Source organism: Chionomys nivalis, chromosome 17 (genome assembly GCF_950005125.1).
Source record: "Chionomys nivalis chromosome 17, mChiNiv1.1, whole genome shotgun sequence".
In the NCBI taxonomy this organism is placed as follows: domain Eukaryota; kingdom Metazoa; phylum Chordata; class Mammalia; order Rodentia; family Cricetidae; genus Chionomys; species Chionomys nivalis.
The window spans coordinates 54,548,621-54,618,020 of NC_080102.1; the positions used below are offsets into that span (position 1 = coordinate 54,548,621).

General features: G+C 52.0%; 2 protein-coding genes and 1 long non-coding RNA gene across 7 annotated transcripts; 2 read left to right on the forward strand and 1 right to left on the reverse strand.

The window, feature by feature from the left end:
* Nucleotides 1–7,134: 7,134 nt before the first annotated feature.
* Nucleotides 7,135–16,366, forward strand: Slc48a1 (solute carrier family 48 member 1). Its single transcript, XM_057792750.1, has 3 exons — nt 7,135–7,403; nt 13,562–13,729; nt 14,374–16,366. The coding sequence occupies exons 1-3, from the start codon at nt 7,268–7,270 to the stop codon at nt 14,508–14,510; spliced, it is 441 nt and encodes a 146-aa protein (XP_057648733.1). The 5' UTR covers nt 7,135–7,267; the 3' UTR covers nt 14,511–16,366.
* On the reverse strand, nt 16,348–51,751 carry Hdac7 (histone deacetylase 7). Of its 5 annotated transcripts, none has more exons than XM_057792746.1 (25): nt 51,594–51,751; nt 32,526–32,716; nt 32,334–32,424; nt 31,919–32,030; nt 31,298–31,413; nt 30,826–30,951; nt 30,391–30,482; nt 30,091–30,201; nt 29,780–29,960; nt 29,380–29,576; nt 28,994–29,167; nt 27,855–28,056; nt 25,855–25,988; nt 25,625–25,745; nt 25,311–25,360; nt 23,807–23,914; nt 23,047–23,102; nt 22,843–22,930; nt 21,735–21,854; nt 21,448–21,545; nt 20,381–20,499; nt 19,649–19,782; nt 19,370–19,454; nt 17,533–17,668; nt 16,348–17,436 (listed from the first exon to the last, which is right to left on the reverse strand). In XM_057792746.1, exons 1-25 carry the CDS (start codon nt 51,610–51,612, stop codon nt 17,391–17,393), a joined length of 2,907 nt encoding a protein of 968 aa, XP_057648729.1. In that variant the 5' UTR covers nt 51,613–51,751; the 3' UTR covers nt 16,348–17,390. The 5 variants fall into 5 exon arrangements, with proteins under 5 accessions (XP_057648729.1, XP_057648728.1, XP_057648730.1 ...); XM_057792745.1 differs by having other exon boundaries at nt 28,994–29,188; XM_057792747.1 differs by lacking the exon at nt 51,594–51,751 and adding an exon at nt 42,111–42,167 and having other exon boundaries at nt 28,994–29,188.
* LOC130889169 (uncharacterized) lies at nt 45,829–47,784 on the forward strand. Its single transcript, XR_009058496.1, has 3 exons — nt 45,829–45,984; nt 46,474–46,601; nt 47,433–47,784. It is a non-coding gene; the product is annotated as an uncharacterized LOC130889169 (long non-coding RNA).
* Nucleotides 51,752–69,400: the final 17,649 nt, after the last annotated feature.

A 69,400-nucleotide genomic window follows, 5' to 3' on the forward strand; every position in this document is an offset into this window, starting at 1 on the left:
CCCCCAGCCATAAAACTATTTTTGTTGCTATTTTATAACTATAATTTTGCTACTGTTATGAATCGTAATGTAAATATCTGTGTTTTCTGATGTTCTTGGGTGACCCCTGTGAAAAAGTTGTTTGACGCTCTCCCAAAAGGGACCATGACCCACAGGTTGAGAACTGCCTTTCTAGACTGAGGGGCTTCCTGGGTTGTATGGCTTTTACTTGAAAAGCAGGAAAAATCAGCCATCAAGATGGCTTACAGATTAAAGATATTTGCTGCCATGCCTCCTGATGACCAAAGTTCAATTCCTGGAACCCACACAATGAAAAGAGAGAACTAAGTTTGTTCTCTGATTTCGGTGCATGTGTCCAATCTCTCTCCCCCACCTTCTCTCTCTCTCTCTCTCTCTCTCTCTCTCTCTCTCTCTCTCTCTCTCTCTCTCGGTTAGTCTGTATAGAAAGAACTTAATGGACTCGCAAATGTTATGGGAATGTCCTGTTTTAGAGAGGGGGTCCAAAATAGCCTTTCTGAAGAAGAAACATTTGAGTCGAGACTTGTACACATTAATCCCAAGGATGGGAAAAGAAAGACCACTAACCCATGATGGCCAATTAACTAAAGGAAGCTTTTTTATTATTCATGTACAAAGACTGCCTCCCCCTAAGGCAGGGTTGGAGAGGTCAGTATTGGATGTGAGGAAGACAAGGTTTTTGTAGCTCAGGGATAGGGGTTTCTGTTGTTGGGGGGAGCTGCTTGTTTGTCCCAGTCACTTAGCTCCAAAATAATCACATAGAAACTATTATTAATTAAATCACTGCTTGGTCCATTAGCTCTAGCTTCTTATTGGCTAACTCTTACATCTCCATTTTATCCATTTCTATTAATCTGTATATCACCACAAGGTCGTGGTTTACCAGTAAAATTTCAGCATGTCTATCTGGCAGCGGATCCATGGTGTCCCTGGCTCCACCCCTCTTTCTCCCAGCATTCAGTTCAGTCCTCCCCACTTACCTAAGTTCTGCCCTATCAATAGGCCAAGGCAGTTTCTTTATTCATTAACGGTAATCACAGCACACAGAGGGGACTCCCACATCAGGTTTCCAAATGGGTGGTTTGACTGGCAAAATAGGAGGGGTTACAAGAGAAGAACACAAGCATAGCAAGTGAGTCATAATGATCTCCTGAAACAAAGACATGGCTACAAGGTGAGTATAACAAGGTAGTCATGATAACAGGTAGTCATAGCAAGATAGTCATAGGTGGATACATAATGTAAGCAAAGACATATTTGCAAGATGGTTATAAACAACTTTTGAAACAAAGACATGGTTGTTATTCCTGGAAAAGGTAGTACAGAGCCATTCTAGTTAAGGTTACAGGTGGGGCAGAGCCCAGTCCTTGAGAAACAGATTTAATGATAAACAGGAATGAACATAGTTTTCCTTTACTATAAAATGGCATTTAAGCCTAAAACGGAGGCAGGCTGGTTCTTCAGAATGATGGCAGAACAACCTTAGAAACAGTCAAAGAGCTTTCTGGATACATTGAGCAAAGGCTCAGGGCTGGGAACAAACGCGATGCTTTAAAGAAACCTCAGTGAGCTGGTAGGAGCTGACACAGTGCTAATCAATTTATTTATGAGCTATGGGAAGATATGCAAGGTTTGAAGCTGGGAGGACTATCCTGTGGTGTGGGCAAGAAACAGGAGTTAGAGGGAAATGACCAAATTGGGTTAGCTAAGTGGTTGTGGTAGGTGGTTGTGAGAGTGGCTGGGATGCAGACAGAGAACAAGGTGGATTCAACTGGATTTGCTAAGGTGTTGCATGAGAGGGGGGGGGAAAGGGAGACTCAAGGTGCAGAACCTCAGTAAACAAGGATGAGCCCTCAGAGAGCATCTGAGGTTCCTCTGTGAGGAACTAAGGAGCCAAGAGGAAGAGGCCCTCAGAAGACCGTTAACTCAGTAGTCTGGAAGATAGCTCAGTGGGTGTAGCCCTAGCTCTGTGGAAATGAAAAATGTCTGGTATGTGCCTTGGGGGTGGGTAAGGAAGGAATTTCTTAGGAGGCAGGGAAGTCTGCAAAAGGGAGTTGCCAACATTGGTGGGAAAGTTCAAAAGTAACTTTAGAGTCTCGGATCAAAACAAATGTTTTTTAGATGGCTGAAGTGTAATGATGATAAAGCTGGAGGTAAAGGCAACCCCCTAATCTCAGAGGGTGTCACTCAGTAAAGATGCACCCCAGTCACTGTTAGGGTCCAGTGAAGACCTGGGGAGGCAGAGGGGCTGCATCTGTCCAGTTGGTTTACTCCTGCCCGGCAGAGTCAGCCTTTCAACACCCCGCTTTCACACAGCCTCTGGGCTCATCACAACAGAAGGAGGGATTCAGGGCGTAGAGGAGACTTTTATGAGTCTTGCCTAGAAATGGCATGTGTTGTTTCTGCCTGAAGTTCATTGCGGAGTTCATTGATTCAACTCAGTTGCACATAGCAGGTCAGGGTAGAAGGGCCTGGAAGTATAAACATGCCTTTACCAGAGTCAGCTGCAATAATTACTTTAAAAATTTAAATGTATATTTAAATATTTATTTTATTAATATATATTTAATAAATATATATTAATGTATTTTATTATATTTAGTTTAATTAATTTAATATTATTTAGGAATATATTTAAAATATATACATAGACAGGCAGACAGATAGATAGATAGATAGATAGATAATAGATATAGATAGATATATATTTAAGACAGTGTCTTTGTGTATTCCTAGTTATCTTGGAACTTATTATATAGGCCAGGCTGGCCTGGAACTCATAGAGACCTGCCTGCCTCTGCCTCTGCCTCTGCCTGCTGAGTTCTGGTATTAAAAAGTAGGTGATGTGTCCTGAAGAGGCATATGGATTTTGGTGATCTCTGCTTTAGACAAGGAGAACGACTGTCTTATAGGGGACCAGGGTACCGTCCTAGTTAGGACTGGCATCTGCTCTCTGAATGACACAGAAAGAAAGCTGATGTGGGAAATGTGTGTACGTGTGTGTGTGTGTGTGTGTGTGAGAGAGAGAGAGAGAGAGAGAGAGAGAGAGAGAGAGAGAGAGAGAGAGGGAGAGGGAGAGGGAGAGGGAGAGAGAGAGAGAGACCCACCAATGTGCTCTGAGGCTCCACTGGCCTTCTTGTTTTCCTACTTCACGGTCTCTCTCCAGAGCAGATCTCAATTATCCTACACTTTACTACTTGTCTTAGGGTTACTCTTGCTAGGATGAAACACCAGGACCAAAAGCAAGTTGGGGAGGAAGGTTTATTTGGCTTACAATTACACATCACTGTTTATCACCAAAGAAAAATCAGGACAGGAACTAAAAACAGTACAGGAACTTGGAGGCAGGAGCTGATGTAGAGACCATGGAGGGGTGCTGCTTACTGGCTTGCTCATCAGGGCTTGCTCAGCCCGCTTTCTTACAGAACCCAGGACCATCAGCCCAGGGATGACTGCCCGCAGCATGGGCCGGACCCTCCCCATCAATCACTAATTAAGAAATTGCCCTGGAGCCGGGTCTTATGGAGACATTTTCTCAGTTGTGTTTCCCTTCTTTCAGATGGCTCTAGTTTGTGTCAAGTTAGCATAAAACTAGACAACACACCACTAGAAATAGCTGTGCAAGTGCTTCTCCTCTACAAGAAGCCTTCTGTAATCTAGACATGATAGTCTAATTTATCTCCTCACGGCACAGCTCACGTCATCTGACCCTTTTTAAATAGTGACAACAATCTCTGTGGCAGCATTAGTGACTTGCTACATTACTGTGTTGAGCTCCTGACTGAGTGCTTAGGAGGGGTCATCATTCTCTCTAGAAGCACGGAGCCACAGGAGTCCTGAGCATTACGAGCTGCTCTATTTAAAGTTGTGACCCCTTAGCCATATGCAGCTATTTTAATTAGACATAAGTAAGAAAAACTCAGCCGTGTATCTCCCACTCAAAGGCAACGTGTGGCCAGGACCCAGTGCACAGCACAGATAGAGACTGGCTTTCTTTGTGGCCGAAAGTTATTTTGGGTAGCTTTGAGTTATTAGAAGGACCTGGTTTGGAAACTGTGAAGCTAAACCTCTGACTCTACCGGAGTCTCCAGCCTTTTAACAGCCCCTTCCTTTCTCCACATTTCTCTACACACGTACATTTCAGCCTAGCCTTGTCCCCTTTGGAGAGCCCGGGCCCAGGACTCTGTTACATAACCATCTCGTTATTTTCTTGCACAACCCCACTCTCTACACAAGCTCCTCTCCAGTCCGATACTCACGGTAGGTTTGCCATCCTCACTCCTGCCTACCGTGCGAAAGAATTAACACCTGATGGTTTAGGTTAAAATGACTTTAAATATTTCTAGACTCGGTTCCTTCTTTTCCTTCCTCTCTGCCCGAACCAGCTCTTGCCAGGGCAGCTTTTGGCTGCTACTAATTACTCTTTCTGGCTTTTACTGAGAACCCATGGTGTGCCAGGAAGTTAGCCAAGCACTGACTACTCCTCAGAACTCTTTGAAGTGGGTATGGCGGCTGTCTGTCTCCATTTCATAGCCACAGTAAGCACTGTACCGAAGTGGGAAGGACACGTCCCACTGATCTTTCTGCTTCTAGGCTTTCTTTCCCAGGTGGTCCCTTTTCACAGTACTACCGGGCTGTATCACTCCAGGCCACGGGAAAGGAGGTAGATTGCCGCAAGGCCCTGGATACTCAGACTCGAAGCTCAGAATCCACCCTCAAATCCAACAGTCCAGCTACAAAAAGCTGCTCCTGTTTTCAGAACATTCTCTTGTGCATTTTCCCTAGGGCTGTCTTCACACAGACTGCTCCTGATTCCTAGGATATTGTCCATCCCGGCCAGCCCTGTGGATATCTATGGTGGTGCTCTGGACCTCTAGGCGCTGTTCCTCTGAGTGATTAGCACTTCATCTCCACCCACCTTCCACAAGATGACTGAAATGAACTCGTGCATCAAAATCACTCCTTGTTAAAAATATACACTGAGCCAGGAGTGATGGATCACTCTAGCACTTTGGAGGCCAGGCTGGAGGTTTTGACTTGGAAGCCAGCCTAGGCTACAAAGCAGTGTCAAACCCAGCCTTGGCTACAGAGTGAGACCTTGCCCCAAAGTTCAGAAGGCACCTAAACCAATCAAGCAAAACGAATAAACACTTCAGCATTCAGATCTGAGTAAGCAAGAACGATGCTGGAATTAGTTTAGATATTTTTAAAGATGCACCCCCCCCCCAAGATTATTTAGAAGGCAAATGCGGTTTACACCACTTGCTTGGCAGTTGCGCAGTCCTACTTAGACTGCTTGTGTGTAATACATCGCTCTTTAACGCTCACCTCCGTCCTTCAGCATCATCTGTTCGACAGATGTTCATTAAGGGAGTTCGGGGATGTCTGACATGCCGCTTGGTGTTGATGCCGGGGAAACTGGCACCGCCACTGCTTATGGAGTTGAGATTCTAGACCGGCGGGCGAGTCAGGCAGAACAGCAGCCCTCGAGACATATCTGAGCCCCTGTGAGCGGCAAGTACCTTACAGGAGTTTTGCTGAAGTGAGGACGTTAAGGATCTTGAGATGGAGAGATTAGTTTGGATTACTGTGGTCCTTGCGGGAGAAAGGGAGAAGGCGGTCTGGAGTCTTAGCATCTCTGCACCACCCAGAAACTGGAATAGCAGGCAAACAGCTGCTCCCTGCAGCCTCCCTGGGGAGGCTGCCCTGGTTCCCCTTGATTTCCGTCCAGTGACACTACTCTTTGGACCCTTGACCTCTGGCTTGTAATACATTTGTACTGTTTTAGACCTCAAAATTTGTAGTAATGATTGCAGTAGGTGAACGGAAATAAGCGCGCGGAATTCTAGTTACTGACGTTGTAGGGTGTGGTTGGCCCTGCCAGAAGATTCTGGGCCCTGGGGTGCAGAACCTGGCTTCGGGTTTGACGTTCCCTGTTAGCCGTACATACTAACGAAATGGGCTAGTCGGAACAGTGATGTTCCGCCATGGATTCTCTGCAGAGACCGGACAAGCATGGAAGGGATTTCGGGGTGTGGAGGCGGGTTGTGGACATGAAAACGGAAGGAGACGAGTGTGTGGCGCATCTTGTGTGATCTGTATAACTCTTGGGGGAAGGAATTCATTGGTTAGGAATATGGGTAGAAGGAATTTTTTGGTTTTGTTTTGTTTTTCAAGACAGGGTTTCTCTGTATAGCCCTGGCTGTACTAATTCATTCTATAGATCAGGCTGGCCTCCAACTCACAGAAATCCACCTGCCTCTGCTTCTTGAGTGCTGGGATTAAAGGCATGCGCTAACCACCACCTGGTTCATGGAAAGAATTAATATATTAGTTGTATATTGTATTATTTTAGGTTTTTCTATTTTTTTTATTTTACTTAATTAGTGTGGGGGGAGCCAGAGAAGCAAACCAACTCTGGCTTCGGTTTTGACGTTCCCTGTTAGCCGTAGGTCCTTATCTTGGTCAATTCCCAAGTGCCAGGATTATATGTGTGGGCCATCATACCTAATTTATGCTTTTCCTTGTTTTTTTTTTTTTTTTTTTTTTTTTTTGTTTTGTTTTTGTTTTGTGACCGTATCTCATTGTCTAGCTTTGGTTGCCCTCAAACTCACAGCGATCTGCCCGCCTCTGCCCTGCCTCTGCCCCTGCCAGTTTAAAGGCATTTGCCACTACACCTAGCTATATTTTGTGATTGTAATTAGAAATTTTAATCTTAAATTTATATGCTGATGAGTTTCCCATTCAAAATTTAATCCCGGAACTCAGAAGGCAGAGGCAAGAGGGTCTCTATAAGTTCCAAGCCTGGTCTACATAGAGAACGCCAATACAGCTAAGGCTACATAGAGAGACCTATACGTCAGAAAATTCAAAGATATTTTAAAATTTAAAAAATAACCATTGCAGTTACCTGGAGTAAAGACTGATTTCCAGGTACACCGAGGACTCGCTAGGTAGGTGGAGTCTGGGGATGAGCCCAGGACCCTGCCCTTCCACTAGGGGTCGCCCGCCTTTGCAAAGCCTCGGTGGCCGGGTCAAACTTGTGTCGCGAGCGGCCTCCGGCCGAGGAGGGCGCTGTGCTGACGGCACCGGGGGTGGGGGTGGGGAGAAGGACGGGCTGGGGGCGGAGCGCGGGACGCCGGCGGCTCAAGCTCGGGCTCGGGCTGGGGCTGGGGCTTGGGCTCCAGCTCGGGCCCTGCACCTGTGACTCGGCGGCGGCGCGGTCCTCCGCTGCCGCACTTGCTGCCCCATGGCCCCGTCCCGGCTGAAGCTCGGCCTCCGCGCCGCCTACTCCGGCATCAGCTCGGTGGCCGGCTTCTCCATCTTCTTCGTCTGGACGGTGGTCTACCGACAGCCCGGGACTGCGGCAATGGGGGGTCTCGCAGGTATCCTGGGGGGCGCGGGGCCGGCAGGGGTGGGGTGGGGTGGAGCTGTCAGCTGCTGCGCACGGCGGCTGGGGCGGCGCTGTCTCCGGGGCGGGAGCGTTGTTTACCCCGAAGAGGCCACTGGCAGCGCAGGCCCGGGTTCCTGGGCATTGCTCGGGCCTCTGGGACCTGATGCCTTCTGAACGTGGCGCGACCTAGGGTGCCGACTGCCGGACTCCGTCGTTTGCACAGTTGTCGCGTCCCGGCACCCTGCCGATCTACCCTCTGCCCAAGGGACACTACAGCGTCCTCAGCGCGCCCACTCCCTGGCCACCCTCGCTCCTGCAACAAATACACTGCTTCTGCGGGATTCCCGCGCCTCTTATAGCAAGTGGGGGTTCGTGGGGAAGCCCATCAGCCAGCCCCAGAGGTCCTCAGTGGAGGCCAGGACTGTGCTGTGGGACCTAGTGTTACTGGACGTTTCCTTTGCATCCACGTCCGTCTGCTGAGGTTCCTCAATGGGAATTTGCTAATCCCCCAAGGAGGGGACAGGAGGCATCAGGGACGAAGGCCCAGTGTTAGCAGTGCTCTGTACCTGACATGCAGTTTTGGTCATGTCATTAAACCTCTGTGCCACAGAACTGGTGTGAAGGCCAAGTATATTACCTGTACTTATTAACATAATTTAATAAATTGTGCTGCGTTAAGCAGTCTACTCCCTTATTTCACTCAATCCTTATATTAATCCTCTGAAGTAGGCATCATTGTGCCCATTTTACGGTTAGAGAAATACAGGCTTAAGGTAAATTGTCCTGGGTTACAACAGTCACATGATGGGCTCCAAGATGGCCTAGCTTTGAAAGCCTGTCCATCTGAGTTCAAAGTTCTGAACTCAGATGGAGATTTGAATCCCTGAGAGTTGTAAAAATTCAGCCTCACTTGTTAAAGATATTAAAATTCCTGCTAACAAAGTTAACCCACCAGGTGGTGGTGGCGCACACCTTTAATCCCAGCACTCACCCAGGAGGCAGAGGCAGGTGGATTTCTGTGTATTGAGGTCAGCCTGGTCTACAGAATGAATTTAATGACTGGCTCCATAGCTACTGAGAAATGCTGTCTAAAAAAAAAAAAAGAAAAGAAAAGAAAAAGAATTAAGCCAATTGTATAATAGCCGCATGAAACAATAGTATAGGTAAGGATAACATTTTAATTTAATACACAATGATCTTATTCCATGGCTAAAATCCTTGGCAAAAAAATCCATAAATGGGATAACTAAAAATAACTAATTCACACCAGGCGCGCTGGTACTCCTCTTTAATCCCGGCATTTGGGAGGCAGAGGCAGGTGGATCTCTGAGTTCAAGGACAGCCTGGTCTACAGAGTGAGTCCCAGGACAGCCATTGCCACACAGAGAAATCCTGTCTCAGAAAAACAAAACCAAAAATCAAAAACCAAACAAACAAAACAACAACAAAAACCAAACCAAAAAAACACACATTTCCCCTGTATGCACTGAGTGCCATCCTGAGGTAAGGGAACTGTGGGTGTTTCTCCTTTATCAGAGGGCATGCATGGCTCCTAAGCCGAAGCCATGCCAAGCAAGGCACTGGGGTCACCAAAAAGGTTCAGTGTGATGCCCAGGCCTGCCACCTGTGACCTTCTGGGGACAGCCAACACTGTTGGCTGGTTTGTGTACAAGGCCTTTCTCCGGGCTGCCCTCCTCCACACTTCCTATTGGCTCTATTGCTCCTGGGTTTGGAAGGCACTGCCAGGGCCCTAGGCTGGATGCTGAGACTGGAGATAAGCTCTTTGGTTGCGGGGAGGAGGGAGGGCATTCCTGGGATCAACTGGCTAAGAGTGCCCTGTGGAAGTACGGGTGGTCTCTACCTAGCTGTGTGAGACACAGCAATGCCTGCTGGACTTCGGCTTCCTCTTCTAGGAGTTGGAGGAGATGCCACTTCTCTAGGTCTGCAGGGCCGTGTGCTGCTGTCCACTCTCTCAGGCTTTGCGTCTACCTGTTTATTAAAGGGCAGGGGAAGGTTCCAGCCCCCACTCCAGGCAGCCACCGGGGCCTCCCTCCCACCCGTTTTCTCTCTTTAATGGCCTTTTCTCACCTTGATGGCCTTGCTTGACCTGAAGCAGGCTATCTGTGGAGCTGCCTTGAGAGACAGGCACTTGGCATCAGCTAGCTGGAGCAGAGGCTTATCTTCCAGCTAGTCTGGCCTCTGGCAACCACCGTCATGGAAGAGCCAAAACTGCTTGGTGGTAGTGGCTGGTGGACGAAGAGTTGTCAGGCCAAGGCCATACTCTTTCCTCACCCAGCGTGGGTTGTAATGAAGGGGTCCATGGCCGACCATACTTCTTCCTCTTTTGGGGTGAAGTGTCAGCCGGCTTCTGACTTGCAAGCACTCCACTACTGACTCAGCATTTTGCAGCCCAGAAATTGCTGAGTCACAGAGGTCCATCCCAGTGGGTTTTGTACAAGTTGGTCAATTGTGGCTATTGGGCATGCTGACTTCTGGGACAGGGTATGTATGAGCATTTGGGGTGGGGACACCCTTATCCTTGCAGGAATCTGAGAGGAAGTGACTTTGCAAAAAGGCAGTGACCTAAAAAAGGGTGGATTCACCAGAGAGACCTCATTGAACCCCCTTACTCTGCACTGGGAGCCCTAGCTAACATGCTTTTTCTGTCTGGAAAACCATGGAAAATAGGGTATTCGTACCCCACATCCAAGCAGCGCCATGTTCTTTGTAATTGAGTTTTGACAGAGAGGAGCTCTGGTGTCTTGGGTCTTCTGTGTCCTCTGGGCTAGGCAACAGGACTAAAGTGTGTCCTCAGAGTCACATACCAGTGTCTGTTTTATTCCACAGGCGTCCTTGGGTGCCGCCAAGCCTCTTATCCAGCCCAGCATCTGGAGATGCTTTCCCTAGCCAGGCCTATAAACCCAGAGGCTAGGCAGGCCTGTCCCTGGAGTGTGGCAGAGTGGAGCCAGGATGAGGCTGTGCTTGCTCCTGCCGCCGGGTGGGGCTGGGGATTGGTCCATGCTGCTCCAAGTTGTATAGACCAGGCATCCTGGAGCCCTTGAGTATCCTAGGAAAGGGAACAGAACAAGACAGGGTATAGTTGCTTTCCTGGAGTATAGGAAGGGCCGGGGGAGGGACTCTTCATTGGTAACCACTTGCGGAGGAAGCATCTCTCCCAGGAGGCCAGGGTGGGAAGTGGCCTCCCTCCTGAGTGTGTTTCACTGGCATGAGTCCTGGAGCTGGGTTTGGAGGAAGGGTTTAGCTACCACCTGGGACACTTCGAGCCACCTGCTTCCTTCTCTTCTTGTTCCCAACGCTTGTGAGCAGATGTGGGGGCGAGCATTTGGGGGAACCCCTGGGTCACGCTGGTGGTCTGAGATGACGTCTATACACTTCCTAGTTCAGCGTTTTCTAACCAGACATTGCTGAGTCACAGGAATTGCTTTGACCTTCTTTTTCTACTTTAAGCTCACTTGTAGAATCTTCAAGTGGGAAGGGATTGTAGAACTCAGTTATTGCATCTCCTTTCGTGAGAAGAGAAGGGAGGACAAGCCACTGAAAGGATCTGGTCTGTCCCCGAAATACTCAGTGACAAAGGCTTCATCTCTTGGGGCTGTTTAAGAAACCACATGCAAGTCGTTGGGGTGGAGCTCACTGTGGTAGAGCAAACACTATGCTCTGTGCCCTGGGCTTTAATCCTCAGCGCCCCTATAGAGAATCCAACCAACTCCCTGCAGGTGAAAACTTCAGAAGGAGTGGGGAGACTGGCGTGGAGGTTGCTGGGATAAAATCCGGACCACAAAAGGCAGAGATTAGTATTCTGGCTTCCTCTGGCCCGCTGGAGCTTCCTGCCAAGACAGAGAGATGGGAGCATGTTTGTTTCTATCCACACAGAGCCTAGGAGTTATGGGAACCCATTCCAAGGAGGAAGACTGAAGGCCACATCGGGCTGAACTGAAAGAATGGGAGTGAAGGGGATGGGTGTCAGCTTGGCGGGGTTGGGGGAGGGGTAAGCAGGGCGAGATAGGTTAGTGGGCTCATGTGCACACAGGGAGGAGTCCAGCTTTCCCTGCTTAGCCAGGCTGCAGGACCACAGGGCTCAACCATTTTTACATTTGGCAGCATAACAGTGCCTGGCCCGAAGTCTCCTGGTTTGTACTCTCCCGGTTTAGTTTTTGCCCTGATTGTGATAATTAAGACGGTCACCATAGTCCCATGATAGCCAGATTCCTCTGCTTGCCGCCCCAAGCCTATGTCTTATAACTTTAAAAAATATAAAGCAGCCGGGTGGTGGTGGCGCACGCCTTTAATCCCAGCACTCGGGAGGCAGAGGCAGGCGGATCTCTGTGAGTTCGAGGCCAGCCTGGTCTACAAGAGCTAGTTCCAGGACAGGAACCAAAAAAGCTACGGAGAAACCCTGTCTCAAAAATCCAAAAAAAAAAAAAAAAATATATGTAAAAAGTATAAAGCATTTTAGGCACGCCAAGAGGAGGAACAATTTAACGAACACTTGCTCTCATTACCCAGCCTAAGAGATGAATGCGTGGTGGCTGTCGAAGAGTCAGAGTCCCTTTGCCTCCCTTTGTCCCTTTGCCTCCCTCTGTCCCTTCGACCTCCTTCCCAGTCAGATGTCTGTCCCTGTGAGAGGTCACAGCACTTGTGCTATAATGCAGCTGATGATTTGAAAGGGCTCCCACCTTCTAGATGCTGGCAGCCTGAGGGGCCTGCCTGCGCCCCATGGCTGTACTGAGAGCTTACAGCTGGCCATCTCTCCTGTCTTTCATCCCTTTCCTGGCTTCACAGCCCTGCTCTGCGTCCTTGCCAGCGGAATTGGTATTTGTTTCATTCTTTTTCTGTACCAGCAGGCACTGCCTGGTACTGAGGGTTGTATTGTGTTCTGTTGTATTGACTGAGAGTATCATAGGAGAGTTGCCCACCAAACTCAGAAGGGTCTAGGATGGTAGCCTGCCCTTTGCCTCAGCCTGGAGGGATGGCATCAGGCCTAGTCCAAAGCAAGTAGGGCACATGGGTGCTGGGTGGCCTTGGGGGCCTCATGACAAGGCTTTCTTTTTCTGCAAGGCCAGTGTAGAGTTGCGAAGAGCCCTGCTGCCCAAGAGTTAAGCTGCAGGCTTCAGGACCCAGAGGATCAGCAGAGGAGGAGTGCGGGATGGGGCATACTTCTCCATGTCTATGCCTTTGGATAGGCGTCAGGAAGTCTCATTTCAGGAGCCTTAAATGTAAAGTTTTCAGAGTGAACACCAAGTAAACTCTGGGTAGATTCTACCTATAGGCATGCGCCATATGAGAAACTAAAACCGAGAACCTTTTAAGCATTTTATTAATTTATTTTGGTTTATATGAATATGTAAATTACTCATGTGTTTAACCTTTTGTTTCGTTATTTGGGTTTTTTGAGACCCCTGTGTAGCCCTGGTTTCTCTGTGTAGCCCTCCCTCGCTGTCCTGAAACTCATTCTGTAGACCAGGCTGGCTTCGAACTCAGATATTCGTGTGCCTCTGCCTCCCAAGTGCTGAGGTTAAAGGCATGCACCACCACTGCCCAGCTAATATAATATTTCCAAGCTGAATGTGGTGGTGCATGCTTGTTATCCTGGCACTTGGGAGGCTGAGGCAGAAGGATCACAAATTCAAGGCTAGCCTGGGCTATATAGGACTTTGTCTCAGCCTTATGGTGGTGCACACCTTTAATCCCAGCACTCAGGAGACAGACGCAGGTGGATCTCTGAAACCCTGTCTCAAAAAACCAAAAGGAAAAGAAAAAAAGGACCTTGTCCCCCTCAGAAGAAGTAGAAGAGGAGGAGAAGGGGGAAATGAGGAAAAGAAGGGGTTGACAAAAGTAAAAATGACAAAGAGCGGCATGGTTTTGTTGTCCACGAACCTCTTTAATGCCTGACTTTCTGGAAGGCAGCTTAAGTCCTGTGCTTCCTTGTTCTAGTAGTAACATCACATCCCATAGACATCATATCATTGCCGTAAGGACCAGTCTTCTCTGCATCACGGTCCGAATAGATCTGGCCTGGTGGACATACGGGTCCCAGTATCAGTGCCACCGGGCTAGAGGCCAAGCAAGAGGGAGCTGCAATATGACAGGCAGGTGCCTGGGTCCTGCTGACCGAGTCTGTCCCCGCAGGTGTCCTGGCACTGTGGGTCTTGGTGACTCATGTGATGTACCTGCAGGATTACTGGAGGACCTGGCTCAAAGGGCTGCGCGGCTTCTTCTTCGTGGGTGTTCTCTTCTCGGCCGTCTCCATCTCTGCCTTCTGCACCTTCCTGACATTGGCCATTACCCAGCACCAGAGTGAGGATGGTCCAGGGAAAGGAGGAAGGGAGATGACTTGGGGGTAGAGAACAACCTGGGAATATACCCTGCCTGGGTCTCCTGTCCAGTTTCTACAAGTGTGATTCCGAATGGATACAGGGACTGAATGGGTCACTTGGCTTCCCCTGTCCAGCTTTCTTACTGTTAAAGTGGGGAGAATGAGAGCCCCTACCTCCTCAGGGGCAGGAGGATTCCAGACTGGTATGAAGTATTTGACAAGGCTGGCTGGCCCACCTGAATACCTCCCACCCCAGAGTTGCTGGAGTCCTTTAGTCTCTGCCTAGCTCCAGGAGGGCAGCACCCCCTGGTGGCCCTAGTAAGAAGTTGCCAGAGGCCATCCCTGTTTGATGCAGGTTGGCAGTGGCCTGTGTGTCACAAAAGGGGAGTGGATGTCATGGACCTGCTGGCTAACTCTGACCTCCTCTCACGCCTCAGCTTTCTGACTACACAATGCAGGAACGCTCTAAACAAGCTCCACACACCAGTCTTCAATAGCACTGGTTCAAGGCCCAGAGGCTATAAGGATGTAGAGTGGGAAGGAGGTGGGGGGCAGTTCTAGTCTTGGCTGCTGCTGGTGTTTTGGGTAGATCTCTCAAGTTATCATTGGTTCCTCTCCCCTGCAGGTTTCAAAGACCCAACCAGCTACTACCTCTCCTGTGTCTGGAGCTTCATCTCCTTCAAGTGGGCCTTCCTGCTCAGCCTCTACGCCCACCGCTACCGGGCTGACTTCGCTGATATCAGCATTCTCAGTGATTTCTGACCCAGAGAATGAGGTCACTCCAGCCTGGGGGCCCTCAGGACCTGTACTCAACTTCTGAGTCAGCATGGGAGCCTGCCCCAGACCCTGGGGACTCCAGAACTGTGGCAGAGCATATACAGCTGGGGCCAGTTCAGTTGCCCAGGAACTGTTGGAAGGGTACTGCCAACCTGCCCATCAGCCTTCCAAATGGATCTATTTTCTTAGTACTCTGAGGAATCTTTGTAAGTAGGGTCATGATAATGAACTCAAGGTGTCAAGGGGTAGGGTCTGAACACATGACTAGTGGCAGGGTTAGGGACAGGCGTCCTTGCTGCCCCAGACTTCATGAAAGCCATGGGGGTGGGGGGAAGCATTTGGAAAAGTTTGATCAAATAAGGAATCTCTAATCGAGATCTCCAAATCCCATCCCAACACCTCCATCCTGTTGTCCTCAAGGGTCAGGTATCTGAACTCACCAGTCCCTGGGGAAGTGACAATTGGCTTTTCCCCCAAGCTGCAAAGCTGAACAGAGTCCAGTGTCTCTCCTCCTACCTTCCCATCCAGAGTTTGTTTCCCATGAGGGTGCTAGAGCCAGCCAGCCATTCCTATGTGTCACACATGCGCACATGACCACAGATTACCAGAGCCGGACTCCTCGGATGCGGCTAGACCTGAGGACCACAGGAGACACACCCCCTGCACCTAGAAGGGCTTCGGGAGAGGGACAAGCTGGTGGGAGCCAGAGGGCTCTCCTTCTGTACTCCTGAGGCTCCAACCTTGCTCTTCACCTGCCCCTCACTGCACAAGACACACCCAGCCATGAGGACCTTCTCCCCATTGATCTTCTTTATCTCCTCTCTGCTGAATGGACACAGGTCAAGGCCTTACCTAAGCAGAGAGGCAGGGCCGGGGCTGCTACATATCTTTTATGTTAGGTTGCCATTTTGCACGTCCACTCTTCCACCAGGGTTCTGCCCCTTGCTCTCTGACTTACCTGTGTCACTGTCACAGTAGCAGAAATACAGCGGCCGTTTTATCAGCCTCAGGGTGTTTCTTTGTGGGGGGCTCTTGAGAGGGGACTGTAAGAGTGGGCAAGGAGGGGGCTCTACCTATCTGATTATTTAAGATAGGCTCTGGGCTAGTGGGTAGCCTGCCCTCTTGGCATGAGACCACTAACTCAGACCTCCTTTCCTCTCCCAGCCCTGCCCTATGTAACTAGGAGGCCCACAGTCCCAGCATCCCCTGCAATCCCATCTCCACCCCTTAGCCCGGAGAAAGGGATTTTTTTTCTTCTCCTAAGCCCAGACTGCTCGGGGCTCCAAGGTATATGGTGACCAGGCTGGGCAGACTTTGAACCCCTCTGCTTATGCTGGGCACACTTTTTCTGGCCTGTTGCCTTGCCCATCCTTTTTACCTTACAGTAATGCTCACGATATCATGGTGCTTTAAAGCAGGAAGGAGCCAGAAACTATGTCCACATCTAGAACCTTTCACTGAAGGATACAGGAGGCAGCAGCAACTCAACTGAGTCCCAGCTAGGACTTAAGCCCAGGTGTGTTTGCGTCAAGATCTTTTGGGGTGTCTTGGCAACTTGAGTCTGAGAACTTGTCCCCGTATCCCACAGGGCCCAATGTGTAGGGCTCAGCCCAGGGTCATTGCCCTTTTCACCTGGGTTGGTAAGCTGTGTCTGCAGTGGGCCCTTCCTGCATGTGGCAGCTATGGAAGGGCAAAGGACCGGAGGCCTGAGTTCGGCCCACACTTGCCCCCTTTCTTAGCCCATCGCGGGGTGCCGGATACACACCCCCTGCACTGATGATCTCTCACTAACATCCGAGAGGCGTGCTCACAGGACTTTAAAGCAAATAAAACATTTATTGTTCAGGTTTTTTTTCCTTTTTTTTTTCTTTTTTACAAAAACATGCATACATACACAAGGTATGGCAGGTCTTGGGGAAGACACACACACACACACTCTTCACGCACGCACGCACGCATACACACAAACACTTTCTTGGCCCCAGGCCTGACCTCAAAAGTCTTGAAGACTTCTGGGGTGGCCTCCCCTCCCCCATGTCTGTCTATTCTCCCACCTTATCTCCCCTCAGCCAAGCTAGTCCTGTGTGGGGCAGCAGTCATAATCGAGGTGGGGGAACCCCAGAAACAGAAGGCAGGCTCATTCTGGGGGCAGTGACCAGGCATCCCTGGGCTTGTGTTGTGCTTCTTAGGGGAGATGAAGGTTTGGCACCATTGGGTCAGGAAGCACAGGACTCAGCACCTGTCTGCTGCACCAAGGCACTGAGATGGTCCACATAGGGTGGCCTCTGGCAGGGCAGTGACCAGATGGGAGGCTTGCTGGCGACCACTCACAGAGAGAGCAGCTCAGAGTGACTCTGAGAGCCCGGGGCGGCCAAAAGACAACTGAGGAAGCAGGTGAGAGGAACTCTCCTGTCCTCAGAATAGGGGACCCCTTGGCTCCTCCTACTCCCCTAGCTCTTCAGAACCTGGGAAGGGCCACCCTGGCTGAGGCCAAGTTCACATTTCTGTATGGAGCCTGGGGTGGTGTGCAAAATCTGGGGCCTTCGGAGTTAAGAATAGTGGTAGTTATGGGTCCCCCTGAACCAGTCCTCCGCTGTGCAGTCCTGAGGGCTGGAGGCCACAGCTAGGGCACTGGGTCCATTCTGCAAGAGCCCAGCTGGGCCCTAGTGCCCAGCCTGCCTCCTCCCAGGATCCTTCCTGGTCCCCATCCCAGACCCAGTGGCCTTCTCAGTTCCCTGGGGTAGCTGTCAGGGTAGCTGTGCTCTGGAACTGACTACCTGCCCAGAGGATCTCTGCAGACCCAGGAACAGGGCTGACAGCAGAGGTGAGGAGACGTCTGAAGGGCAGGTGATCTGCTCTGAAGCCCTAGAGATTCATAGGTTCTTCCTCTTCCACCAGCTGCTCTGAGGGCCTGGGAGGGGGACAAGGGCAGGGTGTTAGAAAGTCAGTTGGGAGGATCCAAGGGGATTCGAAGGCATGGGCCTAGGATTAGGGGGTCTGGGAGTACCTGTCTTCAGCCAGGATGCCCACAGAGAGGGATGCCAGCGCAGTCACGGCTTCCACTTCTGCATCAGCCCCTGGTACTCTGGGCAGCCAAGAGTCTGGACAGGAGGCCAACCGTTGCATGCAGCCCCAGTATTTCCCTAGGACAAGTAGCTGGGTCAATAAGGGAAAGACAAGCTGTTTGAGCTATATCCTAGACTGATCCCATGGCTAGGGACACAGGTCCAGAGCCCAAGAATAGTGGTCATGTCATCAGCTTGAGGTGAGTGCCCCTTCCTGCCCTCACCTCCCAACTTACCCCTTCCATACCGCCCTGGGTAACTGAGCAGATTCAATGTGGCTATAAGGACATCTTCACAGATAACCAAACCCCTCTCCCATCCTTCTTGGCTAAAATTCCACCCTAGAGGGCTAGCGAGATAGATCAGCAGTTAAGAGCACTGGTTGCTCTTCCAGAGGACCTGGCTTTGATTCTCAGCATACAACAATCTGAAACTTGGGTTCCAGGGATTCTGATGCCCTCTTCTGACCTATAAGGGCATTGTATGCTCACATACATGGTGTACAGCCGTACATGCAGACAAAATACCCATACACATAAAAAAAATTAAAAATAAACTAGACACCTTTAATCCTAGCATTCAGAACACTGAGGCAGTTGGATCACCGAGTTCAAGGCCAGCCTAGTCTACATAATGAGTTCCAGGAGAGCCAGGGGTTATATAGACCCTGTCTCAAAAAATCAAAAATAAAGACCACTCCATAGATGTGCGGATTCTAAAAGCAGTAGGAGGATCCACTTAACCCTACATCAGGTTTATGACAAGATTTGCTCACATATACCTGTGCCTTGGCTTCCTAGAGCAACAGGGTCCCCCTCATGTGACCTCCATAGTGCTCAGCCTACCCCTAGGAAGCCAGGCATGGTAGTAAATTCCTGTCATTTCAGCAGACAGAGGCTGAGGTAGGAGGGTCACACACACGCTGGAAGGTAGCCTGGGCTACTTAGTGAGACCCTGTAAAACTTAATGACCCAAGAGCTTGGTTATTTAGCAGTACAGTTAGAGCCTAGCACATGCAAGACCCTGGGTTCAATCACCAGTACTGAAGGGGGGCGGGGCGATTAGCAGGAGGTAAGACAATCGCGGTACATAGCCAGGGCAAGCATCTCCACACCTGCTCTGGTCCACGGAACACTCAGCATCCTGCCGTTCTGAGACAGTGATGGGCATGGCCCAGCTCAGTGCAGAACCTGGCCCATGAGAGGGTCCACAGGCAGCTATGCTGTGGACCTATGTCTATTCCCCCAACCAAGCCCCAGATAAGGGGAAATCTATTTATCTTTGTATACCAATGGAGATCCGGGGCCTTCACAGAAAGTGCTGAACCTAGTTGAAGTTGAATCTTTAACATGTTTTCCAAATGTGAGCTCTTCAATATGGTTATATTCTGAGACCCAGGTCGGCCTTCCCCACAGCTCTCCAGTCACTGGGACCAGTACCGAGGAGGCTAAGCCAAGCCTTTATACAAACAAGGCCTGAGTGTTGTTGTCAGCCTGGCCCCTGGCCCAAGATTATAGCCAGAGATGGAAGGCCAGTCTCAACCATAAGGAAGCCACTGTTGTGTCCATGCTGGGTCAAAACTGGAGGACTAAGAGGTCACCCACTCATGGGGATATGGCCACTATTACTCCTGGCGTGGTTCCCGGGAACCCTATTTGAGACCGTCAGTATGCCTCTGGCCTGGCGGGCACTGGGTCTCTGAGACTTTGCCAGTGGGATGGTGAACCCTGGAGGCATTCCCAGGTTTGGACCCAGCAAGTATCCCAGGTCAAAACTCACTGTGCACCCTGATCACAGCTTCCAGAGAGCGGAGGGCATTGAGGTTGGGCTTCTGTTTCCAGCCTTCTTCTGAAAGGGGATCCACCTACAGAAACATTCCATCAGGGACCCCGTGCTTGGCCTGCATGAACAGGCATGAGCTGCTGGCCCTAGACCTAACCCAAGAAGGTTGTTTCAGCCCCACCCCTTCCCCTCTTATTTACCTACTCTTTGTCCTAAACTGTGAGAGCCAGGCACACCTGCCCCAGGGAAGTATAGATAGCTGGGGGCCGAGCTTACCTTGTTGCCCAGAAGAGCAGCCACACAGGCCTCAGAGGCGTCACAGATGGCTGTGAGGTCATGACCACCCTCTAAGGCCAACACCACCGCACCTCCTGCCAAGTTCATCAGCTGCTGTGTCATGTACCCAAAACCTACATGGTTGAGGTGGAAGAAACTGTAGAGGGCGAGAGAAGAGGGAGCCCCATTCCCTACACTGTCATTTCCCTGCTTGCTTCCTCCTTCGTAGACAGTGTGTTAAAGATGAAAACCCCATCTCTATGCTTCACTCCAAGCTCTGAAAAGTCAAGCGTCTTCTATACAAGCCCCCTCAACCAGCAGGTGGCAGGGCTGAGACTTGAATCCCAGCATCGAGTCTCTCATTGGGTCACCAGCTCTTTGTTCCCAGGCCCCGTGGCATAGTGGACGGCACTGACATTCTGTTCTGAGAGTGCTGCTCTTCGAACTTCCGCTGAAGCAGCCGATGGCCCAGCCTGGAAGCCTGGCTTCTACAACTGGCCTTCCATCTGGCAGACCTAAGTCTCCAGGGGCCTGGTCCTGGGAAGTAGGCTGTGCTATGCTAGACTGGGAGAACCCAGGGAATTCCAGGGCCTGCAGCCCTGCTCCTGACCTTACACATGGCCCTGGACTGTGGCCATTGCTTCCTACCTTTTCATTCTGGCAGGTGCATTCCTGTCTCCACACAGCCTGTTCTTACTCCCCACTTCTTCCCCATAGCTAGGGCCCCCTTACATTTGGCAGAAACATGGTAGCCACCCAGCGGGGCTGGGTGACCCTCGGCAGCATCAAATCCAGCGGACACCAGGACCAGGTCTGGAGCAAACTCTCGGGCAATGGGCATCACCACTATCCTGAATTTGAAAGGAGAGGCGTTATCCACCCGGGGCCCAGCACAGCCTATCCTCGCTCCTCCTGCCAACTTCACTGAGGGCACCTATCCTAATGGGATGCCCCGATCTCCTTCACCCTGGCTGTGGCTCTGGTCCACCAGCCTCAGAACTCAGCCATACAGAGACTTTAACCAGCAAGGGGCAGAATGGAGACAAAGATCCTATGACAGGATGAGAGAAGTGTGTGTGTGCACGCTTGGTGTGTGGTTCGCTCTGGTCACTAAGCCTCAGGGACTCTGGCTATAGTTGAGCACACTATGTTTAGAGCTGACCTGGGCAACTTGCCCCTTAAGAGTGCACCAGGGTGACCAGACCTGAAGTCCTGGGCTGCCAAGCTCCATTCTTCATCCTCTTCCCCCTGCCTGCCCCTAATGCCCCAACCCAAGGCTGGTATCCATTTAGACATTTAGCTCGGCACAGACACCAGGGAGTCCCACTCAGGGTGCCTGAAGAATTAATTCTCATGGGAGAACCTCCAGAAAAGGACTTCCAGGCTTAATGTAGAGTTCCAGTTTCCCTAGAAACAGACATAGGGGCCTGGAATGAATGAGACAAGGACCCCTTACAAGAGTCCATAGCTCTTTTAAGACCAGTTTTCTAAAGTAAAGCCATCCCTCCATGCGGACAGCACTTAAGGACACCAAGTTTCTACTCTCGCCAGAGACCCCACCACCTCCAGGCAGTCTTTGACTAAATGTGGCAGCTTTGTTCTACCCAAATCTCTCCAGATGTGTGGCTCTGCCTTTCTCATTCTTGTGTGTGTCCTATTTCCTTATTGGAGCTGGCTTACACTGTCTCGTAACCAAATGTGAGCAGATTGACAACTGGTCACTTCTAACCGAGGGCTGTGGGAAAGGGAGGAGAGACAGTCTTGCAGGACTGACTTCCTCTAGACCCCAGAGTGCTTACCTGAAGGCAGCGAGGTACTCAGGATCCCCCATGGGTGGATCCAAGCCCCCAGCCCAAGCCACGTTGACATTGAAGCCTTCACCATTGCCAGTCCCCACCTGGAAAACAAGCCGCAAGGAAGACGTGAGAAGAACAGAGTCCCAAGCTCATCCAGGTTCTTCAGTTCCACACAGGGGAGCTGAGGCTCAGAAAGGATAAGCCACTGCTCAGAACCACACAAGACAGGGGCAGAAAGGATCCAGGAGGAAAAATCAACATGCCGGAAGATGCTGAGCTAGCACAGTTACCTCATCCACAGCCCCACTGCCTGGGAAGAAGTTGCCGTCATCATGGCGGTGCAGAGAAATGTACAGCACGCTGGGGTCCTGGTAGAACGTTTGCTGTGTGCCGTTGCCATGGTGAACATCCTGCACAACACAGCAGACGGCTGGTTAGGGTGGTCCACAAGCAGAAGGACTTCAAGGTTGGTGACCATTCTGAGTCCTGGGACACTAGGCTGGTGGAGTCAGGAAACTACAGTTTCTAGGCTCATATGACTGAGTTGCCCCAAGTAATCTACTGTCTGGCAGTGATCTCCATCTCCACATGGAAAGACTCCCCATCTTGAGATAGGATCTCAATATGCAGACCAAGCTGGCCTTGAGCTCACAGAGACCCACCTGCCTCAGCCTCCCAAATGCTGGGATTACTGTGCCATTATACCTGACAAAAACTCTATATATAGCTTGTGTGTGTGTGTGTGTGTGTGTGTGTGTGTGTGTGTGAGAGAGAGAGAGAGAGAGAGAGAGAGAGAGAGAGAGAGAGAAAGAGAGAGAGGTAGAAATCATCTCTGTGGACATAAACTCTTCCCACTGTATCTTGCACAAAGTCATGAGGCATAGCATGTGGCCAGTGATCGAGTTTAAAGGGACCCAGGCCTCTAGGAAGTGCTGGACTCTGCCTCGACTCACAAGACCACACACAGGTTCCCACTATGCGAAATCCTCCCACTGTTCTCAATGTCTGCTTAGAAACTCTCCTTTCACACCTGTCCCTGCAGCTGAGACACTGTAGTTAGAGACGCACACTGAGAGCTAACTGGCCTGGGCTCCAATATTGGTCTCACATCTCCTGAGGTGAGTGACTATTAAAGGCAGTAATCTCTGTATGTACTTTCCTCATCTGTGAAATGGGCTACAGTCAGGACCAGATAGAAAAGAGTCAGCTTCTAGATATGACTGATGATATGTTGATGCCATCAGATATGGCTGCTATGGTTACAGTGTGGAGGGGAAATGGCTCACTCTGCCGAAAAGAAGCCAACAACAAATTTAGACATGCAGCCCCATCTCTAATGCAGGGTTCAGGGTTCTGCCGGCAGGCGTGGGTCCGGTGTCACCAGGAACCAGGACTTACCCAGTCAACAATGAGGATCTTGCTGGCCTTGCCTTGTTGCTGAAGCTGTCTGCAGGCGATGGCCACGGAGTTGAAGAAGCAAAAGCCCCTGGAGGAAGGAGAGACGGTCCTGCCAGCCCATACCCACCCTTTTCGGCCTACAGGGAGGCTCTGGAAGCTGCCCCCCACCTCACACCACACAGGACTGCCTCCCCAACACCTTACATGGCTGTGGAATGATCGGCGTGGTGTCCTGGGGGCCGCACCACAGCAAAACCGTTCTGAAAGGGCAAAGACACTTATCACTCCAACAGCCATCTCTAGCCTACATCTGCCTGAGCCCATTCCCATCCTGGCCTCTTTCTCGAAGGAGTGAAAGGTATGAGTACCAGCATGTCACACCGAAGTGTCCAGATGCTTCATATACATGGCAGGCCTCTCGCAGCGACTCTACATCATAAACGTCATCACCCCCAATTTACAGATGAGAAATCAAATGGCAGTGAATTGACCCAAGTTACATGGCTGTGAACAGTAGTGCCGGGAGCCCTTATGATGCCAAGGGCACACCGATCGCCTTGGGCTATGAGCGCTCAGACCCTGGAGCTGTGTGCTTCAGGCAGATCACCCCGAGGCACCTGTCTGAGAGCAGTGAGCATAACCCCAACCTAATATGCAGGATCCCATCACTAAAATGAGTCAACAGGGCTGTGGCACTCAAGAGTGGCCATGATGCACCCACAGCTATAACACAGGTCTTAAGTGGCCTTGGACACCAAGGTGCTGGTGCCCAGTGGCTTGATTACCTGTGACATGAACTTAGGGGTCAAGCCTTACCTTGGTTTCAGCCCCGATTTCCCTTCCAAAACCTTGTAGTAGTATCCACAAGGAATGAGAGGTCTGAGGCTGGGATCCAGAAGCCCCACCCCACCATCACCTGGACACCTCCTCCGGAGTTTAGCAGCCTCTAATCTAAATGTCCTACCTTCAGTTCTCCGGAAGCCACTCTGAAGGCGAGGTCAGTGACGCTGCCTGCGGCCCATCGGGCTGCATTGGAGGAGTGCAGCTCATTCCAGATGGTGTCAGTATCTACCTGTGAGGGCCAGGGTTGGGGACTGCATCATCTTATGCTTTCCACAGGAGGCAGGGCCCCATGAGGCAGTGCCCACCCCATGGCCAGGACCCCAGGGGCAGGGAGCTGGGCAGACAAAGCTGCCTCCCCAGTGCCCCACCGCCCAAAGGCAAGGCCTCCTGTGTCCCCAGACCCAGCAGGACTTCTTCCCAGCACCAACTCGTGTGTGGCCAGCACTCTGCCTCCCCAGTCAGGGGAGGGGGCATGGCGTTACCTGGGTGGGATTGGGGTATGGGCCGGGAGGGGTTTTAAGCCCCAGCTGACTCTGCTCAGGCCCTGCGGGACGGTCGGAGCTGGAGGGGCCGTCTGCACCACTGTCTTCCACTCAGGGCCCCTAGCCCAGGCTGGGAGGCCCCCCAAACCCAGTCCCTGGGCCTCAAGGCTAGGGAGGGGCCGGGGGCCATGATGGGGAGATGGGAAGGGCGAGGCGGACCGAGAGAGGCGAGGAAGGCAGAAAGAGTCGCAAGAGGCTGGAGAGAGAGAGAGAGAAAGGACAGAGAGGGAGAGGAGGGAAGGGAGAAGAGAAGCAACAACAGTTGGAAAAACCAGAAAGTGGCAAGAAATGGGGAGTTGTGAACAGGGCACTGACTGTCTCCCCAACAGCCCCCTGGCAGTTCCCACTGCCCTCCTTGCTCAGCCTCCACCTCATTTCCACACACCTTGCCTGGCACCATGACAGGGACATTCTGAGGCAGGGAGGCCATGCCAGAGGAAGCAGAAAGACCTCCGACAGGTGAAGGAGAAACGAGCAAAGCTAGGGGCTGGAAGGCTGTGCCCTGGGCAGGGACGTTCTAAACCTCTAAGTGCATGGGAGGACCCCACAGCCCCACACTAGGCAGTCCAAAATCTGGAGGTCAAGTAGGGATACACCTGGAGCAAGCACCTGAGAGCTGAGAGAGACCCACTCCTGGGCAGGCGGAGCTGCCAACTCCTGGGACACAGTCTCAAGCCCCATTGTGAGCCTGTCTTGAGCCTCACTCAACATCTACCAAATACCTTCTAACTGTGAGGTGCTGGGCTCCACACTCATGGGACACTAATGGGACTGGGATCTGTCTGTCTGTCTGTCTGTCTGTCTGTCTATCATCTATATCCATCTATCATCTATATCCATCTATCTGTCTATCTGTCTATCTATCTATCTATCTATCTATCTATCTATCTATCTATCTATCTATCTATCTATCTATCACATGGAGCTCCCAGCCAGCAGAACATACTGGGAAAGGCCCTGACCTACCCAGTCTGGCAGAACCACAAGTCCCAGGTGGCAGAGGGGTGGGAGAGGGCCAAGAGAACCGAACGGAAGGCTGAAACCCCTTGGCAATGCCCACTTGAGATCTCTGGGCATACTTACCCCAACCCCGCCACAGGGTAGCATCACGAACATCCGCTGTGCCAGGAGGCCTGTGGGGAGAGGGTCCAGGTCACGTGAGTGAGGAGCACAGAGGCCTTAAGAGTAAATATGGAGGGAAAAGCAATACAGGGAGATATGGAGATGGGCAGCGGGTGGGGGGCGGCGGGCAGACGACACATGGACAACAGCAGGGCAGCACACTGGCATGGGGGTAGCTAAGCAGCTGGGCACAGCTGGGACACGAGTGCAGAGGTGGGTGAGGTGGGTAAGCGTGGGATGATTCGGGGCCGACATCACCTGTCTCCCTCTCCTACCTGTCAGCTTCCCATTATCCAGTTTGAGGCGGCTGAGGGGGTTGGTGCCATAGAGGAGGACGTGCCTTTCAGAATGGACTGATTGCAGCTCCTCTAGGGAGGCCTTTCGACCCCGGAGACACTGAGGGAGGGTCCACAGAGCTCCTGAGGTTTGCTCACCCTGCCCTTCCACCACCCCTCATCCCTTGCTGACCTCTCGCCCCTTCCCGTGCACAACCCCACCGCCTTACCTCACACTGACTGCGGAGACCCCGCTCCTGCAGCCGGGACCAGATGCTCTGGATGCGGCCTGCGTGCTCGGGGTGCTTGCTATTGTCTCCACAGGAGCATTGGTGCTTCAGCATCACGGAGTCATAGACCAGCCCTGCAAGAAACAGCGGTCAGGGCCGGCAGCGGGGGAGGGGCGGTCCACCATGGCTGCAGATGGAGAAGAGCCCATACCCACAGAGCCAGGCATGTACACATCCCTTGCTGCCACACGTGTGCATTCCCTGCCTAGTCCTCATGTGGAGAGCCAGCCCTGTTTCCCTACGCACACGTCTAAATGCCTCAGGCAGCCTGATGTACACACCAGGGCAGTACTAGCCTACCTTGCTCTGTATGATCCCTGCCTTCTTGGTACTCTTATTCCTTCCTCACAAGGCCCAAAATATCTCCTGTGCACTTGAGAGTTCATGCCCTAAACCGGAGACTTAACACAGGACATCTCCCTCTCAGTGTCCCGACACAGAGAGGAAAAGCAATTCCAAAGAAACCTCAAGACTGGGAGAGGGGATACCCACAATACTACTGGCTATGTGGCCAGTCTCCCAACTGCATATGGAAAACACTCAGAAAACTGGTTTACCTTGTAAGCAATATGCAAACAGCATGAAAACTATTTACATAGCATCTACCTTGTACGATGTATTAAAAGCAAAACAGAAGTGATTTAAATATGTGGAAAGATACAGACAGGTTAAACGCAAATGCCATTTTACATGACGAACTTGAGCATCTGTGGTTCTGGTACCTTTACAAGGTGGGCTGGGGTCCTAGAATCACCTCTCTGAGGGACTAAGAAACTGTAGTTCAGGCTACGCCAAGGGAAGTCTCCAGAAACAGACCCTGTCCATGCACATTGCTGTGGTATGGTCAGTGTCTGCACATCTCAGGATACCAGAGACTTTCAAAATGCTCACACCATTTGACCCAGGAATGCTACTCCTTAAGAATGACCCTCGAGAGATAATCCCAGACAGAAGACGTAAGAAAAAAGTCAGGTGTGTTAGCGCACACCTTTAATCCCAGTACACAGGAGGCAGAGGCAGTACACAGGAGGCAGAGGCAGGTGGATCTTGTGAGTTCCGGGCCAGAAAGAACTTCATATTAAGAGTCTATCTCAAAAACTAACAAGCAAAGCAAATTAAAACTATAGCCAGGTGGTGGTGGCACACGCCTTTGATCACAGCACTCTGGAGGCAGAGGAAGGTAGATCTCTATGAGATCAAGGCTAGCCTGGTCTGGACAGTCAGGGCAACACAGAGAAACCCTGTCTCAAAAAGAAAACAGAAAACAAAACAAAACAAAAAAAAACAACCAAAAAAAAAAAAAAAAGAAAAAAAAAGAAAAGAAAAAAGGAAAAAAGAAAAAAATCAAAAAAATAAAAAGAATTAAAACAAAAAAAATTAAAATTAAAACTGAACTGGGCATGATGATTCACACCTGCAATTCTAGTACTTAAATACCTGGCACCATCAGCAAAAAATAAAAAGAACTCAGTCAAACAGGATGCAAAATATAGCTGGCATGTCTGTGACATTAGACAGGTACGGGGGCTACTTAAACCTATAACACAGAGCTTAGGGCAACAAGACTCTAGGTGATTTTTCTATTCCTATATTTCCTTGAATTTCTCAAAATGTTTGAAATACCTTTGAGCTCTTTTTACAAGTACAGCAATGGTAAGTGATGTTTCGGCTTTTGTCTTAAAAGGGCTGGTCATGGTAGAAGGAGACCAAATTCCTTCCTGGCCCGACTGCTGCTTCTGTCACTTAACCATAGCTAGTCACTGTCAACTTAGGTTTCCTGAGTCGTGATGTCCTCACCTGCCTCATGGGCACCAGGGAGCTCAAACAAGATTAAGGTGTGCTCTATGGTCTCTGGAACTATCCTGAATACTGGCTACAGACATGGACACACACCCCAGCCTCTTCCTCCTGCCTCCCCAAGAGTCCCCTTTCGGTCTTACCTGTGGCAGGTGTCTCTGAGCTGTTGAGGACTTGGGTCTGACAGGTGGGCTCTGGGCTCAGCAGGGAGACAGGAGCTGCTGGGGAAGACTGGGTTCTGGACAGGGGCCGGTGTCCGACCTGGGCCAGAGGTAGCAACACAGAGTCGCCGGAGCTTCCCTGGGAGAGCCGCCCAGTTAGATGCTGCTGCTCCCAGAGCGGCACCTGAAAGAAACATGGCCACGGTCTCCAGTTTCTCAGATTTGACCACCCAAGGACTAAGGACTCTCCAGATAGACCCCCCTTTTCTAGAAAAATTCCAGATACGCGCTCTGGCCTTTCAACTCTCCAGCTCCCTGAAGACCAGCATGCAGACTGATGCCCTGATTTTACAAGAGCTCCTTGGCTCTGAGTTTATGCTGACCGAGAGCATCTCTCCTGGACTGTGCTACTAACCACAAAAAGACCTGCCTGGGACACTAAATGCGTGAACTGTCACCACCAAATGCCGCTGGTAGAATCCCATTTCCCAAATTCATAAAGTCTTAAGCCTCCCGTCTTTGGAGGTAAGGTCTTTGCAGGGGGAATCAAGTCATCATTGAAGAGGCTTGCCATCCCTCTAAGGAGGAAATCTGAGCAGAGGCCTACAGACAAGCCTTCCTCCACAGCTCAGAGCACACACTCCCACCTCACCCAAAACACACACCTTGATTTCACCCTGTCAGCCCTCAGAGCTTCAAGGTGATCAGTATCTGCCTTTCAAGGAGCCTGTGTGTGTAGCTCCTGCTGCAGTGGTCTTGGCAAATGAACACTGCCTTCATCCCCCATGCTATTAATCTAAAGCCCAGAGGACTACCATTGTCCGCTTTTTGCCCCAGCTACCTTTGGATAAAAGACACCCAGTTGTAGGGAGAAGTGTAGAGGGGAGTACTGTGGCTCTGTGAAAGGCCAAGAAGCAGGCAAAAGAAGAGGGTCTACTTGAGAAAGCAGGCTACTGGTGTGTACACGAACACACACATGCACACACACGCACGCACGCCTGCGCACTCACGCACCCATGTGGGCATCTGCACCTTGGTGTGGGTCTTCTGCTATCCCCTTCCTTCCCCATTATGTCAAGCCTTCTGACTGAGCTTTGCAGAGCCCTTGGGCCCAGCCATACCTGCTGGCGCTGCTGCAGAGAAATGGGGCCTCTGCCCTCGGGAGGCCCGTGGCCTGACTCCCTGTGTTCCAGGCCATCATTCACCACATGGCCCACTCCTCCACCATCTGTCTCTAGGTCCTCAGCTGAGGGTATCTGCCGCAGTCGGGGCTTCTCGCTTGGCTTGGCGGGCCTCTGGGGAGGGGAGATGGCTGGCTGAGAAGTGGGATAGAGAGGAGGGTGGGTGGCAGGGCATGGGTTGGGTGAGGTCACATTCATCTTGCTAGATCTCCAGCAGCCACCTCTCTTGTCTGCCAGGCCTTTCCTCCTCCTAAGCGCCCTTCTTCCAACCCACAGGGGCTCACGCAGGCATGCCCTTAGCACTTCCCCTACCCAGTTCCTCTCACCTTGATCAGCTGGACGTGAGGTTTGAGCCGATCCTGGCGGGATTGCAGGGGGCCCAGCAGAGGAGAGGCAGTGGCGCTGGGGGGCAGGGGCTCTGAGCGGGTCCGGTTAAGTGGCCGGTGGAGGCCTGAGCCGGAGAGCCGCTCGGTGGTCAGTAAGGGCTGGGCAAATTGGAAGGGCAAGGGCCCAAGCCCAGGCACTGGAAAGAAGAGATGTATGTAAGGAAGGGATTGTGGGAACCAGGAAAGAGACAGGGGCATAGAGTGGAGGTAGGACTTGTCAAGGAGACACAGACAATAAGGGACTAGAAGGTAAGGGACTAGAAGGTGGGTCTTTCCGGAACTTGGCCCCTTGGCAGGGTGCACAAATCCTACCCATTCCGGGAGAAGCAGCAAGACTCACCAGTCCACAGTGGGGCGTGGGAGACTGAGGGATCCAGGAGGAGAATGGGCTGCAGGCGAGAGGGTAAGGTCCCCCCAGCCTCTGGCTCCAGACCGTGGTGCAGGAAGAGGGGAGCGTGGGGGTTCCCCAGGACAGGACCCCGAGGGCCCAAAGTCGAATGGGTCCTGCGGTCACCATCAGCCTGAAAGAAAGGAAAGAAGTCAGAGTTGGACAGGATTCTGGGAAAGGAAGGTAAAGGAGAGGAAACAGGACACAGGCAGGAAAGAGGCTGGAGAAGCGCGGAGTGGGGGCAGGTTGCCCCAGCCACTCACCCTGGCAGGGGCAGGCAGCCCCAGTGTGATTGCGGGCAGCAAGGACATTGTCGGCAAAGCGAACGGGGCCAGAGAAGTCTCCTGCAGCCGCAGCCGCTGGCCCAAGAGCGCCTGCCATGGGGAGCAGGGTGACGGGTCACCAGTCCTGGAACTCTAACCCTGGTCTGCCTGTCCCCAGAACACCCAAGAGGCCCTGCTAGGGACTCCCCAGACCCTGAAGCCTCAGGCCAGGCCACATGCTGGAAAAAGGCCAAGACTCAGAACTGCCCCCAGGAAAGCCCATTTCCAGTAAAGCCTTACCTCTGAGCCCAGGGCAGGGTTGGGGCCATGCTCGCTGTCATTGGGGGAGCTGCACCCTGAGGCAGGTGTGCTGCTACTACCGGGGGAGGAGTCTGAGGAAAAATAAAGACATAGTCAGGGTCAGGATTCCTGGCCACAGTTCCTCCCTTCCGGGATGTGTTTCTGCTTTCTTCCTGGAGGAACAGAAAGTCACCAGACGGCCACCAGCCTGCGGCATCTCTGGGCAGTTGTTTTCACGCAGCTCCCAATTCCCCGGCAAACGCCAACTTAGCAGACCCAACAAGGTTAGGGCTTAGCCTCAACTCGCCCTCTCCCAGGCAGGTGTGTGGGATACACACTGGACAACACTTAGCAGGCCCACGTGGCAACTTCCATCTGGGTGGAGCACCACGGGTAAGGAGGGCAAGTCCGCGGCCTGGGCTGATCGGATCCTACCTCCAAGGGTCTCCGCAGGCCGCCTCCGAAGGCTGGGCGGGGCACTCTCCTTTCTGAGCAGGGGATTCTTGCGCCGCTCCAGGGACTTCTTGGGCTTATAACGCAACTTCAGGTTGGGCTCAGACACTGCAGAGGAACCAGCATCACTCCATCGCTATGCCAGCTACCCTGCTCCTCTCCACTCTTCTTTCTCTACATAGACCAGGCTGGCCTTAAACTCACAGAGATCCACCTGCTTCTGCCTACTAAGTGTAGAGACTAATCGCATGGACTACCGACAGGCCTGCCTTTTCTGTGCCCTTTAACTTCCCTCCTGGCCACCTCTATGGGTTAAAGAGAAAAAAGGAAAAAAGGAAGGGGGAAAAAATGTAGTGTGCTAACTGCCCCAGCCCTCCCTCAACCCCATACTCCTGACCTAAAATCTAAGGCCCTTTGCCTACTCTGGCTCCCCACGAAGGTCTGCCCTGCTCACCTGTTTTACGCAGGGGAAAGTGTTCCGGGGCTTCAGTGGGCAGGCTGGGAACCGCAGGCAGGAAGCTGCTAAGCATGGAGCGGGCAGCACCCTCTGTGTCCAAGGGCTCAAGAGTTCTGTGGGGTGAGCATCAAGGCTACTTCAGAAGCCCGGGATGCCCAAAGGCCCTGAAATCTCACTGTGCACAGACGCCTTCCTGAGCACAGCTGCCAGGAGAGCAACCACCAAGAGTTGGGCAGTGTGGAGCCAGCATGCCAGGCATCATCTCCAGGTGGCAGTAGTGGATCATCGTGCTACTGTAGCCGGTCTGCTCCTGGGATAAAACCCAGGCCTTGGAGCTTAGGGCCCCCTGGAGGCTCAGTGCCTTGGCTAGTAGGAACCTTTTCTAGGAACCAGGGCTTTCAGGGCCTCAGGTGAGACACGGGGAGAAAACTGAAGGGGAGAGGAGGACAGGTCCTCGTTGAGGAGGACTTGGGGGGGATCGTGTTAGGGGTGGAGTAAGAAGCAGGTGGTAGGTGTTGGGGAGGAAGGGACTCTAAGTATATGAGCCAGGTAACTCACAGGTGAGTATGCAGGGCAGAGGGGGCACAGAAAGGACCCGTTGGGACAATGAACTGCTACCTGTAGGGAATACTGGGGCTGCTGGGATGGACTGTTCTCTCAAGGGCTGCCTGCTGTTTTTTCAGGATCACCTCAGCCAGCTTCTGCTTGACCACACTGCTGGCTACAGCACCTGCAGAGGCAGAGACACAGGAAGGCTGGCAATGGGGAGACAGGAAGCCTCTCGGGCTCATTCTCTGCCCGCTGTCCAGGTCCCACTTTCAGCGCACCATGTCTAGGGGCTCCTCAGGCAAGAGAGGTAGGCCTGAGCCCCCACCCCTCATGTGAAGCCTCTAGACACTTCTGCCCACACTTCTGTTCACAGGCAGAGCAGAAGGCATCCTAGAAAATGGTGACCCTTCCACGCACCCCTTCCAGACCCATGGGGGACCCTGAACAGCAAGCAGAGAACAGGGGAGACAGACCCCACTCTTACTTCTCTTGCTCTTGTCTTTATTGAGAAGTTGCCGAAGTTCTTGTTCCTGCTGTCCCCCCTGCAGCTCTGGTACTGGCGCGTCCATGGAGAGCTGTGGACAGAGCAGAGCCGGCAGCTCAGGGAGGGAGGAGTAAAGGACAGAGCTAAGGTCCGGGGAGGCTGGGGTGTGTGTCTAGGGAGTTCTGTCTTTACCCTCATGGGCTCGGCTGAGCGCTGTTGCTGTTGCAGGCCTGCCAGGAAGAGATGGCGGTGCAGACGCTGGGGGTGCTGCAGGGCCAATAGCGCAGGCTCTGGTACGGGCTCCACTGTGGGCCGCTGGCCCACGCGCAGATCCATGGGCTGGGACTGGCAGCCTGGTGTGTCTGGCTGGAGGGCAGGGCAGCCTGGGGACACACAGCAGTGTCAGGTGGATGGTTAGTCAGCGGGAACACGGTCACAGACGACTGAACCCTCGGGGGCGGTCGACATCGGTAAAATCACCCTTAGGGGAAAGCCTGTCAGTGAGGTGCAGGTGGAACCTGGATGCCAATCTACCTATGAGGAAAGAGGTCTACAAACTACAGACACGCTCCCTTTCGATTGCAGATGGCTAGCACTGAGCCAAAGACTGCAAGCACAGTGTCGTCCCCCTAGAACGCTTTTCCACTGGCTTGGGGCTATATAGTGTTTTCTGAGATGGCGATGCAGTTCTAGGCTCTAGACTCTGCTTCCCTTTGTCTTTCTAGGAATGAGGCCAGGCCTGCTCAGGATAGGAGAGACCAGGCAGGTAACCTGGCCCACTCGGTCTCTTAAACCCTCAGCTGCCACTCTCTCATCGCCATGCTCTCTCTGTACCACTCCGGTCCTTGGGATCCAGACATCGTGCCTGGAGCTCAGAAACAGCCCTGGCTGGTTCCTCCGCTCACCAGGCCCATGAGCTGTGGTGCATACTCCTGCCTCCCATTGGAGCCAGCTGTGGGCCTGGCAAGGCCAGCAGGCTCAGCTGCTGCTTCTCCAGTGTCCTCTGCACCCACGCCAGGAGCACCTTGCCAAGACCGTGGGTGCAGGAGCTATTTATAGCTCGCCAGCAGACCAGGGACAGTGCCAGCATAGCCAGCTGGCTCGGCTGGGCTAAGCAGTCAGGGGTGCTGAGATGCTGGGAGGTGGGGCTGCTACAGGGGAGGGAGGTCCTAGGGAAGGGAAGGATGAGACCACAAGAGAGGGAGAATCTTCTTGAGGCATCCCCTCCCAGAGCAGCCACAGCTACCCTCAGGGGCTGGCACTAGTGAGGAATGGGAAGATCTCCAGTGGAACACCAATGGGAGAGTCAGGAAATGTAGTCTGTGGTCTATGCAGCCAGAGGCATCACAACCTTAACATCGGTGGTGCATGCATGCAACAAAACCCACTCAGCTCTCAGGCCACCTGCCCTGGATGCTAGTTATTGCTAGCCTTTATCCCAGATGAGCCAAGTGAGGTCCCGGTGTGAGGGGGACATCAAGGGGCAGAGAGAGGCTGAAGTCCAGTCCTCTGAAGGCCAATGCTACATTTCCCCACTAAGGCTCAGGAAATCACCTCCCTCTGGAAGAGGCTCCCACTGGGTAAGGGAAGAAAGAACTCGTGGGGCATTGTCACTAAGAGGTGTCAGTCCAACACTGTGAGGTGGACATGAAGAGTTGAGCTTGGCCTACTGTGGCCCTCCAATTACTCAGCAATTTGAGAGGGTGACTGCGCATCCAGATGCCACCCACAGTAAACAAACACCAGGATTTGGTGCCCTCACTCCTGTCCACATGGCTACCCAAGAAATCACTCCAGTTGAGTATGGGCCTCCATTGGCAACTATTCCCAACTCATGAGAGGCCTGTCTTCTCAAGTTCGGGTGTACCGGCTTCCTGAGGCCACTCCCTTGATGGTATAGGGATCAGGAGCACCCGAGGCGGGACACTATACCTGAGGCTTCAGCCACAGCAAATTCAGAGCAGCCACCTAAGAGCCACCGCCATCTTCACTCAGTATTACTTCCGCCAGTGCAAAAGGATGCCAGGACAGAGGCTGGACTCTGGCCAGAGCTTTGGGAATGCCTGTCGGGGTGCCTTAGCATTGGGAGGGGATGCTCCACACGGTAGCTCCGAGACAGGGAAAGCTCTCTGGGAAGCCTCCTTAAGCCACCAAGTAAGACAGTGACTCCCCGCCGTCCCGCAACAGACACAGAACTTTTTGGAGCCTGTCCTGGGAACTAGCTCTTGTAGACCAGGCTGGTCTCGAACTCACAGAGATCCGCCTGCCTCTGCCTCCCGAGTGCTGGGATTAAAGGCGTGCGCCACCATGGCCCGGCCAGATACAGAACTTCTTATCCCCGGGTCTTTGGCTTGCAATGTCTCCTGTCGGTGCTGTCTCTACGTCTCACTTTCCCAGACCAACTGCTCAAAGCCCAGCTGGACCTAGGTCAGCGCACAGCACCCCTTCCTCCTGGACTCCATGTTGGCTGCTCATAGCACTGTAAGCTGTGCAAGGGCAAGCCTGGATTAAGCTCCAGAGGTCGGCTTTGGTTTGCCATTGCTCATCATCCCGGGACTGAGGATACTGTAACCGGGCATAAGGTAGAAAAATAAACACAGACTCGCAGGAAAATCTTGGTATTTCTCCTCAGTGGCTTAGGATGCTGGTTCACATCTATGCAGTTCATAAACGATTCGGAGCGAGAGGATAAGTTCATGAGTCAAGTGCTCTCAATTAGCACAGGTCATGTGTTACTACCTACCCCCTCCCTTTCTGTCTTGTCTCCTTTTGTATATCCTGTCTTCCCAACCTTTGGGACAGCTGAACTAAGATCCTCTGGTCCCTTCCAGTTCTCCCTGCGATGTGCTACGTGGTGGAATCCCTACCTACATCATTGCCTGTGGCAAGCCAGGGAAAGGACAGCTTCAGACCTTCATTCAAGACCTAGGTAGCAACAGGAAGTCCACTGCAACCCAGGCTTCCAGGAAGAGTGAGTGACAGCAGAGGCAGTCCAGGCCAGTAGGGAGGACCCAGAGAAAGTCATCTAACCAATAAGAGACCTCACTCTTCCCTGAAGGGCCCATGAGAGGACTAAGAGACTTGAAAACAAGAACACAGCTCTCCTAACCTGGATCCAAAGTTGCCTCTCCTGTCCTTATTCTTCTGGAGGCCCAACTTTGTCCCTTCCTTAGGACCCCCATCTTCCAACTCTCTGGCCCAGCAACATCCCCACTTGTTCACACCCTTGGGGTCTCACCTTTCCGAGGTAGTTTCTATTCCTCATTCTCATCCCTTACCCATTTCTCTCAGCCCTGACTTTTACCTGTGCCAGGGTGAGTGGAGCAGCGGGTACCCAGGCTTACCTGGGACCCATCTGTAGAAAGGAGAGAGCTGAAGGTGTATTGGCGGGGGGGGGAAGGGGGCAAGGGAAGAGGGCTACTGCCCCCGGAGAGGGCAAGCTCCCTGCTGTTCCAGGCTGGCCAAGTGGGATCTCCAGCTTCTGCAGCTAGCTACCTAGTGCCCTAGCTAGTTACTCCACTGCTTGGGCACAGTGCACAAGAACTTAAGGAAGCCCCAGTTCACCCAACAATGCCCTCATCCCTCCCTAATGTGGTCAGATACCATCTTCCCTGGGCAGCCAAAGCACATTTCCAACATCCTGAGGGGGAAAAAGCAGGTTGGGGGGGGGTGCGGGACCAGACGTGGGAGCATGTGGCTGGGGAGGGCAAGAACGAGCTGGGGAGAGCAGGCCGTGAGAAGCAGAAAGTAAATGTCAGGAACAGGAAGAGTCTTCAAAGCGGGAAAGGACTGAGCTGTGACTGCAGGCAAGGGAGAGCTGGTAGGAGCTGTGAAGTAGGGGAGATAGGCACCCCAAGGACCCCAGTGTAGGGCCCCCTCATCTAGATGCCCCATTCTTGATTGTCCAAGAAAAAGTCCCATTAAGCCTTTCTGAGATAACCTGGGTTAGAAACCTTTTCTTTGGAAATGGTGACCTCTCCCAGGCTCCCAAGCTCACTCAGAATCCACAAAACTACAATAGGAACTTGGGTTGGTTGATACAGAAAAGACCCAGACAGGCTAGGAGGGGGAAGCAGACATGGGTTCTCACACCACCTGTCGGCAGTGCCAGCCCAGCTCGGGGCCAAGGGACTGAAGGCCCTCCCAGAAGGGTCAAGGAAGCCGAGGGCTTTCTCTAGGCAGTATTTAGTGGCTACGCTCCTCAGACCAGACCTAGTGCACAAGGTTGCTTCCTGGAGGGAGATGGGTGCTGCTTTCTGGACCTGTGCTCAGTGGGCAGCTCCAGGCATAAGGGACTCAAACCAACGGTCCATCATACCTTATCATCCATGCCTTGGTACACAGTTCTGTGAGTACATGCTGCCCCCACCCATTAATTCAGTCACCTCTCTGGAGGTCTGTCCGAGACCCCATGTCGGGGTGGGACTGGTCCTATGTGCTCTCCTCACTTCTCATGCACTCCCAGTGTCCCCACACCTCAGCACAGCATTGATTATGGGATCAATGGTGGCGTTTCTCAGCCATCCTCACCTGCAGTAACACCTTCTAAGGCACAGGAGGCCCTGTTGGTCCTGGTGAATCACACAGTGATCCTCTCCAGACTCCCTGCCTAAAACAGAAATATTTCTCAAGTTTTGTAATCCCCAAGAAAGAACTACCCCAGAAGCTGCCTCCTCTTTCTAGGGCTAATCTTCATTCTGGACGTCTTAGGACCCCCTTCGTATGGGGGCTCTGATCCTGGGAAGTTTCTGCACTGACTCTTAGTGTGTTCCCTGTATAACAGTTAACCTTGGTGGTCAACCTGACATATGGGAAGATACACTACCATCAGACTGGCCCAGTCTGCTCTATGAGGCTTTTTTTTTTTATTGCTAACTGACAGAGGGGAGCAGTGACACCCCAGGAAGGTGGTCCTGGGTTGTACGAGGAAGGTAGCTGAGAGAGGCAGAGAGAGCAAGCCGGGAAGCAGCATTCCTTCCCTCCATGGTTTCTGCTTCCACGTTCCTGCTTGAACTCCGTCCCTGACTTCCCTCAATGTCAGATGTACTATGATGTGGAACCATAATCCAAACAAACCTTTTCCTCCTCCAAGTTGCTTTTGGCCATGGTGTTTACCACATTGCTGAAACCAGACTTTCTTCTTTTTTCCTTTTTTTTTTTTTAGAGGGTTTCTTTGTGTAGCTTCGGAGCCTGGAGCCTGTGCTGGATCTCACTCTGTAGACCAGGCTGGCCTCATACTCACAGAGATCTGCCTGCTCCTGCCTCACGAGTGCTGGGATTAAAGGTGTGTGCCACCACCACCCAGCTCAAAAACCAGATCTGAACATGCTGTCAGGTCCAGAGGTCCCCTGTATCCTGGGAATTAACTTGCACTTCCCCTAGGCCCTTGCCTTCACACTTGCGAGCAGTGAGACCTTCCGTGCCTCACGCCCCTGGTAACCACAGGTCTGGACACCATGCACTCTGTGGAAAGGAGAAGAACTAATAACCTTGGGCCTTGTGGCTCGTGACAACGACTGCAGAAATAGTTTGTGGCGGTGACCTATGACACAAGCTCTATGCACAAGAGCCACATGGATGTGTGTGCACGCATGCGGGCAAGGAGCCTGAACCCAAAAGTACTTTCTAGAAAAAAACCTCTCTATTCCCTAACTCTCTGCTAAGAGCCATGGAGTTCAAAACACCTGGGATAGTTCCCTGAGTGAAGACGGATGGCATCTCAGGTGCCATAGAGGCCTGAGCTGAGACGAGAAAGGGGATATCCTGCACCCCAATTCTTGCCTGAATTTGGGGACCCCCCCTGTCAGTGACCTCACTACCTTTCTCAGAGGCTGGCTATAGGGTCAAACCACATGGAAAAACAAGGAGAAATTTGACCCGAGGGACCAAGAACACTGTCCAGGGCTGGACCCTTCACCCTTCACGAGGCTCTTGGTTGGCAGCTTCTTAGGAGCCAGTCGTCCCCCACCCACCTCCACTACCGTTTCCACCTTTTTGGGAAGCAATCGTAATCAGGCTTAAGGAGTTCACTCAGTGTGGGGAACTTGGACTAACAAGTTTCCTTCCTGATCCAGAGCATCTAATCTCACCCAGAACCAAGAGCCTCAACTACCCTGCTCCTGTGGGCACATCACAACCCTGAGCATCCAATTTCACCCAGAACCAAGAGCCTCAGCTACCCTGCTCCTGTGGGCACATCACAATCCTGAGCAATTTCCAGACTAGGCCCAAACACCGTGAGGTTCCACCCTGGGCCCCCGAGACAAGCTGGGTTTCTGGACCTCATCTGTCCCACAAGGTGACAAGAAGCCTGAGCCCAGGTTACTCTCAGCTCCTGGTCCCTTGCTATTGGCAAGAAAGGAAGCTGCAGGAAGACCAGGTCTTAGCTGCAGGGGAAAGCAGAGAGAGGAAGCTGGCCAAGGTCCTGGGTTCCAGGCTGAGCCAACTATATTCCGGGTTGCAGCCTCAGAGTCTCTGGCCATGACACAGGAAGAACAAAACCTGACTACTTGTAGGGACTGGCAGAGGAGGGAAGAGGACAAGAGAGGACAAAATAGCAAGGAGAAGGCCCATGGTGTCAGCCTCTAAGGCCAGTGAGAGCCACGGGGAGACAGCCCTTCTTCCAGGCATCTGGCTGAACCTAGGAACGCTCAGGCCGATGCTGTCGTGGCAGAGGGAGGTGACAGGGCACTAGATCACCAGCAGGAGCCCAGACAGACCAGTGTGAGAAGTGACTCCAAACAGGTGCCGACACCCTCCAGAGGCCACCGAGCTGGGGGGCTCAGGAGGCATAGCTTCTGAGTGCTTCATGCTTCGTTTCCTGCTTTCAAACAGTGAGCAGGGTAAACAAGAGGACCCGAGCTGACTCCCCAGCAGCCACGGGAAAAGCTGGGTATCAGGGCTGGAGAGATGGCTCCATGGATAAGAACACTGGCTGCTCTTTCAGAGGACCTGGGTTGAATTCTCAGCACCCACAGACTGGCTTACAACTGTCTGTAACTGTTTCAGGGGATTAGACTCTTTCTTCTGGCCTCTGGAGGCACTGTACACATATGGTACATACATGCCAAATATTCATACGTGTAAAATAATATAAACATTTAAAAAGCCGGCTGGGCACAGTGGTGTGCATTTACAGTTCATCAGTAGGGAGGCAGAGACAAGAGGATCCCAGGGACTCACTGGCCAGCCAGTCTGGCCTAATCAGCCCCAAGTCCTAGTAAGAGACTGTCTCAAAATGACACCCAAGTTGGCTCTTACCTCTACGCACATATGTCCACCCCATACACATAAAAACACTTACACACTTGCACATGTACACACACATACCATCATGTGTACACACACGGATACATACATACCTACTATGTACACACAACTTTTTTTTTTTTCTGAGACAGGGTTTCTCTGTGTAGCCTTGGCTATCCTAGAATTCATGCTGTAGACCAGGATGACCTTGAACTCACAGAGATCCCTCTGGCTTTGTCTCGTGAGTGCTGGGATTAAAGGAGGCACCACCAACTACCCAGCATACACACGATTTTTAAAAAATGTATTACTACTTTATAAATATACTAAAATATACTCTATAATCTAAAATATAATCTAAAAAAATTTAAAATGTATACTAGTTACAGTTAGTAAAAAATTCAAACAGCCTAAAAATGTGTCAGAATATAAATTTTTCATTCACCCCAGACTCCCTAAAAATTCCCGTGACTCAGACCTTTTTAAAACAGTTTCTTGTATTCACCCCCCCACCCCATCCTTTCAAAACTTTATAGTCTTGGCTCTGATCTGCTTCTTGCTCAGATTTATTCATAGCCTAGGGGACAAACAGTGGGCTCTTAAATGAAGCCTATGAGGCGAGTGAGGGTCCCTAGCATTAAGGACCTTGGCTAAGACGTCAGGTGGGGAGAGCCAGCTACATGACAACATCTGGAAGCGTTTCACCTGCTCCATCTGCGATCAAAAGAAAGGCCAGCTGCGGTCAGCCATACACCATCACAGCTGCCCATTATTCCCATCTGCTCCGAACCTGGAAGAGCCCCCATCCTGGCACTAACAAATCGGTATCTGATCCCAGTGCATCCTTCCTCTTCAACCACAGGCATTTACCTTGTACACATCCTCGGCTCCATTCCTTTTCCCTAACTGTCCCAACAACAGAGGCTTCCCTTTTCTTCCCACCCAAACTGTTGTGAGGGAGCCCTAGCTGCTCCAATTGTCTTTCATCTGCTAACTGACCCAGAGCTCATGCGAAGCCCCACGAGGTTACTGCTTTTATCTCTAGTGTAAAGATGGGTAGACTAAGACCCAGCAGCATTAAATATCCTGAGGTTAGGGACTGGAGGGATGGCTCAGGGGTTAAGAGCACTTACTGCTCTTGCAGAGAACCAAGGTTTGGTTCCCAGCACCCACACTGCAGCTCACCACTGTCTGTAACACCAGTTCCAGGGAATCCCATGCCTCTTCTGACCTCCACGGGTTCCTATACTCACACTGTGCACATACATACACTCAGGCACATTTTGCGTGTGAAAAACACCTGAGGTCACATGGCATGATGACTGTAGAATCCTGTACTCAACACACGCCTCTCAGCTGGCCAGCGCAGGGCAAACATAAGGCAAAGAAAGCTCTTCATCTCCAGGATGTACCAGAGGCAATCCCAGCCCTGTGCAAGCCAGAGGCCAGAGGCTGTCTCATTGACCTGTGGGTACCCATGAAGACAGTCCCAAAGAGTCACCTGCAGCAACTGAACTTGGCAGAAGCAATAACAGGACTGTTAGGTTTGGAGGCTCAGGGGGAAGCCTGCCCCATCACATCTCTTCTCTAGAACCATGATTCTCAACCCTCCTAATGCTGTGACCCTCCTCATGTTGTGGTGACCCCCCCCAACCATGAAATAATTTTATTACTACTTCATAATTGTAATTTTGTTACTGCTGCGAATCATAATGCAGATATCTGTGTCTTCCAGTGGTCTTAGGTGACCCCTGTGAAACGGTCATTCAACCCCCCAGGGGTCGTGACCCATAGGTTGAGAACCACTGCTGTAGAGGCTCCTAAGCCCCCCCTATAGCTTTTTTTTTTTTTTTTTTTGGTTTTTCGAGACAGGGTTTCTCTGTGGTTTTGGAGCCTGTCCTGGAACTAGCTTCGTAGACCAGGCTGGTCTCGAACTCACAGAGATCCACCTGCCTCTGCCTCCCGAGTGCTGGGATTAAAGGCGTGCGCCACCATCGCCCGGCTCCCCTATAGCTTCTTACGGGAGGCCCCAAACAAACCGCACAGATCCTTTGAGGACACAGGCTCAGCTGGCAGAGGGGCAGCTTGGGATGGGTGCCTACCGAGATGGAGGTCTGGGGGTAGCTGCAAGGGGACAGGGAGATGGCGATGGCTGTCATGGCAGCTGGACACCCAGAGATCAGAGAGCTTGAAATGCAGGGTTCGGGCTGCCTCTGCCCCCGCAGTGAACAGGCCCCTTCCCCTCCATCTCTGGGTGGCTGGGGCTCTAGGGCAGTTATTTTTAGCTCTTGACACCTGGGTATTTTGCAGCCACAGGATGTCCGGTTTGGAGTCCCTTTCTGGGAATCCCACACGAGGCTGTTGTAAACAGCCCCACACAGTGGTAGCCTGAGCCAGGAGCCAGTCGCCCGCCCCCCCTACACCGCCACCCCCGTTTGAAAATAATCAAACAGGAAGTAGATGTAACCATGTCATTGGCAGCTCAAGCATCCCAGGAGTGAGAGTGTCCCCTCTAGCTCTTCATCTCACCTCTGGTGGCCTCTCTCACAAATCCTGAGGCAGCGGTCCAGGGTCATTTCCGTGAAGACATGGCTCTCTTTAGAGCCTTGCTGCTCCCTGCTAAAGAACAGGGAGATCCTGCAGCCTCTGCCACCCCCCAGGGCCCCCTGGACCACTCCTTAGCCTTTCTGAACTCCCTCTGTGGAGCAAGAGCACACACCTCCGCAGGGTGGTTTTCCATATGTTCACTCCCTATGTTCAGGGCCTGTCTTGCAGCCTGGCTTGCTCTGAAATGACCTGTCCACTTAGGGAATTCCTGAGCAGACAGGTTGCCCAGTCCAGACTGTCCTGCCATTTCTAGGCACTGAAAGCCCTCAGGCATGTAAGTTCTACGTTCACCTACAACTCCCTTGATCCAGTAGCTCTAATCTTATTGGCAGTTCACTATAAAGTCTACTCACTACTTATTTTGTTCTGAGCAGGCAAGATCTGAGGCCCTGTCTGTGGGGCTCCAAGTTTAGGATTTGACAACCTCTGCCTTGCCCTCCCCCAACACCCCCACCCTGTGCCCACTTCACCCAGCAGCCAGTCCCAGCCAGCCTTTCTCAACTGCTTGCCCCAACAGGAAGCACAGTCACCACCCCAGTGCTGCCTCTGGGGGCGGTGACTTTTCCCCCTTGAGGGTTGCTGTTGGGTTGGGTCTATCTGTGCACCCCACTCCTGTTTGCTCCTAAGTCCTGCTTTTCCTTGCTGTTCTTTCTTAGAACCCCCACCTGCGCCACCCAAAGGTCTCCCTGACTCGTCTGAGAGGGCGGGGGAAAGGCCCAAGCTATTTGATATATTATTCTAACCATTAATATTAATCATTTTAACCACTGATATTAATAATGGCCAGCAGGCATATATTAATGCTGACGATGCATTTCCTACCACAGCCTTATAAAGTCGGCGCTATTACAAAAGAAACGGAGGCTTCAAGAAGTGAAGAGACATGTAAAGGGCAGTGTGGCTTAGCCATAGAGAGCTTGTCTACCAGGGGAGAGGCCCTGGACTTATCTCCAATGCCACAAAAGACAGAAGAGAAAGGAGAGAGAGCAAAAGAGAGGGGAAGGGGAGAAGGGGAGGGAAGGAAGAGGGGAGAAAAGAAACTCGTCTGAGCTTGCAAAACCTAAGCTCATGATCAGCACACGGGCATGGACACCTCCTAATAGGTGGTGAAGGGAGGCCACCAGGGGACACACAGGACAGTAGAGTGGCTCCCAGCATTGGCATGCTTCCACAAAACATGAGATGCTTTATCCAAAACATACCAAATAACAAACACCATCTCTGCCAAGTCCCTCCCGCGCCTTGTCTCTAGGAGGCTCATCTTCACTTCCTTGTTCATCTGCTATTTCCCAGTTCCTTGAATGTGCATTTTACCATTGTATTGGCTTCCTGTAAGCTGCCTCCAGCGGGGTATAACTGAACAAGCAGACCTCTCAGGGTGCCTTGGAGGATCACATGTCGTGAGAGCACTCTGGAAACTGTCAGGTCCTGTAGGAAATTCCAGTTGCATAACCAGAGCAAGTCACCCTAAGACTGGTACTCAGAAGAAATTCTTTTGGAAGGATACAGCCTCTTCCGCAATCCCAAGCCTCTGCCCTGGGCAGACCTTGGCAGGTGGAAGGGTGGAGAGAGGAGTGCAGAGAGGAGCACCTCACTCAGGACAGGCAGATTAACCCCAGCTTTGGGCAAGGTGGAGGACACTGGTCACAGACCCTGTACACCCACTGGCCTGGGGGTGGGCTCTTAGTACAAACCAAGCAAATGGGAGGCATCTGGAGTCTGTGAATAGCAACAAGCTATGAATGCTGGCACTCACTGAGACGCCACATTAATATTAATGACCTAAATACCCCAGACATCCCCAAATCCAGTCATGTCCTAGTAGTCTCCTTTTGCCTGTTATTTTTAGAAAACGGCAGAAGTCTATCAGGCAGATTCTCCTGGTGATTCCCATTCCCTTCTGTGGCAAGGACTGCCCTTGACACTTATCAAAGATCTTTCCGGACCACAAATCCAGCTAGGGTGCTTACACAGCCTTCACGGAGTTCAACAGCCAGATGTACGGTCCTGAGTACCTGGTGTGAACAAAGTCACTTCAAGGGCAACTTCTAACTAAATGGGGACTGGATGAGATGGGGATAGCTCACAGGGAGATAGAGATGGCTGACTGAAAAATTCAGCATGCACAGTGCCATGTCATGTTAGAAAAAAAAAAAGACAGCTTTAAGGGGCACATGAGAAAGAGAGAAGGCATGTGCTGAGGGCCCGGGGCCACCTCATGTAGAGCTTACACCATGTGCTACTGCCCTTTAATGCCGCCGTCCTGTATCGTGTTTCTGCAGAAGCACCTTTGTGGTAACAATTCATTGCACACACACACACATACATGTGCACACCCTGGAAGCAAAGTCTATATGTGACCCAGGGCCCCCTGGGAACTAGGCTATAGGGTTTTCAAGAATGCCACATATTCTCGGGCCCCATATCCTCAGGGAATCCATGGGATCTACACGCTCGGGGCATCTGCCTCTTGTGAATCACACTGAGGGCCTAGCCCAGGCTAGGCAAAGTCAGGCCTTGCTTAGCGAATGCCTGTTGGCTGAATAATGATATTTCCTGAAAGCAATGCCTCATGTCTCCTCCAGGCCCAGTGCGCTGGGAATACTGCTGATGTCACTGACCTGCACACCCCTCCTCTGCTTCACCCTCCTCCTAAGGGCTGCCAGGGAGGAGCTAAAGGAAAGGTCACCAACAGCAGATGTTGGCAAGGTACTCACAGAGGAGGTGATTAAAGGGCCTATCTGCCCGGCATGGCAGGGTCAGTCCCTTTGACAAGCCAGCTGGCTATGAAGCCTGGGGTCCCCTCTCACCCTGCTTCTCTGGGAAGGGAGTGAAGAGAGAAGCAGGGGTCCACCCCATGACTGTTGGCTATAGATGCCTGCTGTTCCACCCCAAGGGTGGGGGAATCTAGAGCAGGGAATTTGGCCTGGTTTTTCATGTGAATTGGGGCTGGGCCCCGCTCTGTCATGACTCCAACATTCCCTATTTCTGACCTTCAAAAATATGAACAATAACAATAATAAGGATGAGTATTCAGCGTGCACTGGTTTCCTACCAGACATGGCATAAGTCACGTACACTATCTCCTTTAATCTCTATAGCAACTCTGTGAGACTGAAAACATAATTATCTTCACATAGCAATAAAGAAACTGAGTCTCAGAGAAGGAGGTGCCCAGGCTTAGCCTGTTGCCGGGGAAAGAGTCAGCCCAGACCAGCCGTTCTTTCCTCTTGTCCCTCCTGGAAGCACCTCTTGCTGGGTTTTGCCAATGACACAGGGCGATAGGAACTGACATCTGGGGGATGCTTTAGACTCGGGGAGTTTACACCCCAGGTGAAGACGACTCCGGAACAGACAGGAGGAAACAGACTTCGCCACACTAGCCCTCACAACCAGCACTCAAACCCAGATCTTGGGCCTCAGTTTTTCTCCATTTCATACAACCCTCTGGCCCAGAGCCTTATCTCCTCTGAGCTCTGGGCTCCCTGCATGCAACCCTGTGCTGAGCGCGGGGTGAGGGTGCTCAGTCTGCTGCCTCACCAGCTCTCAGCGGTGACTCACTTCGGGACCCAGGGGAAGCACAGCCCGGTTTGCCGCGCCTCCAGTTCCCCGCCTCCACATTTGCTAACCGAAACCCGACTGCTGCTATTTTTAACCCTCCAGCTCCCCCTTGCCTGGGGCTCCCCCCTTTACCCCCACCCCCTTGCCCCAACCCGGTGGCACCAGTCTGTCATTCTGAGAGCACTTCTACAACCTGAAGGCCCCGGAGGGCGCAGCGGATGCCCCGGACGTGCAGGTTTGTGGGGCAAGCAAAACAAGTCGGTTTCAGCCCAGTCTCCGAATTCCCCCACCCCGACTCTTTCCGAACCTGTACCTCCCAGCCTGCCCTACTCCTCCCTACCATCCATCCAGAGGGCTGCAGAAGGGGAACCGGACTTCTGGGTCGAGGGCTACTGCAGGAAAAAGGATGGGATCCAGCCCCGCAGGGAGTAGAGCTGAAGGCAAGAGCAATGGGAGTTCCCTGGTTAGTCCCAGCTTGCGAAGCCGAGGGTTTCGGACCGCCAAAGTTTCCCATCTCAGTGTGGCAATGTAAGGACAAGGAAAGTGGCCTGGGGATAGGGTAGGGACACTGAGTCCGATCTGCCTCCTCCACTCCCCCACCCCCAACAGGAGCCTGCAGCCGGGGCAGGCAACGGCTGGGAGGCAGGGGCCAAGGCACTTGAGGCGCCTGAAGAGAGGACTAAGCCAAAGGGGGAGGGAAGCAGACCTCTTCTCTTTCTTCTAGGTTCCTCCAATCCCTCGGGACTGCACTTTCTTGTGCCAGCTGCCAGTGGGAAGCTCTGGGTCTCCCAGGGAAAACCCTCTACTGAGGAGACAGGAGAGATCTGAAGGCTACCAGTCGACAGCAGGAAGGTGAAAGCGAACCTCCTGAGAGAGGGGTGCAGGGGCAGGCCTGCAGGTGGACCCAAGAGGGTACTTCCTTCTGGCGGAAGTAGAGCAGGTGGCTTGAACCAGACCCCTCTGCCCCTCTGGTTCGAAAAGTCATCCAGCTTAGGGTGCAGATGTGAGGGCACAGATGAACCTCCTAAGCTCAGGTCTTCTTACACTCTCTTCTGGACTGAGTGTTGCTGGGCAGCTTTTTCCTGAGTGTCTCCTAAGTGTCTTCCCTGCACATGGCCCCTCCCCTTATTTCTAGTTCTGTTATCTCCCAGGACCCAGGTTGCCTCTGAGCGTTGACCGGGCCCCCCTCTCCTTGGTGACCCTGAACTAGATAAATAAATCCCAGTGGCCACAGAGGCAGCCAGCTACACCCCAAGGGGAGGGACCTGGCACAGTGGTTCCGCAGGTCGGGAAGGTAGGAAGAGAAGGAGGTGGGAGGAAAGTGGAAAGTGAAGCAGGAGGTCAGGAATGGATGGTGCCTGGGAGCTCCTGGCAGTCTGCCTTGTTCTTAACCTTAGCCTGAGCCCTATTTGGCTGCTCCTGCTTCTCTGCCCCTCCGCCAACCTGTGGGGGGCTGCATGAGGAAAGAGTCTGTTAGTTCAGTTCCAGCCCTCAGCTAGAGTTCAGACCAGATGCCTCGCCTGGCTCCAGGGAGCTTCCATGTATGGTTTAGCAGACGGTGGACTCACTTCTAGTCTGGGGAGAAAAGGTGTCAATGTCGCTCAGGGCTCCCAAGGCCACCTTGTCTGAGGAAGTCCCACCTTGTTGTTTGTTATCGCTTCACCCAGGTCATTTCCTTCACAGGACTTATCGGCCCAAGGTTTTTGGCTCTCCAGCAGAGTGGTGGTGCTCCGAGGTCAGATGTGCTCACCTTTGTGCACACCCACTTCACATCTGCTTCCAGTGCCTGGCCCAGAGCTCTGCAAGTCTGTGACAAATGGACGCATCGTTGAGTGACCAGCTTGGCAAATGAGCGTCCCTGGCTGTCAGTGTGATTCTTGAGGGTTTCAAGGTAAAAAGAACAAGGCCAGAAAGGCTGGAACCCCAAAAGAAAACTCAGTGCCCCAGTGAGGCAGCATCGACACCAGACGGCACTACCTGGTTCCCTTCACCATGCCAGGCATGAGTGTACACACAGGTACCCACATTAAACTATGGACCAATCTTAGGAGGCTTGCACTGTGTCTAAGTTCTTCCTCTAAATATTCCCGTGACCTCAGACATGCCACACACCTGCACATCTGTCTCCTCCACAGAAATAAATGAAGAGAGCACAGCTAGGCACCTGAATCACCCAGCACATAAACAGAAATGCAGGATCCTCAGCCCACTCCTGCAGACTCTGACAGATGGTGGGAATGGGCCAGAGGATGTTCCTAACATATTCATCATATGATCCCGACGCACCTGGTCCAGTAACCAGCATGTAATGACCGACCATGGACGGACGGGAGACCAGACATGGTGGCACATGCCTTTAATCCCAGCACTCAGGAAGCAGAGGCAGGCATATCTCTGTGAGTTCGAGGCAAGCCTGGTTTACAGAGCTAGTTCCAGGAATGCCAGGGTTACAGAGAACAAACCTGTCTTGAAGAAAGGAAGGAAGGAAGGAAGGAAGGAAGGAAGGAAGGAAGGAAGGAAGGAAGGAAGGAAGGAAAAGATACAGAGAGAAAAGAGAAAAACCATGGACAGTGCTTTATAGGCTAACATCTGGACACCTGTGGAAAAGAAGCTCCTACATAAGTCCGCATCCCCTAAAACCTGCCCATAGGCTCCATATACCCCACACAGTGCCATAACTCACAAAGGTGCACAAGACACAGAAGACACACATCTGTGCCACATGTGTGCATACCCCCAAACAGCCAGCAGAGCCAGCACATGGATCGCAGATTGCTACAGAACCACCACATCGACATCTACAGCCCTTGGGCAAACACAGACACCCACCACACACCCAGTGCATACACACATATCACATGGAGACTCACACTAAACAGATGCTATCCTGAATTTATTTTGCCTCTGGGAACAAGTCCAGAACCAAAGGAGCTATGCTCTGCTGATGAAAACATCCCCCCTGCCTCTGCCACCCCCACCCCTTGCTCTAGGCAGCTTACTGTCCACCACCCCTTGAATGACTGGAGGAGGGCATGGAGAGAAAGAGCCCCATGAGAGGAGGCAGCCGCTGAAGTCAGTGTTTTCAAACCACTTGGAGCCATCCCCAAGTCCACCCTACTTCTCTTTCCTTGCCTGCCAAGAGATACTGTGGGACCTCTACTCAGCACCCCCAGTCAGCGCTTGGTCAGGCCCCTTGTCTGGATTCCCAGGCCCTGGTCCTACAAAGCCAAAAGGATTAGGGAGTAGCTAGACCAGGGGACTCCCAGTACGTGGGCCACTAAGGAAAAGGGCTGTCTGGAGCGCCTTCCTGAAGCCCTAAGGCCTAAGGCCCTCATGGAACGTTACCACAGAAACAGGGAAAATATTATAAGGAACACAATACCCGGCAGGGTCACCTGCTGACCATGCTTCCTGCTGGGCTGCCCACCCCCATCTCATGGCACTCAGAGCCTTCTCCAGCCTCAGTCTGGGCCTCCTAGCCAGACCTCTCCTTCCTGCTGCCCCTGGATGAGGGAAACAGCCTCAAGCAAAAGCTCTGCCGTCCTGTGGTTCCAAACAACATCAGGGATGGCTCAGTGGGCCCCCCACTCCTAGTCCTTACTCCCCCAACACAGGAAATCAAGGCTTCCTGCCCCAGAGGAAGTGCCCCATCTAGTGAACAAATCCAACATATACAAATTTGCAGTCCTGGAGATGGTGCCTCCAGGGGACATGCCCTGGAGCCTTGCAATACCCCATACTCCTCTGGAGGCTCCAGACCACATCTGACAAAGGAAGAGCTTGGGCAAGAATAGTCACTGGCAGGGACAGAAGGTCTGGTTTGTGCCATTCCTTGGCTGGGTGACCCAGGGTCTTGCTCACCTTTCTCTTAGGCCTCTGCCAACTTCAAACTACTGGTTCTCAAAGAAAGGTCATGGGGAAGAAGGCAGAAGGGATGATGGGTTTCAAAGGGTTCATCTCCCCAATCCTGGGATGTATGCCTATAAAAGGTTCCTCATTCCCCATTCCATTGCAACCAAGACACCAGTCACTATAGGTGACAACCATTATTCCCAAGGCAAGGACATAATACTCCCCACCTGTCCCCCTACTCCCTAAAGGACACTGACTGGTTACTTGGGGTTTGTCCCTCTGGTTCTGAGCTCTGGAAAGGGGACTCAGGATTCCCTCCACCCCCATGATGTGAATTGTGGGGGACAGTGAGCTTAAGTGGGGTGATCAGCTTAGGTGCAAAACCTTATTCAGTTCAAAACCTCAGTTTATTCCAATATGCAGACAGTGCCCATCCAAGCCTGAATGAGGGTGCAGGTACACAGTTCCCAACCTTTCCAAAGCACAGCTGTGAGCTCCTAGCTTGGGACACAGTTCCCAACCTTTCCAAAGCACAGCTCTGAGCTCCTAGCTTGGGACATCAGAGGACTAAAGGCAGGGAGACAAGCCCCAGGGGGTCCAGGACTTGGTTCAATCTCACTTATCTGGTTATCACACAGTGGAACAGCTCCAAGCCTCAGTTTCCCTCTGGAGTGAGCGTAAAGAAAATGAGTTACAGAGGGGAGTGGGCAGGGGGACGAGAGAGCAAGGGGTACAAGTGAAGGCATGAAGCTGGGAAGGTGTGAGAGGGTTGCCATGGAGGGGGCATGGATGGCATCCTACTGGGGTCCTCTTGGGAAGAAATGGGTCACTTAAATACAAGTTAGAGGGTAGGAACCAACCAGAGTTATAGTCTCCAATGGTTGGGCAAGGAATTTGAGCAAAGTCCCATAAGTCTACGTAAAAGTCCGGGGGACTAGCTCCTGATTCCAGATGTTGAGGGCCAATGTCCTATTATCACCCTAAAAATTGGCAGGCAGAGCTGGGCCTCAAGCAGATGCTGAGCTGGGATGTGGGAAGGGATAGTTAGCAGCAAGCCAGCCAATTCCAGATGCAGGAGGCTTTTGGGAATGTTGTACAGCCAGCAAGAACAGTTAAGGGCCACAGCGGCCGCCCCGGGTAGATCCCAAACTGGCAGCCATTGGGAAGAAAGTGGGACACAGTAGGTGACCTGCAGGACCCAGGTTTTCTTCCAACTTACTGGCTGAGAAATTGTGGCAGTGGAAAGACAGCTCAGATTTGCCCGAGTTCTCGGCATTAACAGACCTGGGGGGGGGGGCACATTCAACTTCCCACCTCCCTACGGCTCAGTACACAGCCTGCAGCCCCCACTTTCCCACACCTTAAGGGCACTGTCCTCACAGCTCAGTTGGGCACAGGTGTCTCTTCACTCCAATAGGTGATCAAGGATAAGGGTTGATGCTCAGAGAAATCTCCTAGCCCAATACCCCTTCAGGGGTCATTTTCTCTGGTCACTGGATCTGAGGAGGGCCCTGACCGGCTACGCGACATGGGGGCGATGATGTCCAGCCTCACAAACACGGCCCAAGTTCAGTGGGTCCTACCATTTGCCCTCCCGCTTCCAAACCTTCCGCCACGGAGCACCGCCTCCTGTCCGGGCCTCGGCGGCCGTCCGTGCCTCCCGGATCCCCGGGAGGAGGGTGACGGGACGCCCGGCCCATGCACAGGCGGCCCCAGGCCTCCCACTGCCTCCCCAAGGCCTGTCGCTGCCCCGAAGCAGGCGGATGTGGGCACCCCGCAGGAGGCCGGAGTTCTGTGGCCCCGGAACCAGCTCGGGGCTCCCGAGCGGGCCAGAGCCCTGCCGAGCGGACGCGGTGGAGCGCGCACGGAGGACCCGGGCAACCGGACCAGCCGGAGACCCAGCCGCAGCCGCTGCCGGAGCTAGGGCGGGCGGTGCAGGGTGCCGCGCGCAGGGCGGGGCGGGCGGGGCGGGGGCGGCCGCCCGGTACTCACCCGCGCCGGGGCTGTGCATCCAGGGGCCGGGGCCCTCAGAGCCGGGGGCTCATGGCGGGCGGGGGGCCGGGACGCCGGCCTCACATCCCCCCGGTCGCCGGAGGCTGCAGAGCGACTGTGAGACGGCGAGAGGAAGGGAGGGGGCCGGGAGGGGGAGGGCCCTGGCAGCCTGGCCAGCCGGGTAGGATGACAATGGAAGGAAATGCTTTATCTGAGTCTGAGAGCGGGCCAAGGGGGAGGGGAGGGAGGGGGCCGGCGCTCGCGGCCCTGGGACACACCACCCCGGCAGGCTTTGCTCAGCGGCACACAGGCTGGCTGCAGACACCGATCGCGGCGGGGCGCGGCACACCGCCCCGGGAGGCAGCGCCGAACCCGGAACGCGGGACGCTGCCGGACCCGCGCGCGGCCGCCGAGCCCCAGCCACCGCGCGGCGCTGCGCCCAGCGCACAATTCCCGGAAACCCAGATACCTGAGTGCACGCACCCGTGCATACACAGCGTACATGAGCGTGCATCCATGTTTACACAGGCCAGGGTGATTTACACTTCGGGGAAGGACTCCTGTGCACACATCTACACAATAAGAAGTCCTCGAGAAGAGAGCTACACATAGAAGAACAGGACACGCTTAGAGTCCCAAGCAAGGAATCCCAGACGACGACCCCCCCCCCCCCCCCCCCCGCGCTGCCTCATTCCACCCCTTACACACAAGCAGGACTCGCCTCAGGAAAGCTTCAGGATCTGATTTGAATCACTGCCCAGTCCAACCCCAGTGGCACCCCCCCCCCATGCCGCTGAGGGGAGCAGAAGGGTCCAGCCTGTTCCTATTAAAAGAAAAAAAAGGGGTGGGGTGGTGCAGTTTTTGAAAGTTTTCTTTTTTCAAAGACATTTCTCAAGGGATTTCCTTCCATCCTCTCCTCTTCCTCTCTTCCATTCCTCTTCCTCCACAATAACCCCCCTTGCTCCCCCCCCAGTCCCTATGAGTCAAACTTCAGCAATGTGCCCAGTGTCCCCCAGTGCATTACAGTGGATCACAGAAATGTTCCAGTCTGTGAGTCGGAATGCAGACGCCTCCAGCCCTCCCTCAGCTAATAAACTCAGCTGAGGACTGGCTTTGCAGCCCTCCCTGCATCTCCCCCAATCTCTTAGACGACGACGATGATGGAGGTCAGATTCAAGGGTCAGGGGCTGAGGACCTTCCCATTGGGCTGCCTGCCTTGACCTATCAGTCCATTGCCTCCAGCAATCTGTTGGGTCAGAACACTGGTGTGGTAGAGGTCATCCACCAGGAACACTGGGCTCCCCTTCCTCTGAGGTACCCAGCCTTTGACAAGCAGTTTCCTTCTGATCACATCCTACTCACAGAATCCTAGGAACTTGCAGAATCTTTAGAAACAGAGACAGCACTAGAGCTGTGTTGTTATGGAAGCCAGAGTCGTGAGTGGTCTAGAGGGGTCTTCTTTCACCACACTGCTGCTAAACAGGTGACAGGTCAGGTCTCACTAGCTGTCCCTCCCTTGATTTCAGCCGCTGACTTTAACCGTTCTGTACCTGTTAATGTGTACCACAAATGCTTTCTCTAGCATCAATGGCCTCTTGCGTGGTACCATATGCATCCCTGCCCGGTGCTTCCTGCTATTTCCCTCCCCAGCAGTTACTATTAGTACTGCTTCAGCCAGCCCTGGCTGCTGGCTGTTCCCCATCATGTCCTCCGACCCACTTCCTAGCCTTGGCCTAAGACGCTCCCTACAGAGCAAATGCCCTCAGCACCCTTTCTCCCTTGCTGAGAATCCCGATGAGAAATGTTTCATGGTTTCCATAACTGGAAGGATTTTGCTATTCCTTGAAGGACCCCAACACTGTAGGTTTTTCTCTACACACTGACCTTCTTCACCCATCGAGTCGTGACCTCATCTTCCTTACAAGCGCTCAAGAAAAGATGTCAAGCTTGAAAGCACTACCTCAGCCGTGGCTGCATTTCTCACAGCGCTTTGCACAGAATTCAAACTCAGTACGTGCTTTGTTGAATTATGACAGATATTCATGGACTTCAAGAATCCTTCTCCTTCTGGACATCTCGAATACACCTCTTCAGTCCATTACCCATATGGGCTCTGAAAGACATTCTTGCCCGTCTATGGAGCCCTCTTTCCAAAGCAGATCTCCCTCCTTCCAAATCCTACCTTGAGGCCTGTAGCCCTTCAGAAAAGCCACCAGTGGTCACAGCAGACCGCCAGTCTCCTTGTTGTACCCGTACATTGCCCCATGTGCCTGTCTTCCTTTCCTGTAGCTGTGGCAGTGCTGAATTTGAGCCCTAGTTTGATGATTTCTACAGGTGCAGCCTTCATGTATTTGTGAATTTGCCTTTCTTTTTAATCTAACCACTCATTTCTGGGTGATTGGAATAAAGATGTGTGGCTGCCTGGCAATGCACACACCAGGACTCGCTGCCTTCTACCTGTAGGCAGAGAAGAAAACAACATGTACAGCATGTGTCCGGGATGCTGAACTGAGCCCCTCCTTCTGCTGCCAGATTTACCTGCAGCGCCAAGAGCCCCTGCCCCACGTGGATTCCCAAGCCAGTTTCTAAGTTCCAGGTTCCCTACTGGCGTATGTTAGCCTCCAGGATCCCTAGAAATCTAAGGCAGAAGAATGCAAGCTACCTCCTTCTTGCTGTGCTGGGTGGTTCCCATGGGAGGTTTCTAAAGAACTTGAGTGTAGACTTCTCACAACCTGCTCAATTGGACACCTGGTATAAGACACTGGCCCCATAGGATCTGCTCTGGGTTCTCCCAAGCTCCCCTAGGTCTCCGGACAACATAAAGCCTGCAGGTGCCCATTTCTGCTTTCCTGTGATTTAAGGTCTACACGTCCTCTTCTTTATCCCTTCCTTTCCTTCTAGCCTTGGTGAACTATCTTTTACCAAGTGTTTACCAAATATCAGCCCTATTCTAGCCTTTGGACAAATATCAGATCCCTGATTTTTTTTTAAGGTTTATTTTATCTTATGTGTATGAGTGTTTTGGTGTCCACAGAGGCCAGTAGAGGTTGTTGCCTCTCCTGGAGCCACGTGACTCTTTCAGAAAACTGGAGTTAATCTACTAATGGTTGTGAACTGAACCCAGGTCCTCTGCAAGAACAGCAAATGCTCTTAACTACTGAGCCATCTCTCTAACATCTAGATCTCTTATTCTTAATGATCTTTGTTATACTCATGAAGGGAGTATGGGCCATAAACCTCAAGAAACCTGACTGAATGTTCTCAACAAGTTCCGGGCCATTTGCCCTTTCAACAAATGCTGCTGGGAGCCTGCTTAAGACAAGGGTTCAAGAATGCAGAAAGGCTACGAGTCTGTCAGGACCCACACTATGGACCACACCGGTTTCAGCCGTCTACACGTGCTGACTGCAGCCGCGTGTCTTTCCCTAGACTGCACTGACTTTCACATGTCTCATAAAGTCAACCAGAGTGTGCTCATTTCCCCAAACTCCCATGAGACCTTAGGGGACAGCATTGCGTGGAATTGGGATTGAGCCTAGGATCAAATGCCAACTATTTTGGGGCTTTCAGATTAGCAGAGGAGGTTAAGCCCTCAACTCCAAATAAAGGGTTTCCTGAAACTAAAAATAAGAAATAGAAAGAACAGGAAGAGCAATTAAGAAAGACATTTGTGCCAACCTCAGGCCTCCACACGCACCTGCACATGTGTATACCGGCACCTGCATACATATGCACCCGAACACCAAGCATACTTACACACACGTGCCCAAAGCAAAATACAAAGAATTAGGGGCCGGCTCACAGCTACCAGGCCCAGGGGCCCAGACACTTTCCTGGCCTCTGAGGGTACTGTACACATACATACACACAAATAAAAATAAATCTCAAAGGGAAGGAGCAAAGAAGGGGGAAGGAAAGTGATTTAGGCTTTATGGAGAACCTTCTGTGTTTCCTGTACTTTTCAGGGCCTTTTCGCTTGCATCTCACTATGACACCATTGTTTAGTGAGCAAACTGAGTTCAGAGAAAGGAAATGATTTTCCTAAATCCATAGAACCAGCAAGTGGCTTATTCTAGTGTACCCGATTTGGAGCTGACGTAATTTCTCCAGTAGAGGAGCTACGCCAGGGTCTTACACTCTGGTCTAGGTTTCTGTTGATCTCCAGATGACCAGTTCCCAGCCTCACCGGATTCAGCCATAGGGACTCACCTCTGACCTCCTCCTTTCCCTGTCACATTGCACAGGCAGGATCAGCAGGTGTGTGAGTGTTCTGGGTAAAGCTGGGAGGTGTGGCTTTGGGGTGCAAGCACACAGGCAGATCCCACTTGAGGAGTTCAAGAAGTCTGAAACAAGAAATATTACGTGTTTTTAGACTGGAGTTGAGTGGATGAATTGGGAAGACACGACAGCCATGGCTACCAGTCCAGATAGCCCAGGCTGGGAGGGCTGATGATGGAGGGGAATAGGCAGGTTGAGAACTACCCAAGTCTCTTCCCTCATCCCCTTCACCTCCCTCCAGAGTCAACAAAGGTGGTGTGGTTTCTCTTGTGGTCTGTTGCCCTAGCCACCTGCAGTTCTAACTGTACATGTGTGTCTGTGTGCCAGCGGTGCGGTGGGGAGACACAGGGAGAAGGCAGTGGGACAGGATGGGGAGGGGCAGGAAGCTAGGCAGAGCTCTTCAACCCAAGATGACGGTGAAAGGAATACAGATGTTGGCAGAGGCCACCCCTTGATTATCCCAACCCCTTTATTCCCAGCATCCGGGAGAGAGAGGCAGGTGGATCTCTGTGAGTTCAAGGCCAATCTGGTCTAAAAATTGTGTTCCAGGACAGTCAGGGCTCTACAGAGAAATCCTGTCTAAAAAACTAAAAACAGAAAGAGCCCTGGAAGAGAAGCATTGTGGATATTAGGACCATTGGCCGAGAGCAGGGGAACTTAAGTTTTAGGTGAGTTCAGTCATGAACTTCTTGGATGCTGCCTAGGTCTCAGTTTCCTGCTCTGTAAAACAGAAAAATCTTGGCTACCTACTTCATACAGATTGTCAGAAATCACATGAATAAAAGGTTCACACCACCATCTTCCAATTTTTGTCCTTGGGTGGCTTGAACAGTACCACCGTAAGCTTTAGAGTCTTTGTCACTGTAGACACCATAGTGTATGAGCGACTATAATTGTTTACTGTAGTTCCTGGATAAACCACACACACACACACACACACACACACATACACACACTGGAATATGGTGATAACATTAAAAACAAAACCATCCCTGCACTTTTATTGATTACAACGTGTTGAGGAAACCAAATGAACCCAGCGTACTTGAAAGCCTCTTACGAAGTCAACTATTTGAAATATCTCTTGGTCTGCATGATCTTGGGTCAATCACAGTCTCTTTGGTCTCAGTTTCCTCCTGTATCACACGAGTGGGTTGCTTCGGATCATCGCTCCTTTTCTTTGAGTCCAAGGTCGTTTTCCAATTCTGTTATTCCAAGTGTAAATGAGTACGTGGCAGAGAGGAGAGACTTGAGGAGATCAGAGTTAAAAGCAGCCTGGAAAAAAGAAACCAGTCCCGAGCTGAGTTGGGTTATGATGGAGGCCAGAAGTGTGAATCAGTGCAGGAGAGCGGGCGGGGTGGAGGGTGGGAGATGTTGGGGGGGGGTGACATTCCAGGTAGGGAGAATGGCATGTGCAAGGGCGAGGCTAGGAGGCTGAGGGGTGGCAAACAGATTAGCAAGGCTCAAGAATGAGGTTGGCAAGAGCTGGAGGGAGCCTGGGGAGGAAGTCGGGAAGGGGCAGTCCCCAAGTTGAACAGCTAAGCTGGGAAAGTGGAGGAGGAAGGTGGGTGGGGGAAGAGACTCTCTCAGCCCAGAAATTGGTGCCAAAGCGCATCTAGCCAAACTCCAGTCACCCCTGCCAAGAGGACCCACCCACCAGGGAAGGCCCTTCCCACCCCTCCCTGCTCTGCTCTTGCAGCCCCACCTCCAACCCTGAGGTGAGCCAGGACCCCTGAGGCCAGGGCTGCCTTCACCAAGAAGCAGATGGGGCACCACCCCATCCTCAAGGCAATAATGCAGCAATAAAATACTAATCGTGGGTAAGAATAATGACAGAATAAATTATCTCCTACCCACCCTCTGATAAAGTCGGTCCCAGAGCAGCAAAACCTCATACTGTGAGTCTTGTGTTTACTAGGATCTGCTTCTCTGAGTTACAGAAGATTTATAAGGTCATCTAACCTACAAAGTCCCCTGATTGGACACGACCTTAAAGCTGTGAAATACTCCTAGCCCGCCCCCCCCCCCCGTATGATCTGAAACTCTCAGGTCACTGTAAGTATAGCTCAGTTTGGGACTCCCTGAACTAATCCACGACACTTCGTGCAGATGAAGAAACTGAGGTACAGGGGAAGAGAGCTTGCCAGCAGTGACCTGCGTGCGTGATTAACTAGTGATGGGGCAGGCCGAGGAATCCTGCTTCTGTCTTCTAGGTCAGTACTCCTTCCGCCGGCCAGCGGCCCAACCCCAGCCGCTGGTGCCAGCAGTGATTACGGTCAGAGAGGCAGTCACTGGTCCATACTCTAATCATGAGAAGAAATTTATCTGAGTTGCAAAATGCCTTTCTGCGTCCAGTTTGCAATTACTCGCTCCAGTGGCCCCTACAGGGACACTGTGGTCCACCCACTGGCCTGCTTGACATTGGCCTTGTCATATCTCCCAGCGTGACCCCCTGTTGCTAGTGGATGCGTTGGCTGGAGAAGAGGTCATCCTATACAGATCTCTTCTTTGGGGGCCATGGATTTCAATGCTCAGAAAGCTAGCAGAGAGGAAAGAAGATCCTGGCCCAGGCTCCATTCTCCTTTCCCCCTAGGAGTGTCTTCTAAAATGAATTTGAGTTGTGTTCGTGTACGTCAGTGGAGTGGAGACAGCAAAGAGAGCATGGAGTTAAAGTCATGGGTAAATGGGTTGATGATGACCAAGCTAGGATGGAAATAAGGGTGTCCATGCTAAGTTCGTATGATACCTCACCCAAGTAGACACCCCCGTCTCTCCTCTCCATCTGCCCACAGGAGCACCCAGTGTGGCACACCCCTCCAGTACACCCCTCCAGGCTCTTCCACGCAGAGGCAGGATGACTGCCATCCACCATGGAGGAAGCCGTCCTCACCAGAGGAGAGTGCAGTACTGACTAGGAAGAATGCCCAAACAAGGGACACCAACAACATGGGTGACTTATAGAGACCCCAGAGTTCCCTGTTGGAAAGGGCTCTACCAGGTTATTATGCCATTATGGGCTGGATCAGGGAGGGATTTCTGTTTCCACCAAGCCCCTGGGCCTGGTTATTGGAGGGATGCTTTAATAATGAAGCTAGCAGTCGCTGCCCTTCTAGGTCTCTCTCTCCTGCTAGGTCTAGGGGGTTAGAGTAAGAGGGCTGGGAAGGATGGGTATAGACAACACCTCTTCCCTTCGGGGGCCCTGTAGTCAGGACTCTGGAGTCACCCCCCCACCCGAGTGTTTGAAGACACAGAGGGCTAGAAAGACATGGAGGTGTTGCCCTGTGGCTAAGAGTAGAGATCTGGAGTCCTGGACTAGAGCTGGTCTCTTCCCTAGTATATAAGGCATATTGTTTAACTGGAGGAGGCTTAGCTCCCTCTCTGCAGCCCAGGGCCAGTAGTGCTGCCATATTAGGGCTGCCGGGAGGCTGCGAGATCAGGACGTGCAGTGTTCACTCAGCACAGTGCCTGACGCAGGCCGTGCTCGGCTAGGGCTGGAGCGTGGATGCCAGCATCAGAAACAGAAGAGAGCCTCTCATCCCCTCATCTCCCTCAGCTGTGCTTCCCTGCAGACCCAGTCTCTGACGGGTACTGACCCTTAGTTTGCAAGTGAATCCAGTTGGGTATGTAGGGTCTGTGCTCCCAACACCGTCCTGGGGGACACAGGGTAGCCTCACAAGGCTAGCGGAATAGAAAAAAAAATGGTACAGCACTTTTTACCACCCTGAGATACGCAGGGCTTTTCTTGGCCTTGAGGGGAACCTGGTCCAGACTCAGGGGACACCGTATGAACTGCAGAAGGGGCCTGGCCTCTTCTCCAAAATGTGGCCTTGCACATGTGCAGTGATCTTCCCATCTGGCTGCATCCCTGGGGCGATGGCCACAGCTGCTGACATTTGAGGGAGGAGAGGGCCAGCTCCTCAGTGGGGCCTGGGGGGCTATAAATAACCAGCTAAGAGGGCCAAGGGAACCAGGTTGACCTTTGGGGGGCAGGAGCTAAAGGCCATGTCCCCCTCCCCCTTGGGTCCAGAGCCAGAGTTTTAGCAAAACAGGAAGAGGCAGTGGCAGTTGCTGGGAAAGTAGGAGTGGCTCCCCTTCCCCCCACTTGCCTGGAGTCTTAGGATCCCAGCCAGGACCTGAGAAAGGTGGAGTCAGCTAGGCTGGAGGGAGGGGAAGGCAGGGCAGGCAGAAGGGCCTAGTCTCTGCCCTCCTGTGGCTCAGCTGGGCACAGGCAAAGGGACAGCTGACCGAGAAGGGCAGCCTGATGGGGTGCGCCCATGAACTTCCCTGCCTCCTCCTCCTCCCTTTCTATTCCCCATCAGAGGATGAGAAGGTTAGGCGTGGAGCACACAATGTGCTTAAGAAGCAAGTAGTGTATTTGGAGGCTGAAGGTCAAGGTGAGCCCACCTCCATCTCTCATCCCCAAGCAGCCTGTAGGTAGGCTGAGACTAGAGAACACGAGACAGGAGGAAAGACGCTGCCTGCCTTCTGGAGAGGAGGCTAAAGGAGAGCCAGGACCTGGCCCAAGAGGAATGGCAGAAAACTGACCTGTGAGCTGTGAGGAGATCAGAAGCTGGGTGGACCTTAGAGCTGTGCACAGGACAGAATCCCGTGCCAACTCAGAAGCAAGTCAGGCTTGGAGGAATTCTCCAGCAAATGCGGTGCTCTGCCTGGAGGAGGCTGGCCACGGAGAGCCTACAGACATCTGCAGGTGCTTCGGCCCCCATCTCCAGGGAGCTTGGTATCCATATCCACTGGGTCATCACTAGCTCCTCAGCCTACAGCCTGGGTGTTGTGGAATATTTAACTACATAAAGATGTGTTACGTTTGTTTATGTTGCAGAATGTTACTTAAACTGGGTGAAGGTGTGTTACATTTGTTTATACCGCACGTGTTTAGATATGAAAAGATACCTTGCTATTTCACGTTGCCTGCTTAGGGCACTTGATTGGTCTAATAAAAAGCTTAATGGCCAATAGCTAGGCAGGAGAGGGATTGGCAGGGCTGCTGGGCAGAGAGAATAATAGAGAAGACGAACTAGATGAGGGAGAAAGAGAAGATGCCTAGGACCAGCTAGCTAGAAAGACATGGAAGAGGAAGGGAAAGTAGGTCATACAGAAAGAAAAGTCAGATAAACAGGTTAATTTAAGTTAGAAGAGTTAGCCAGAAATAAGCCTAAGCTAAGCTGAGCATTCAAAACTAAGAAGATGCAGTAGACGCAGAGTAAGGGCAGCACTTTTAACCTTACATATTCTGGTTGCCATAACCGACAACTTCAGAAAATAGATGATTAAATAGTATATTAATATATTGAAAATATTTTATATATAATCAAAATATAAAATTATTGTCTTCCTTTTTCATATCAAGTCCTTGGAATCCAAGGTGTATGTTCCACTAACAGGATATTTCAGTTCTGCCTGGCTGCTATGGCTGGGGTTATGTCTGCTATGGTTGGGGCTATGGTGCTATGGCTGGGCTATGGCGCTATGGCTGGGGCTATGGTGCTATGGCCGGGTCTATGTCTGCTATGGCTGGGGCACCTGTGGGGACAGCAACAGGTTTATGATTTTGATCTTAAGCCCTTTGTCTCTTCTTCTTTTTTTTTTTTTTTTTGTTTTGTTTTGTTTTTTCGAGACAGGGTTTCTCTGTAGCTTTGGTGCCTGTCCTGGAATAGACCAGGCTGGCCTCGAACTCCCAGAGATCCGCCTGCCTCTGCCTCCCAAGTGCTGGGATTAAAGGCGTGCGCCACCACCACCCGGCTCCTTTGTCTCTTCTTAGTAAGAACCCAGGAGGAAGCCAGCAAGGTCAGTGTCATGGGTGGGTTTACTTTAGGGGAATGGCTGCTCATCTGGAGTTCAAGTATGTCTTCTTTCTAGACCTAAAATCAGTTCTAATACATATATAAGCCAGGAAACTGAGTCAGTCAGCAGTGGGGATTCTCATTCCCTTCCTAGGCCTCTTCCTGGGCTGATGGTAGGTACGATCTTACTTCCTCTTTAAGAACACCAGCCTGGGGTTGGAGAGAAGACTCATTGGTAAGAACTCTTGCAGCTCTTCCAGAGGACCCTCGCTTGGTTCCCAGCACCCACAGGGCAGCTAACAAACACCTATAAAACTCCAGTTCCAGGGCATGCAACATCCTCAACATTCTCTCTCTCTCTCCCTCCCTCCCTCCCTCCCTCTCTCTCCCTCCCTCTCTCTCTCTCTCTCTGGTTTGTTTTTCAAGACAGGGATTCTGTGTAGCCCCGGCTGTCCTGGATCTCATTGTGTAGACCAGGTTGGCCCCGAACTCACAGAGATCTGCCTGCTTCTGCCTCCTGAGTGCTGGGACCAAAGGCATGTGCCATCACTGCCCAGCCGAATGTCCTCATCATAACCTCACAGGTGCCAGGCACACATGTGTTGCACTTACATATACACAGGCAAGCTAATACAAACAAAAACAAATCTTTAAAGAACAATACTATCCTCTCCTTCTTCTTTCTCTTCTCCAAACAATCTAAAACCAAGGGCACTCAGGTGGAGTTAGAAACTTTGGGGATGGGGAGACACATTTGCAGGGAAATCAAGCTAAGTACAGGTACTAGGAAGACAACCAGAAGATTCGGAGAGGGCAGTTGTTATGGAACTCAGAAGAGGAGGGGAGACTAAACCAAGGGTCAAAGAATGGAAGCAGGAGGAGGGTGAGAGAAGTGGGCAGAAACTGAAAGAGAGCAAGTAGTACTGGGTCAGCATCTGGGGGTGCACAGGAGAGATTCACAGGTCAGTATCTGAGGGGGATGCACAGGAGAGATTCACAGGTCAGCATCTGGGGGGATGCACAGGAGAGATTCACAGGTCAGCATCTGGGGGAGATGCACAGGAGAGATTCACAGGTCAGCATCTGGGGGGGATGCACAGGAGAGATTCACAGGTCAGTATCTGAGGGGGTGCATAGGAGAGATTCGTAGGTCAGCATGGGGGTGCACAGGAGAGATTCGCAGGTCAGCATCTGGGGGGGGGGATGCACAGGAGAGATTCACAGGTCAGTATCTGAAGGGGGTGCATAGGAGAGATTTGTAGGTCAGCATGGGGGGTGCACAGGAGAGATTCACAGGTCAGCATCTGGGGGGGATGCACAGGAGAGATTCACAGGTTAGCACGGCGGATGCACAGGAGAGATTCTTAGGTCAACATGGGGGGAGTGAACAGGAGAAATTCGCAGGTCAGCATCTGGGGGGTGCACAAGAGAGATCCGCAGGTCAGTATCTGAGGGGGTGCATAAGAGAGATTCGCAGGTCAGCATCTGGGGGGGATGCACAGGAGAGGTTTGCAGGTCAGCATCTGAGGGGGTGCATAGGAGAGATTCGCAGGTCAGCATGGGGGATGCACAGGAGAGATTCACAGATCAGTATTGGAAGGGGTGCATAGGAGAGATTCGCAGGTCAGTATCTGAGGGGGTGCATAAGAGAGATTCGCAGGTCAGCATCTGGGGGCGATGCACAGGAGAGATTCACAGGTCAGTATTGGAGGGGGTGCATAGGAGATATTCGCAGGTCAGCATGGGGGGTGCACAGGAGAGATTCACAGGTTAGCATCGGGGGGGGTGCACAGGAGACATTTGCAGGTCAGTATTGGAGGGGGTGCATAGGAGAGATTGCTGCTCAGCTGACATCTCTTAAAGCCTTTCCCACAGAGAGAGCACATAAACTGACAGGCAGCCCCAAAGCATCAGTAGAGTGAAGTTCAAAGCATAGAAAAAGACTCTCCAGGGAAAGAGGAAACACAAAGTTAGGGGGATGCTCAGCCTGAAGGCTCTCTCTCTCTCTCACACACACACAGAAAAAAAAAACAAAAAACAAAAAAACAAATGCCAATCAAACAAAGAGAAGACAGGTGCCATTTCAAACAGCAGCGAGAATGGTGACAAGTGCATGCTGCTGGCGGTGGCAGACCGCTTTTGAAGTCAGCTTGGCAGTAGAAGGTGAGAGCTATGAATGTTTTCCCCACTGCTGTTACCCCACCCAGTGTACTCTGAAGCAAACAGCTATGGTCAGAAGTCAGGCATGGAGGTAAAATATGTGTATAATGGTGTTCACCATCAAGCCACTCGTAATACGGAAAATTAGACATAATTTGAATGCCTACAATTGGAAAATGATGAGGTAGAGTATGGTCTTTCCACTTAGTAGAAAATGATCAAGCAGTTAAAAAGATGTTTATGAATGTAATACAGCATCATAGGAGAAGACAGTTCGAGGCCCGCATGGTCTACAGAGCGAGTTCCAGGACAGACTCCAAAGCTACAGAGAAACCCTGTCTTGAAAAACAAAACAAAACAACAACAACAAAAAGAGATTATGAAATCATCCATTCAGAAAGTCTATTTTTTTCAGCTCAGTTCTCATGTCCTAGCACATGGATATGAGCTTCACTCTTTCCTTCCTTCCTTCCTTCCTTCCTTCCTTCCTTCCTTCCTTCCTTCCTTCCTTCCTTCCATCTTTCTTCTTTCTTTCTTTCTTTCTTTCTTTCTTTCTTTCTTTCTTTCTTCCTTTCTTTCTTTCCTTCATTTTTTTGTTTGTTTGTTTGTTTATTGAGACAGGGTTTCTCTGTGTATAACCCTGGCTCTCCGGAAACTCTCTCTGTAAACCAGGTTGGCCTTGAACTCACAGAGATCCACCTGCCTCTGCCTCCCGAGTGCTGGGATGAAAGGTGTGCACCACCTCCACCTGGCTGAACTTCACTCTCTTGATGGCAGAAAGCCCACAGCAGGGGAATGGCCAGGACTCACCTAGACTCCCTGCCTGGTGCTAGGATGCTCTGATCATAGGCAGGAAATGGAAGTTCATTATCCCTTGACAAGGCCATGGCCTGAGCTTCGAGGGACAGGGCGGAGGATTCTCTAGAGGAGGTACTGAGGACCAGTGTCTCGTGTCTGTAGTTGTGGCCACAGCAAGACCAGGGAAGGACTGGGGGACTCACCGAGGAGCTGAGTGGCTAGGAGGGCTACGGTGCTCTGGGGGAAGGGTGGATGGTTGTGGTTGACCACCTGCTGTTTCACATCACCCTGAAGGTGACAAGAGATGTGTATGAACCATCACCTCACTGTTCCCCACAGGAACTCTACCTGGGCCCCCACCTACAGACGCCATCCGGCCTGAGAAGCCTCGGGTTCCTCCCTGCTCACCCGCCTCCTTATGACAGAGAGACGGGGGCCTTGAAATAACACATCTTTATTTTCACATTATTTCCACATCATTTGCCTATGATTCATTTGTTGTTACGAGGCATTAAAACCTCCAACCCCCAGCTCCCAGGCACCCACTAGTCCCTGTCCCTTTTTCCTGTGTCCCAGCACTCTCCTCCCCATAATGCCTTGCAACCACCAACACACCTTAGAGAAGCCCCTCTTCTTACAGATATGGCCTCCACTGGGGGTTAGGCGGAGGGGGCTGAGGCTACTCCAGGTTACCTTCACCTACTTCCCTGACCAAAATTCTGGCCTTAACCTTGGTCTCAGGTAGCTCTGATGGGAAGTTTAGGCTCGAGACTAGTCATGAATGCAAATAGCTCTGGGAAAGATAGAAACAAATTGTCTACCTCATGTAGACAACCCACCACCACCACCCCCCAGCTCCAGAGACAGTGCTTTTCCAAGAGTCCCCACCCCCTCACTTTATCTGACTGTATTTCCTTCATACCTTAAGGCTTGGGCTAAGGTCCCTTCCCCATCATTGTTTCCAACTGGCCCAGAGTACATTTCCACCCTCGCTGTGCCGCCTGCACATGCTGAGGAGGACCGGGGTAGACTCTCACACTGCCTTTTCCCATTTGGGGCTTTAGTCTCCTGGACCTTCTCTAGGGGCTATCTAGGTGCACCAGAAGGTAGAAGAACCAGGGGAGGAAGAGGGTGAGGGGTGAGGAGAGGGTGGGAGTAGGTCGGGTGAGGGGAGCCACTGTGGTTGGGTTATCTGATGTGGGAGCCAGGTGTGCAGCTTCAGGGCTACAGGGTGGGGGAAGAGCAGTGTGAGACGGGCGACATTGCTGAAGCAACAGCAGCAGTAGCAGCAAGGCAGAGCAGAGAAGACTGGGGGGAACGAGAGCAAGATACCCTCCTGTCAGACCCCCTGCCAACCTGGTCCTCGGTCTCCTAGACACTAGGGTGTTCTCTTCCTTCCTGTCTTCTTCACTCCCAGAGAGACAGTTAGCACATTCTCAGTACATGTGGCAGAGGGAGGGGTGGCCATGAAATATGTGGCAGTGGGGCCAGGGTCTAACCTTATCCTGAATCAGAGCAGTTGGAGACAGTTGCTGGGCTGTCATCTCGGTTGGGGGTTATGGGTGGAGAGGGCTTTGCAGGAGGAGATAATAACGCTGAGATAATAGTGCCCAGGGCTAGATACCCCTCAGCAAGTTCCCTACTGCCAGGTCCTCCAGCCTCTGCAGGGGCTGCCCTGGCTGTACCCTGATTCTGGGACACATGGCGTGGCACTGGGCGTGCCCAGCTTCCGGGCCTGGTTGAGTATCCACTTAGCCCTTGACAAGAGCGTCCTGGAGAGTGGACCTTATGAGTGCCAGCTCCTGCCCCCTCCAACCCTGGTTTGGGGAGGAGCTTGTGGGAGGTGGTTGGAAGGAAGACATCACCCGGTAGAGAAGAACATCTCTGGAGGATGAGGCAAACGTCACAATAAAGGCCGACATTTCTCAGGCGCTTGTGACGGATCAGGCGCTATCTTAGAGCTCTTGTTTCATTATCACAGCACCTTCCTTCAGAGAACAATGTCGCTCTTTACAGAAGTCAGGGAACATGTCCTGAGTGCATGTGGGGCTGGGTCCCATCCTGCCCCTGGATGCTGTTTCTGCTGCCTTAGACAAAGCCTTACCAGGCACCATGCCACTATCCTTCCTTACACCGTCTTTCTGTCTTTAGAAAGACTCTGTGTTGTCATTCATAGGTAAGGAAAATTAGACTCAGACAGCCCAAGCCATTTCCCCCAAGGTTAGTTGGACACTACCAAGATGACCACCTCTTCCATCATCATCATCTAGTTTTTATGAAACAGGGTCTCACTGTAGCCTTGGCTGGCCTAGAGATCGATATGTAGACAGTTTGACCTGGAACTCACAATGATCCCACTGCCTGACAAGTGCTGGGATTTATTTGTGTGGGGGTGGAAGAGGATTGTGTGTGTTTGTGGTGGTGGGGTAACAGGCAAACATGCTACAATACAGGGTGTGTCAGAGAACAACCTTTGAGAGTCTGTTCTTGCCTTCTTCCATGTATAGGTCCCGGGGACTGACCTTGTCAGTCATCTTGATGGTCATCTCCCAGGCCTAGAAGACCAGTCCTTGAAGCCCATGCCCCGATTCACTAATTGTCCTTTCTGCTGAAGACAAGAGGAGGAGGGGGTGAGAAGAGCCCAGAGCTCATCTGCCTAAGTGGTCCTCATGGCCTGGTCCCACATTCAGTCTCCTGTAGGAAGAGCTATAGTGAGCATTTGCCAAGTAAACCAGCAAATAACCAAGTCACCAATGACTGTGATTTTCCAGGAAAGAACTGCAGGTGTTACCTATCAGTCTCCTCTAAGATGAGAACATTCCAGCCTGAAGGCGAGGGAGGGCCTTAAGCAAAGAGGTAAACAACAACAACTGAATAGTTTCAGCAAGTCCCTGAAACCGACCAGCTTCACTATGCCCCGCCCTGCCAGAGCAAACAGAACCCAGCTACAAAGAGTACTCTGACAAGAAAGGCTGCCAGGAAGAGGCCCAAGCACAGAACGCTTGCATGAGATTGAGACCATTTAAGGCACCCGGCAAGGACACGCCTTTGACCTGTTGAGCTGCCTGCAGGCTGCGAGGTGTGCACCAGGTTCCCGGCTTTGTGAGCTGTCGCCTATACTGGGGTGGGCTTACATGATGCAGCTGTAAGTGATCCCTCACCCACACCCCTATAAACTAACTCCAATCAAGTTGGACTTTGGTGGTGTCTGTACTTTGGTCTGTCGTGGGTTCCCTATCTGGGGTGAGTAGATGCGTGTGTTGCATCTTCCCAGGAGGAGTTTTGTCACACAACAGCAAGAGCCACCCCTTTGTTCTCTGCTCCAGCACCTCAAGCCCTTCCTGTAAACACAGCAGAAAGCAGGGAGTCCCTGAGGGTGGGGTTTCTATCAGAGAGGAAATGGAGTTGGCTTCCCCCTATCTCTCTCTCTCTCTCTCTCTCTCTCTCTCTCTCTCTCTCTCTCTCTCTCTCTCTCTTATCGTTTCCCCCATCCCTTTTTATCACCCAGGGCTGATTCAGAATCCACTCCCTTGTGCCTCCACGGCTCCTGGGTGGGAGAGGTCTCGCACTGAAGTCAGCTCGACTGGGCAGGACCAGCTTCTCATGCCTGGCCCAGTTGCTGTCAGTTCTCAGACCTCATCAGGACAGGCTTGCCCCAGGCCTACTCTCTGGATCGCTGGATCTATCCGGTCATGTGAGAAGGCAGTGGGGGAAATGGTGGTCAGGAGCCGACTGAGGGGACCACTTGCCCTGTCAGCTGCCCAGTTGCCACAGGTGTTCACAGATGGCTGCAAGGATTTTAATTAAATGGGTTTGCATGAGGGTGGGGTGGGCCTTTGCAGAGTCCTGGGACTGAATACCAGTGGAAAAGGAAGAAGGGAGAACTCTCTCCTTCTCCAAAGCAAAATAAGAACCGTCAAGTTGGTCACTCCCTTCTGGGATCTGGAGTACTAAAGAGAGCTCTACCAGGAGCCTCAGGGCTGCCTGGGATTCCCTCCAGCATCCTTTGATCGGCAGTGAGGGCCTTGCAGGCTGTACCTTTCTTTCTAGACCTGCTCAAAGGAGATTTGCAGCTTGGGATTTGATAGTTGATTTTTCCCTTCTTGAGTGTCTTACATCTCAGATCTGATCTAGTTAGGTATCTGTATAGACTTGGGGTATCACGACTCTGCCCCAGGAGCATGGACAAGCTCCCCACGTTCCTGCAGAGGATCTAATCTTTCCAAACATTCTCTTTACCTGAGAAGCCACCTCTCCTTACCCACTCTTCCCTCACCAGCGCTGTCTTCAGCACTGAACCGAAGAGTTCCCAACTAATGCACAAAGGCTGGCTTTCAGGAGGGCTAGCCTTGGCTCCATCTCCTTCAACACTGACCTAAGTTTTGGAAGATTCAAGGTCCGGAGAAGTGTCATGAGCTTTATATGGGGCTAGAGAAATAGATTAGTGGTTAAGAACACTTGTTCTTGCAAAGAACCCATGTTTGATTTCTGGGACCCACATGGTGACTTCAGAGTAATTTGTAACTCCAGTTGCAGAGGATCTAATGCCCACATCTGATTTCCCTGGGCACTAGGCAAGCACGTGGTACACATGGGTACCTGCAGACAAAAATATGCATACACACAAAAAAAGAAAAAAACAACAGAGAATACTGGATAACAAAAGGAGGAGTCAGAAGATTCAGCAGCCTAACATGCGATACATTGTCAGATTGATACGAATATCTGGATGCTGAGTCCTCAGTACAAAACCCAGTCAGGCCAAATAGG

Excerpts from the sequence above, each read along its gene's own strand:
- Slc48a1 (XM_057792750.1), top strand. The coding sequence starts at position 7,268 with ATGGCCCCGTCCCGGCTGAAGCTCGGCCTCCGCGCCGCCTACTCCGGC. Across the intron at positions 7,404-13,561 it reads GGCAATGGGGGGTCTCGCAG|GTGTCCTGGCACTGTGGGTC; the intron begins GTATCCTGGGGG and ends CTGTCCCCGCAG. Across the intron at positions 13,730-14,373 it reads GGCCATTACCCAGCACCAGA|GTTTCAAAGACCCAACCAGC; the intron begins GTGAGGATGGTC and ends TCTCCCCTGCAG.
- Hdac7 (XM_057792745.1), bottom strand. Across the intron at positions 30,483-30,825 it reads GCCTGCGGAGACCCTTGGAG|ACTCCTCCCCCGGTAGTAGC; the intron begins GTAGGATCCGAT and ends ATTTTTCCTCAG. Across the intron at positions 23,915-25,310 it reads TACCCTGTGGCGGGGTTGGG|GTAGATACTGACACCATCTG; the intron begins GTAAGTATGCCC and ends TGGCCCTCACAG.